The sequence below is a fragment of the Delphinapterus leucas genome, chromosome 8 (assembly GCF_059928025.1).
Source record: "Delphinapterus leucas isolate spDelLeu-1000000601 "Yukka" chromosome 8, BTC_Dleu_Yukka2, whole genome shotgun sequence".
NCBI classification, from domain to species: domain Eukaryota; kingdom Metazoa; phylum Chordata; class Mammalia; order Artiodactyla; family Monodontidae; genus Delphinapterus; species Delphinapterus leucas.
In genome coordinates, this window is record NC_143136.1 from 12,998,655 (window position 1) to 13,070,743 (window position 72,089).

The window sequence follows — 72,089 nt, forward strand, 5'->3', positions numbered from 1 at the left end:
TCTCAGTACCTGCAACAATGGGGGAAAGAAGACCCTGTGATACTAGCAGAGATGATGTGGAGGGCTCAGATACTGCGAGTATACAAAGGCGTGAATAACAAGAAAATGGGTCTTGCGTGACACTCCCTGAGTTAGAATACCATCTCCATCATTCCCTAGCTGTGTGACCTCAGGAAAATCACTTACGTTCCCTGAGCCTCTTTTCTCCTCTGTGTAATTGAAGTAATAACATCTTATTCACTTAAAACATAAAACTCCTGCGAGAATCAAACATTAAATGATTTTCATAAAGCACAATTTATTCAGTAAATGTGAGCTTCTATTACTGATGGATATGTATAATATTAGTTACCACACTATTTTAGATGAAAGAAATACATTTGTGTTTCCAATCGTTGGCACATATGTACTTTTCAGGGTCCATCTGCCATACTTTCATAAAAGAAGTTTATTAAATAATTAGGCATATATATAGGCAAATAAAATGTTATAAAAATGTGACACTCATGAAACAACCAAATCCTCAGTGAACATTATGTAAAGTATAAATCCTCATTTTAAACATTTCTCTGTCAAGGTTTTGCTTGTGATTTTGTTTTGCTCCTCATGTGTCCCCTTGTAATTTGCTTTCTAATTTACTCAGAAAACTGTAAAGTCAGAATTATTAGAATCACGTGCAAACGAGAATAACTAGAAAACACACAAATGGCCAGCACGTACATAAAAAGGTGCTCACATTACAAATCATCAGGGAAATGCAAATCAAAACCATGAGATCACCTCACACCTTTTAGAATGGCCATCATCAAAGAGGCAGGAGATAGCAAGTGTTAGCAAGGATGTGGAGAAGGGGGAATCCTTGAGCATTGTTGATGGGAGCTGTAAATGGGTACAGCTACTGTGAGAAAAAATATGGTGGTTCCTCAAAAAATTAAAAATAAAATTACCATGTGATTCAGCAATTCTACTTCTGGATATATATCCACGGGAAATTAAGGCAGGATATCAAAAGAGATGTCTGCATCCTCATGTTAATTGCAGCATTCTTCACAATAGCCAAGATATTCAAATTCAATCTTTTTTTAACAACCTAAGCATTTGCCAATGGATGAATGGATAAAACAGATGCTGGAAGTTGAGCTTTGTATAGTCATGGGGAATTAGGCAAGTAAGAATATGTATACTCAGATATAGCATCTAACTTAGATGCTGGGAGACTATTTTAAAATTAAATCTTTTATTCTAAGTTGTGTTCTGAATAGGTGGATTGACCACTTATTGACCTCCAGATAAAAGTACCATCACCATAGCAAACATTCAATCATTCACACAACAAATTTGCCTTCACAGCTCATAACACCAAATACTTCCAGTTCTGTGATAGACACTGACAATACAGAATTGATGAAGGCAAGGAACTCACAATCTGATAAGGCAAAAAATACTTAAAGGGACAGGAATAGAAAATGCTGTAGAATGTCAAACTTTCAGCACATTCACCTGAATTAATCTAATACCACATTCCCACTTAACATGCTAATCAATTCAAGGGCCACAACCATATTTTATTTATCTGCATTCACCAAGCCCAGCATGGAATTATTATAAGACTAAACAAGGAAAGTTGATCTCACTCTAACTCATATAGTTTTGCAATTTAAGAACTTATTAACTGCAACAAATCAGATATACTCACTCCAGTGCTATGTGCACACATTCAGATAAAACAAACACTCGTTCACAGTTTTAGCACTTTTCCTGAACTTGTGGCTAAGGTGAAGGGGAGGTTCATAATGCCAGCAGCTTCACAAAGAGAACAGCCCCAGAGAAGTTCTCCTGTGGTTGTTCTTGCATTATTTGGTATAGTGGGTTGAACTGTGACCCCCAAAAACTATATGTCTACATCCTAATTTCTGGAACCAGTGAAGGTAATCTTATTTGGAAAAAGGGTCTTTGCATCAAGGATCTTGAAACAAAAGGATCATTTTGGATTATCTGGGTGGTCCTAAATCAGATTACAATGTCCTTAAAAGAGAAAGGCAAAGGGAGTTTTGAGTCAGACATAAAATGAGAAGACAGAGACGGAAAGGGAGGAGACGATGTGACCACAAAAGGAGAGATTAGAGTGATGTGGCCACAAGTCAAGGGATGCCAACAACCACCAGAAACTGGAAGAGGTAAAGAATGGATTCTCCCTTAAAGACCCCAGAGGGAATGTGGGCCTGCCAGCTCTGTGAAGATGGACTTCTGGCCTCCAGAACTGTGAGAATAAAGTTCTCTTGTTTTAAACCACCTAGTTGTGGTCACTTGTTAGAACAGCCACAAGAAACTAATACACTTGGTTTTGTTCTCTGGTTTCATCTCATGATGACATCAGTGCATTTCTGTCCTTACAGAGCAATGACTCTCTTAGAATCCATGAGTTCTAGCTTAGTCTGCTTGGGCTGCCATGACAAAACACCATGGATGGTTGATTGAAACAGCAGACCTTCTCACTGTGTCCTCACATAGCAGAGTGGAAGCTCTGGTGTCTCTTCCTCTTCTTATAAAGGCACTAATCCCATGATGAGAGATCCATCCTCATGACCTCATCTCAACCTAATCACCTTCCAAAGGCCCCACCTCCTAACACCATCACATTGGGAGTTAGGGCTTCAATGTATAAAACTGGGGGAGAAGGGTACAAACATTCAGTCCATAAGAGGTCTCAAATTCCAGCTCACATATACATGAGCCACTTTTACCAAGATCATTCATTCTCAGGGTGTTTCAAATCAGCATTGTTTCTTTCTTTAGGAAATGTGTTTTTACCTCACAAGAACCTTGCAAAGCGCTCAGGAGATAACCACTGTGGAAAACAAAGCCCCTGCTTTTTGCTGAGCTGGAGGCTACTCTAGTAATTTCCACTTGACAACTACATCATGCAGAAAATTGTGACAAACATAGTACACTTTCACCTAAATAAGCCTTTGCCATAGTTTTTGTTTCTTTTAGTCAAGGAGTTTATATTGTAGAAGCCTCTACAGCCACATTAGGTATTTAGTCAATTACTGACAGAATGAATGACATATAATAAATGAATGTATATTTATACAAGTAGTGACTGCTCCATGGAAAGCATACTTTTTCAATACTCCTTTATGAAAGACAACTTTGCTTAATACTAAAGGTGTGGTCTCTAATGCCCAAATAGCAGAATTAAACCTCTGTTCCACCACCCACTCACTGCTTTGTCTTTCATGTGTTACTTAAACTGTCTTTGCCTCAGTTTCCCCTTTAAGAAAATGGGGGGGTCATAATAAGTGTATCTATAATAAGAGTAGCAGTGTTGCAAGGATTAAGTATATTAGCATATGTAAAGAGTTTAGAAAAGTATCTGGCACTCAAAATAGTATATACTGGAACTGGTTGCTACTATCATTATGGACATTTTATTTAACAGTGTCTGTGATTTGTAAAGGATATCTCTACTCGATCAGTACAATAGACATGGAATCATATGGTGCTGCACCCTGCAAGGATGGAAACACCTCATTTTGCCATTAGTACTAAGAGTTATCACTATCAATCTCTGATCTCCTTGACTCTTACACTACGTTGGGAATTTGAAGATTCTTTAAGAAGAAAGGTCACCTCGTCATTCTGCATCACTCTTTAAAATACTGAGTCCTGTCCCCAATTGCTCTTTAAAAACAGATCTTTATAAATGAATTTACTGATTAAATTAAGTCTTCTTGAAAGATGTTTCTAGTAATTGTTCAGAGAATTTGCTGTAGATTTCTGGGCTTTTTAAAAAGACTAACCAGAGTTAGTCTAACCATGATGGTTGCTTTTTGACAGCCCATTCTTTGCCCATGCATCAAAAATGTGGAAGTACTTTGAAGCAAGACAGAATAGCTTGGAAGCTATGATTAAAGAGAACTTGTTTACAAAATAAACTTCAAGATTATAGGAAAACCTCCTCAGTGATTTTTTTAGGTCTTTGGTTCAGTGAACCAGATCCTGCTTTTCTCCCGTGGGGTGAAGCTGACCTAGACCACAATAGGGAAAGTCTCACAGATAAGCTTGCCAACTCCATGCCAGAGACAATTAGTGGGAAACAAACTGTAGCCTTTAAAGAGAAGGTGGAGGAATGATGAACAAAAACAAAATCAGGCTCTGGCTCTATCTCCTTTTTCACTGACCATTCATAATTTCTGCAAACATCTAATTAAAGAGAAGACTTTTCATTTTTTATCCTGGAGCTGTAAATATAACACTCTCAATCACAGAGATTTTGGGGGCAGGTGATAAAACTGGAATTTCTAACCAAAACGAAGGTCTTTGAGTGTCATATAATTTTAAGACCTCACCTCTCTCACTTTTGCTATTTTTGAGTTTGTTTGTTTTTAACTTCTGACTGTTTTTTTTTCCCTGAAGATGGTATTCATCACTGAACCACACTCTCTATTCCTGCTCAACTGAGAAGATTGTGTTATCCAGAATTGTGTTTCTAGCTGCTAGCCTACAACATGAAACATTGTAAATACTCAATAAATAGCTGTCGAACAAAGAAAATAAATGCCATTAGGTTTTTGTCCTCTAGTGTGACCTATTTTTGTTTGCTTGTTTCCTTTCCATCTTCTAGACATAGTGACATTTGGATAAAGTCGTGAATAGACATACTTTAAAATCAACACATGTGAAATTCTTTCCTAAGGTATCTTACACCAGCTGCCTCCATCTTGAAATCTTATCAACAAGATTTCTCTGATTACTCTATGCACGCTGTCTTCATTCACTTGACTTATTTACCCTTTGCTTTTCTAAAAAATTTTCTTGGCCACTGCACTGTGCGGCATGCGAGATCTTAGCTCCCCAACCAGAGATTGAGCCTGTGCCCCTGCACTGGAAGCGTGGAGCCTTAACCACTGGACCACCATATTTGTTTAAAGTGAATTATTAAATCAAAAAAATAAGTGTTTAAATTCAATATAATTTAGAGCTCATTTTTTAATTTCAGGACACAATTTTGAAAAAAGTTTTTCATTAAAGCCACATGATTTCAATCATGCTATTTAAGGATATTAAGGAATATTTATGGATTATTATAGAACATAAAAGAAACATTGACTTCATCTCAACTGACCTATTTGATTTTGAATTTCAGTTTGTTTCAATTAATAAAACTTTGTCACATGCTTTTTGTTCATAGTATCATAGGAGTTAGCATTAGAATAGAAATATCTAGGATAAAGTGTCAGTCACAGTTGCCTTAATACTTATTCTCACAAAATTCTTCTAAGTAGGAGTTACTAAAAGTTTTTGATGTGGTGATAATAAACTGAGGAAAGAAGTTGACAGGACAGAGTTACACATTAAAAAACAATGGAGACAGGAGTCACATGGGGTTTTGTCCATTTTGGTGTAATAGACTATTAGCCTTAAGTAATATGTTTTTATTTAACTGTAATAATTATATAAATGAAAGCTTCCCTAAGTCAAGTTTTAGCGTTTTGTAATTCTAAATTTTTCTTGAAGTAAATTGAAAATGTATGACTTTTCATGAATCTTGGGACTAGATAGTTATAGAATTTATAGGAAGAAGTGAGTTAAAGTCTTCCTAGTATGAACCATGGTAGTAGTAGCCACAAGACTTTCTCTTCTTACCATGTAGTTCCCACTTTCCTTTTTAACACCAAAGAGTGTCCTTTTCTAAAATTACCACCTCAGTAGCCACACCCTTTCATGTTATTCTCTTTTCCAAGTAAACATGTTAAAGTCATACTAAATATAATGTAAATTTTATTGCACATTTTAATTGGAGATCCTAAAAATCAGTACTACTCACAGAATTTCCTGCAATGACAAAGATGCTCTAGCCGCTAGTCACATGTGGTTACTGAACACTTGAAATATGGCTAGTGCAACTAAGGAAATTAATTTTTAATTTTATTAATTTAAATTTAAATAGACATATGTGGTGGTTGGCTACCATATTGAACAACACAGATATAGATTATGCATCGGAAATACTTTCCCTGCTTTCCTTCCCCAAATCCACAAAAGGGTAAGTTTCAGAAGGACAAAATACAATGGCAGTTCTCAGTATTTCTAGAGTTCATCTGGTTTAAAGACTGAATGATCCTCCAACGAGGTCCCATCTAAGGTGGTCCAGGCTCTTCTCTTTATTTTTCACTCTAAAGGTTTGGCTGAGTTTAGAACCCAGAGGGTCAAAATAAGGCTGATTTCTCAGGATTTCCAGTGGGAGTGACAGATAACTCATGAAAGAGCCAGCACTCATGAGGTCCACAGCCAAATTTACCAGATAAGAATGAAGACAGAAAGACAGAGAAACAGGATCAGACAGAATAATACTAATAAAAGTTTTGTTTATCTAGCTCTGAAAAAAAATTTATATAGATCTGAAGTTCAAACTAGGTAGTAACCTCACCATATAGCAAACAGGTATTTTTGGAGTTTGAAAGTGGGGAATTCATATGCAGAAAAAATAAGATAAGAAATTCAAAGATATTCAAATATCTGGAAAAAGTTGTCTTTTTTTTCCTTCCAGCAGAACTTACTGTTATTTTAGTTTCCTGTAAGTCATAAGGTTTGTCATATAACACATTATATTCCACACTGAATGCCATGAATTTCAAATTGTTTATTTTCTTAAGTATCATTACCTACTCATTGTACCCCTGAAACAGGAACAGAAATTAAATGTATGGATTTCCTATACCTGTAAAAGCTATATACTATAACAAGTTTCAGCTCACCACAGGGGTATGAATATCTACCCATTAGCACTTACTAACCTGTATCATGCTTTAGTAGATATACAGATACACAGCTGTTGAGCTATGCTAACAGTTTTGCTGCACAACAAAGAAACATATTTTGCAAGAAAGAAACATCTTTTGAAGCCATTTTCACCTTTTTCTAATGAATACCTTTTTCTTCGAGCATAATTCTGGAGTTTGGAATTCCAAGTAATGAAAATGGAGCTGTCTGCTAGCATGTAATGTAATGAATCCATAGGAGAAAATAGAGTGAAATCAGAAGTGCAGAAACCAGCTTCCTCCAATCTCTCATCTTCCAGAGGGAGGAGGTTATCTATAATGCATGTAATAGAGTCTTGTAGGCCAGAGACAAATAGTGTGTGCTGTATAAGCCTTTTTCACTCTAAAAGTTATGTTAGAAATACCACAGAATGAGCAAACTTTCAAGATGCCTAAAACCCAAGAAAAAGTAGGCATCTTCGAAGATAGAGCTCTCTAGTAGATGTATTAATAAAATGTTAATTGAAGGGGATTATAGGAAAGTCCCTCAAGAGTCAGTGAACAGCTAATTTATCATCCAAACTGAGACACATCAGAGAGTGAAAGTTGATTCTATCAATAATTAAGTTATACTTCCTGACCAACCAAAACATGTTGTTACTAAGTCCAAGCTTGTACTGCTCGCTGCACAACAGGCCAATAAATCGAGAGATGAGTTGCTGGGGCAAGGAATAGAGACTTTATTCAGAAAGACAACAGACCTTGATGATGGTGGACTAGTGTCCCAAAGCACCATTTTACTGGAATTAGAATTCACGCTTCATTTACACTAAAACGGGAGGAGGTATCGCTGGTTGTTGCAGACTTCTTGGTGCAAGAATCCTTTGTTCTTGCATCTGTCCATGTAAGTCTGGTCACCATATTCCTGTAAACTCCAACAAGACAAATGTTATTCTCCGTTCTGCAATTTTTATCTCTATATGAATAGAAAGTATATACTTTTAAAGGCCAGAGCCTTGAGAATGGGCTATCCTGTATATTTCAGGCTATAGGTAAGATTCTTTTACAAAAGATACAGAGCCAGCATGACTAAGCACAGACAACAAAGAACAAAGTTTAGAGATAAAGGAAAAATTCAATATGGAGTCAGGTTTGTTTTTCTCTATTACAAGGTGGCTGCCTGGTATGAGTCTCTTTCTCTGCCCATTATTCACCCCTCCAGATACCTTTCCATTACCCAATATCACTTGTATTTAAAGTATTATTGAGACAGTGTCTCAATAATACTTTCATGACCTCTTCAGCTCTCTTTGATCCCTATCCCTCTGCAGCACCTGAAATTGGTGGCCCACATTTATATTACATTTATCATTCACTAATGTTTCTCCTGTGTTAGTTCTATTTCTAAAATTACATTGTAAGTTCCTGAAACCAAGGACCTTGCTCAATTTTTTAAATCTCCTCAATGCCCAAAATACTCCCCTGGCAACAGCTGCTCAACAAATAGCCTTGTAATATGGAGTTCTCTGCTTGTCTCCTATACTTCCAAAGCCAGGTTAGGTCTTTTTTCTACCATGAGATCTTCTGGAATCAAAGCAGAGGTAGTGACCTGCCCCCTTCTCTGATTGACTGTGGATATTATGACTACAATACTCAGCCTCATAGCAATCCTTCATTTTATCAATACAGATCACTCTATGTAAAGTACTATTTTTCCAGCTAGATCACAAGGCTACTGAGAGTAGGCATAATCTTATTCCTCTTGATATCTTTAATGTTCAGCACTATACTTACATCTAGCAGTGCTAGTAAAAAATCTAGTATTAGACTTCTATCAGTATCATAGTACCTTACCACTTTCCACCTTTATATAGTTCACAAGGCCACAGTACCTAGCAAAACCAGATGAAATACAAATGCCCCAGGTATCATAGAAATGACCTCATCTTGAGTCATACATCTAGCTTCTGCAGTAAAGGGAAGATACTATAATCTGAGGCATGATGGGGTGAGCATAAAGTAGGGCTGAAAGGTACAAGAGGAAGCTAGAAGAAGGTCAAGCTAAAAGTACAGTTCTTCCTTTTAGATTCCTGATCTTACTTCAGCACAGGGCTAAAGGAAATGCACACAGTTGTCTAGTCTGATCCTGAAGAGGGGACCAAGGTGGTTCAGATCAAGCTCCAGCATGGCTCACGCAAGTGCAGTACAAGGTGGTCCTAGATGATCAGGGTGAGACTCCATGAGGGACTGGGATGAAGGTAATTACATGGACTGAACCATATGAGAGAAGGTGCTCCATACAAGTTGCTGGTTCTGGTTTCCCAAGGAAGGAGACAGGGAGGAGCTAGGCTGGGAGTTAGGGAAGCAATCAGGCAAAGTTAGATTTAAAGGTGGGCAATGGACTAGGTCTTCTGGGCAAGGTAGGAACCAAGGGCCAAGGCAGAATCTCAGACCTCTGAGACAATACTTTGGGAGAGGGGAGAGAGTAAGCAAAGATGCTGTCAACATCAAGGAACAGATTTAGTCATCATTCCTCAGACAATGAGGAGGATTTACATTGTTATATAAGTCTAGGCTGTCATGCAGCTGGGGCTGGGACTCTTCTGAAACTGTAATGATGGGTGTTGGAACCAAGATGGGCCAGGATACAGAGATCTGTACAGGATACAGGACCTGTCAATGTCCCCAGCTAAGTAAGAGATACTAAGAGACAAAATAAAACAGGAATGGAGAAGGCCATGGATAGAATATGATCACAAAGCCTTTCCCTATATGCATTCTTTGGGATGTTGACATAAGAAAGGATGAAATGATAAGTCTCAGAAAGCTGGGTTAAACCAAGTTAGCAGAATTCTTTACCAAGTACTGGCATCACATTGTCTATTTCCAGACATGACTCTCTTATTCAGTGAAATGCTCAAACTTTTTTTCCCCCTAGAGCCTATATAGAAGTTCTTCCTCAGGTGAAATGGAACTACTGGAATGATAGAAGATGGAGTGATGACACACGTGTAGCAGCTTCCTCGTAACTTTGCTCAGTGCTGTCCATCTCAGTACACTGCCTCTGTGGTCTATTCGGTAAAACCTTTGGAAAATACACATGTAAACACTGTTGGTTTACTTGTCTTATATTCAATTTATGGTACCGATAATTAAGAGTTGGCTTAGAAAAGATCAAAATGTAAAACACTTCCAGGAATTATACAAATAATTAATTTCCCATTCATCTCAGTAGCCTTTCTTATAGTCCTTCCTTTATATTACCTCTACCTCTAGGGAAAGCAGTCTAAGATTGAAGCTCCATCTGGAAAAGAGGAGAAAAAAGGTAAATAATGCCAGAAAATGCCATAAATTCTATCAATTTCTTCTGCTGTTTAGTTACATTCTCAGAGGGCTGTTTCGTACAGGTTCCCCCCAGGGTCATTCTGTGGTTACTTCTCAACCCCCTTCTTCGTAAATTATATGAGAAGCTTTGTAACACAGCGCAGAGAAGCAGTGCACAAGCTAGTTGGATCTGTCCTTGTACCTAGTTCTATCATTTATGACTTCAGGACCTTGTGCTGCTACATTTGGCACAGTTTTGTGCTGCCCGGATGCACCCACTCCCCTTAACCAATGACTGGGGCACTCATTTGGCAGGAAGTGTGGGCTCCCGAAGGCTCTCAGATGAGGGATCCCTGGAAATCACCCTTGACCAAAAGGAGCTGCTTCACCCTCTATATGTTCTGTGAAGGGAGTCTTTCACATCCAATGACTGGTCAAAGCACAGGTACAAAGGCCTAGATACCTGTCTCAATTAGAGACAACTCTGAAGGGCCAGTCCAGCTCAGAGCTTCCTGTGACATCAGCTGGGACCTATGGTAGGATTGCATTAGCATCACAGGTTAACACCCATCTCTGCCCATACCTGCCCTCCTCACTCCTCCATGGTGTTGTTGTTGTAAGAATTCTCCAATAGGCTTTTTGAACCCAACTGCTATCTCAGTCTGTTTATAAGAGAAGGGTCCACCATAGCTGGTTCATTGCCTAATCCCGGCCTCGGGTTCTTCATCTGTCATACATAAGAGGTATATTAATAGCTCAATTGCATTGAGTGATTTCTTTATGCCAGGCTCTATTCTAAGCACTTTTCAGGGATTAACTATTTTAATTTCTAAAAACTTTATGATACAGGCATTAACAATCCCCCCCCCTTTATACAGATTAAGAAACCAAGGCACAGATATCATCTAATTTGGAAAAGGTCAGAGACCTAGTAAGTGGGAGTCCTGGGCTCAGTTACTATGTCTCCACACACTATACTCACCTCTTCTGCTTTATAAGGCTCCCTCACAGAACAATGGTTAAAATTAAGTGAAAATATAAATTATATGTCTATCACAGCACTGGGAAATAGTTAATCAATACATGTTTATTTTCTTCAATCTGTATATACATCTAAGTGTCTCAGGGTTCATGAGGATGGCAGGTGACCATGGCATGATGTGATGTGTATGAGAAATGTGGTTACTAACTACTAAGTGACCAGTACTGATTTTCTGAGGGTGGTACATGACCAGGTGGTAGGAGCCAATGTTCTAGAGTCATGCTGCGTATACTAGGAGCCTGGATCCTCTGCCTGTTACTTAATCTTCTGAACTTCAGTTTTCTCATCTGTTAAAAAGGAAATAATAATATTATCTATATTATTAGTTTCCTGTGAGGCTCAAGTTAATTAATATAAAATATTTAGCACATTGTCTGACACAGTAAAACTTGAATAAATGTTACTTATTATTGTAATTATAATAGTAATTATTATTTGGCCTCACTGCACAGTTTGTGGGATCTTAGTTCCCCGACCAGGGATCAAACCCAGGCCCTGGGCAGTGGAAGCATGGAGTTCCAACCACTGGGCCACTAGGGAGTTCCCTCATTAATTATTATTGTAGAGAGATAATTTTTTTTTATTATTTAGGATTAAGTTTCTGTTCATACAACTTTAAAAAAATGTCTAGTTTAAAGAAGGTGAACTTTATTTCTCTGAGTAATGCAGTACTAGTATAGCCTGGGTACCTTCCAACATGGTGAACAACCAGCTTGTTCTTGTCTCATGATCCAAGATGCCTGCCAGAGCTCCAGCTATCACATTTGCATTCCAGGATATAGGATGGAAAAAGGAGCAAAGAAGGGGATTATTTCTTCCTTTTGAAAGTGTCCCACCAAAAATATTACCCTATATCTTATGGCCATAATTGGGCTACATGCTACATCTAGCATGTATACAAAGCTGGAATAAGTGGATTTTGTTTCAGAGAGTAACACATCAACTAAAATCAGGATTTTGTTACAGAGGAAAAAAAAACAAGCCTCCATGCTAGAAGGCACTGAGCCGTCTCCACCACAGGGGGTGAGCCCTCAAGGCATCTATTTAAGAATAAGTTATAACACTTTTCTGGTTGCATTCACAGTAAAAGGCAAATTATTATTTTAGGTATTACAAATATGCCATGTCAGTTAATTTAAAGTCTGAGAATTGTCATTCTTAACCTAAATATTTTAACTCATTTTTATAAGTACTTATGTTTCTGACAATTCTAATTTGTACAGCAAAGCTTGCAGTAAAAATGTAAAATCATAAAGTAGGAAACAGTAGCCCATGCTAATACTTGCAGGTGTGTCATAAATAAAACATGAAGCAAAGGAAAATGAATATTGATTAAGGAAATCCAAAGCTTAAGACATTTAAGTTTGTTACATAAATACATTGCCGTGAAGTTCATTGGAAACTGATCATGTGGAAAATAGATAAGTAGGACATTTGAATATCAGGACTAGCCCTTATGGTGTCCAATATTGAGGTCAAGAGATGAGTGATTGTCAGCAACATTCTCATTATGTACAATGAATGAAGAATAATGACTTTGAAATCATTTAGGAAATTTACAATTAAAAAAGACCTACAGACATATTCTACTCTCTCTCTCTCCTAAACACAAGTAAGATTTTAAGCAATAGAAAAACAATGTGCAAAGGCATGCAAATCAAACTCAGAATTTATAACAAGGAAGAAATCACATGAAAAGGAACGTGTCACAATAATGGGAGGAATTGAACATTTTCTCCTAAGACTGTGTTAGACAGAAACCACCCACAGTTTTCCATATTTCTTTTTAACCCAACTTCACCATGAAGCCAACCAGTCAACATGGCACATATATACAATGGAATATTACTCAGCCATAAAAATAAATGAAATTGAGTTATTTATAGTGAGGTGGATGGACCTAGAGTCTGTCATACAGAGTGAAGTAAGTCAGAAAGAGAAAAACAAATACCGTATGCTAACACATATATATGGAATCTAAAAAAAAAAAAAAGGTCATGGAGAACCTAGGGGTAAGACGGGAATAAAGACACGGACCTAGTAGAGAATGGACTTGAGGATATGGGGAGGAGGAAGGGTAAGCTGTGACAAAGTGAGAGAGTGGCGTGGACATATATACGCTACCAAACGTAAAATAGATAGCTAGTGGGAAGCAGCCGCATAGCACAGGGAGATCAGCTCGGTGCTTTGTGACCACCTAGAGGGGTGGGATAGGAAGGGTGGGAGGGAGGGAGACACAAGAGGGAAGAGATATGGGAACATATGTATATGTATAACTGATTCACTTTGTTATAAAGCAGAAACTAACACACCATTGTAAAGCAATTATACTCCAATAAAGATGTTAAAAAAAATTACAGGAACACGCTTTTCAGCTACACTACAAACCTGGAGAAATACATGTTGTTCTAAATGTATTATGTCATTTAAGATAAGAATTGGCTAACAGAAAACAGCCAGATGATCTGGTCTACTGTTGAAGAGGCTCTATTGTTCACCAGGATGGTGTTTAGTAACTACATATTCAGCAAGGTATCCAAAAGTGTTCTGGTTCACTCCTTTGCTATCCAAAGAGAACAGTTTGGGGTAAGAAATCACCCTGAACCACGGTGGCAGACTTTTCAAATTGAAAAAATACAAACCTTGAAGAAAAAAATATGAGCAATTCATTGTCTGTGGAGCTGTAGTCCTTGACTCTATGGTAAAATGAAAACAACACAGATAATTATCTGAAATTTGGATGAAGAGGCCCAAACGATTAGACAAAGAGTAGTGCCCCTGATTCATTTATGTGTATGTGTGTGTGTGTGTTATATTCAGGTAACATTGGTTGATAACATAAGTTTCAGGAGTACAGCATTATATTTTGACTTCTTTAGACACCATAGCGTGCTCACCACCAAAAGCCTAGTTTCTATCCGTCACCATAAAATTGACCCCCTTTACCCATTTGCCCACCCTCACCCCCTTCTCCTCTGGTAACCACTACTCTGTTCTCTGTATCTATGTGTTTGTCTTTGTTTAGTTCAGTTTGTTTATTTTTTTTAGTATTTCACATATGAGTGAAATACAGTATTTGTCTTTCTTCATCTGACTTATTTCACTTATCATAATACCTTCAAAGTCCATCCATGTTGTCACAAATGGCAAAATTTCATCTTTTTATGGTGAGTAGAATTCCGTTGTATGTATATGCTATATTTTCTTTAACCATTCATCTGTTGATGAGCACTTAGGTTGCTTTCATATCTTGGCTATTGTAAATAATGCTGCAATGAACATAGGAGTGCACACATCTTTTGGAATTAGTGGTTTTGTGTTCTTTGGATAAATATCCAGGACCGGAATAGCTGAATCATATGGAAATTCTATTTTTAATTTTTTGAGGAATTTCTATACTGTTTTACATAATGACAGCACTGATTTACATTTCCACCCACAGTGTACAAGTATTCTCCTTTCTCCACATCCTCTCCAACATTTGTTATTTCCTGCCTTTTTGATAATAGCCATTCTAACTGGCAAGATGTGATATCTCATTGTGATTTTGATTTGCATTTTCCTAATAATTAGTGATGTTGAACATCCTTTCATGTGCCTATTGGCCATCTGTATGTCTTCTTTGGGAAAATGCTTATTCAAATCCTCTGCCCATTTTTTAATTGAGTTGTTTGATTTTTTTGTTGTTGAGAGTATGCATTCTTTACATATTTTGGATAGTAACTTCTTATTGGATATAGAACTTTCAAATATCATCTCCCAAAATGTTATCTTTTTGTTTTGTTGATGGTTCCCTTTGCCGTGTAGAAGCTTTTTAGTGTGATGTAGTCCCATTTGTTTACTTTTGCTTTTGTTTCCCTTGCCTGAGGAGACATATCTAGAAAGATATCTCTAAGACCTATGTCAAAGAGCACACTGCCTATGTTCTCTTCTAGGAGTTTTATTGTTACAGGTCTTATATTCAAGTCTTTAATCCATTTTGAGTTGATTTTTGTGTACGGTATAAGATTGCCATCTAGTTTCATTCTTTTTCACATGACTGTCCTGTGTTCCCAGCATCAGTTATTAAAGAGATTATCCTCTCTCCATAGTATGTTCTTTGCTGCACACCTATTTAAGATAAAACCTCTCAATAAAATGTATAAGAAGTAATGTACCTTCTTTACGTATTACTGTGATTGCATTGGAAAGAGTGGTTGGCAGTTAGTCTACAATGCCACCTTTGTTCACACGATAATGTACTGAAGAAATGGCATTTGTTTCCCTAACACTGTAATATATGTACACTTTTACTTCTTTTAACTTTAGTTAAAACTTTATGTGTAGGAAAAGCAGAGTAATGTTCTAGTAATGCTTCCAACAAAAAATGTTAATGTACTAAATTTTATTAAAAATTCCAAATCAACAACATGCAAAGATGCAAATCTTTTTTTCCTTCTCTCTCTTCTTTCTCTTTCCCTCTCTCTCTGTCTCTGTCTCTCTTTCTGTGTCTCTCTCTGTCTCTCTCTGTCTCTGTCTCTGTCTGTCTCTCTGTCTCTCTGTCTCTCTCTCTCACACACACACACACACAGGGTCTGAAGTAAAAGTGAATAAAAGGACCATAGTTTTAAGAATACTTGAAATATAAAAAGAAAGTCCTAGGTTAGAATTCAGGCACTCACTGATGTTACCTAAACTCCCAGATGTTAAATTCTTCAATTGATATATAAGAATAATGAAACCTATTTCAAAATGATGTTGGAAAACAAAGAACACCAGCTTTGTGGTCAGAAATTCTTTATTGACCCCTGTTTCTAGCTTCTCTGACTTCATTCTCTCACCTACTTCCGAAGGTGGAGATGAGATAATACAAAGCACCTGGCACGAGCTCTGGCACACAAAAGACTACCTTCAACTCCACCCTCGTCTACTGCTGTAACATTGATATTTCTGATGCCACCCAATACTCATAGGCCTCCCAAAAGGATATTCTCATTGAAATCCAGCATTATCAGACTTAGATCCTGAACACCCCACAGTTTCATGACATTTTCTCAGTCTCCTTAATTACAGAGCTTTCCACCCATGTGCATCTGCAAAAACTCCTTATCTCCATCCCTGGTTTGCTTTCTCCTGGCTTCATAGTTGAGGTTGAACACCCAGGCACTACTTTTATTGGTGATTATCCCACAATTCTGTATCAGAAGATGCTCAGGGACAACCTCACTGAAAGACAGGACTTGTATTGAAGCCATATTTGTCACTTATTTGTGCACAACTGTTCTTCCTTGTTCTGCACTGTCCTCTACCCTGCACTTAGCATTCTGGTCCCTGTTTACTAAATGCAGGAGCTGCAACCACCCCTTAGTATGGGGACAACAAAAAATGTCCATACCCCCCATTCCTAGATGCCCACAGAGCATGGAGTAACCTCCATTCCAAATTGAGAAACACTGCACTGATTGAGGTTCAAATCCTTAGCCCTTGAGAGATGATGCTGCTTTGGGATATGCTTTAGAAAGAGCAACCCCGGAGTTTACGATCAATAGAAGTTGAAGCTTGCCAAATTTTTTTAGCATCCTTTTCTCCAATTGGTCCTCAATACTGCAATTTTTAGATTTATAAGGCATTTCTTAAATACTGTTAGGAAGAACATGTGTTGATTATGTGGACTTCTTTTCCTGTATTATTTATACATTCTGTCTCTTATTCAAGAAATCTTTCACTACACAGTGTTAAAAGGTAAACGAGGCACATTAAAATGTTCAAGAGTTTATATGAGTATACATCAGTTTAAATAGGGCAATGCCAAATCAAATGTGATTAGGAGTGCTCTACCAATAGGAGTCAAGGGAGAGGTTTTTATAGAGAAGACATGGAAGCAAAGCAGGAAATTCGTTGATTGGCTATAGCTTAAGCAGTTGTCTTATTTGGGAGAGCCCTGTTGGCTGTTTGTGAGAGTTGTTCTTACATTTCACTTTCTCAGATTTGAGTGAATTGACTCTGGCTTAGGTTTAGTTTGCCTGCATAAGCTGCCAAGACATTAAAGCCACTTTATTCTACTGGCTTCCCTGTTTAATTACTCTCACAACCATTATCTTAAAAATGTTCTCTGTATTTTCTTCTATCATTTAAAAATGCTGCTTTCCATACTTAGGTCATTAACCCATCTTGAATGTATGTCTCGGTGTGAGACAGGAATCACATTTTATTTCCAATGGAAACAGAGTTGATGGATGCTACAAACTGAATGTTTATGTCCCCCCAACCCTGAAAAAAATTCATATATTAAAACCTAATTCCCAAGGTGATGGTATTTGGAAATGTAAACTTTGGGAGGTGATTAAGTCATGAGGATGGAGCCCTCATAAATGAGATTAGTGCCCTTATAAAAGAGACCTGCAGAGAATTCCCTTGTCCCTTCTACCATATCAGGACAAAGAAAGAAGACAGCTGTCTATGATCCAGAAAATGGACCCTCTTCAAGACATTGAATCTATTGGCACCCTGATCTTGGACTTCCAAGCTTCCAACAGCATGAGAAATAAATTTTATGTTATTTGTAAGCCATTCAGTCTGCGGTATTTTTTTTATAAGACAGACTAAGATAATGGGTTAATTAAGGTTTTCTATTTTTTTAGTCACTTGTGGTAAATTTTTTTTCTCTCAAATTTCTCCATGTCACCTAAGGTTTCAAATTTATTGTATATGTCTATAGTGTTTTGTACCTATGTGTGTTCATTCCTACCATAATTTCTATGCTTTCTCTTTACTGTAATGAATCAATATGGGCAAGAGATTGCCTATTTTATTAGTCTCTAATATCTGTTTGGTTTCTTTGTTTTCCATTTCATTGCTTAAGTATATTATTATTATTATTATTTTAGTGAGAGCTACTATTATTTTATTGAATGTCCTGAATAATCATTTTCTTTATATTCACCATTGTTGCAGCAAGACTAGAAATGAGATTTTTCTGATAAACAAAGAAAATAATGAAACAATAACAGTCTGGGGAAACAACATAAACAGGCCTGAACGAGTTGAGCAATCATTGCTATTCTTTAGCTGTTACTACTAACTAACACTTGTAGCTAGACTTGTCCTTCACAAAGCTGATTACTCTCTGACTCTATACAAATTACCCTTTGCACCTGGCATTTCTTCTCCCCCTATACTCCCTTGTAGCACTCTTCATTTCAGAAAGATGGTCACAGGCTGATGACTTCAGGGACACCAGACCCAGTTGCTGAGCTGCCTGGTGCCAGCTTTGGCCATGAATTTGCAGAAGAAAAGAAATGCAAGACCTTCACAACTTTTGATCCTTATCACATACCCCAGACTGCAAGCCCCACATATAAAATCTTCTCTGATTCCCCAAGGAGAGGGGCACAGTTCTTGGGGCATTAGCCTACTGTGTCTTCCCATTGCCTGGCCAAGAAAATAAAATGCCTCTCTATTTCTTATCTTCCAACTCTCAGTATTTCTATTCAGCATTGGTGCACAGGGAACCAGATTTGGCAACACCATCTCACATATAAATATTCCCTATCTAAATAACTTATAGCTTTGTTTCTAGATGTTTGCTCTTTCTGAAACACTTTGGTAGTTTGCAAGTTGCTGAGCTGTGGTGAAGTAAGTAGTACCTATTTCAAGTTCATTATTCATGCACTACTGAAGGAAAGTGGAAACATCAATGCTGGAAAGATTTTGATACAGCTCTGGGTTGTTGATTTTCAATTAAAAATGGAATAAAATGGAGCACTGTCCTGGGGATAAGACCCTAAAACTGAACACCTGAAAACTCTATGGTGTATCTTCCCTCTGGATACTTGTAACTGTTTGAGAATTGTTACAAAGATTCTATAACTTGAACAAATCTACAGTGCTTTTTTTGAGTCACCTTGGAATTCACTGCAGCTGCAAACCTCACGCACTTTAGAATTTACTTTCATCATGGAGTTAGTTTCTAAGTAACTTTTTGGTCGATTTTTCACTCAGTTTTCTTGCTCCTTATCCCTTCTAATTCCACAGATTTTTCAGATACCTTATTTCTGTGTTCTAGAAGTATGCATTTTTAGATGAATTTTATCTAACAAGTTAAGATATATGATAAATCAAATCTTTCCTACAAAGGCCCCTTATACAAGAGAGAGCCTTTAATTTTTCATTTATTTTACTCTGCCGGGTCTGCTTCTCCTTTTTCCATTTAATTATTTCTTTATCATTTGCTTTCCTATGTATTTCTATTTAGTTTCTCTGTTTTCTTTGTCATAGTGTCACATTCCTTTATTCTTCCATTCTGTTTCTTTTTAAGCATGTATCATCATTTAGCACCTTCAGTATTCCTTTCTCTATATTTTCCTTTCTAATTTATTTTCACCCTCTCTCTAATTTTTAGTTCCTTATGAATTAACCTCATGAAAAGAGGAAAAAATAATTCATGTTTTTAGAACCTTTTAAACACCAGTCCTTACACTGAGTGTTTTTTTTGTTGTTGTTTTTATTGTTTTGTAGTAGATTGTATCATTTCCATTTTTCAAATGAGGAAACTCAAGAGAATTTATGGAGCATGTCTTACAGCTAGATAATGATGGAGGAGTTTCACCTGGATAAATGGAGTATCCAGAACTAAAGAGTGACAACAGTAGTAGAACTTTCTCTTAATAGGATATTATTCTTCCCTCTTTGGTTTTCTGGGAGCATTTCTAGTGTCATTAGTTTCATATGAAATGACAGGGTTTGACAGCAGCTAGGGGAGATGACACTAAGAAAGGCTGTGCCAGAGACCCCAGGGACTTGCTAATGGGAAGAACCCTTGAGTACTTTAGTGATTCTAAGTGATTGTCTGCCTTGGTCCTGAACTCTTTAGGCGTGCAGACTCACTCATACCACAAAACCCCATATATATAGCCTCGAAAGTCATGCCAAAACCTCACATCTATTCTGCCCCACTCAGTTCTTCACCTACTTGATTTGTGACCTTCTTGGCTTTTCTTACCATTTATTGTCTTATCCTTCAGGCTTTATACTCAACCCTCTTTCTCTAACTTAGTCTTTCATTTCCTTCCTCAACAATGATCAAACATTGTAATTTAGCTGTCAGTGGTAACTACTTCATTTAATCCAGCCGAGACTCATAAACCTTACATTTCAGTGCAAGCAGTTGTTCCAAATGTGTTGGCACTGCATTCATGAGCATTTCTCAGACTCAGGGAAGAAATATGATTGCTATGGAACTTTTACAGTCACCATAAGCAAGCTGGAGAACTAATAGTGTTGCTGCTCTTGCCTATTAATTAAACCAGTTTCTACAACATTGCAATAGTAATTCACGAGAACAAGGAGTGTTGAAAAATTCCAGAAGGAGCATTTTTCTCACTTTCATTGGATGGGGGCCTTAAAAAGTAAGTTAAAATCTTGTATATGAGTGTGTCCCAGGAATACCACTTACTCAGGGATTACTTAGCAATTAGAGAATAGTGAGACATGTCATTTGAGTCCTTTAAATCTTAGTTGCCTTAAAACTCATTTTGTTAAAAGGTAAGACTTTAAATGATCCAATAGCTAATGTTCTGTGCTATTGAGGTCAAAAATTGTAATCTTGTATTTTTTTAATTAATTAATTTTATTTGAAATTTATTTATTTATTTATTTTTATACAACAGGTTCTTATTAGTTATCTATTTTATACATATTAGTGTATATGTGTCAATCCCAGTCTCCCAATTCACCCCCCCACTTTCCCCCCTTTATGTCCATACATTTGTTCTCTACATTTGTGTCTCTAATTCTGACTTGTAAACCAGTTAATCTGTACCACTTTTCTAGATTCCACATATATGCATTAATAAATGATATTTGTTTTTTGCTTTCTGACTTACTTCACTCTGTATGACAGTCTCTAGTCCCATCCACGTCTCTACAAATGACCCAATTTCATCCCTTTTTATACCTGAGTAACATTCCATTGTATATATGTACCACATCTTCTTTATCCATTTGTCTGTTGATGGGCATTTAGGTTGCTTCCATGACCTGGTTATTGTAAATAGTGCTGCAATGAACACTGGGGTGTGTATGTCTTTTTGAATTATGGTTTTCTCTGGGTTTATGCCCAGCAATGGGATTGCTGGGTCATATGGTAATTCTAATTTAGATTTTTAAGGAACCTCCATACTGTTCTCCACAGTGGCTGTACCAATTTACATTCTCACCAACAGGGCAAGAGGGTTCCCTTTTCTCCACACCCTCTCCAGCATTTATTGTTTCTAGATTTTTTGATGATGGCCATTCTGACTGGTATGAGGTGATACCTCATTGTAGTTTTTTTTTTTTTTTTGCAGTACACGGGCCTCTCACTGCTGCGGCCTCTCCCGTTGCGGGGCACAGGCTCCGGACGCGCAGGCCCAGTGGCCACGGCTCATGGGCCCAGCCACTCCGTGCGGCATGTGGGATCTTCCCGGACCGGGGCACGAACCCATGTCCCCTGCATCGGCAGGCGGACTCTCAACCACTGCGCCACCAGAGAAGCCCCCTCATTGTAGTTTTGATTTGCACTTCTCTAAAAATTAGTGATGTTGAGCATCCTTTCATGTGTTTGTTGGCAATCTGTATATCTTTGGAGAAATGTCTATTTAGATCTTCTGCCCATTTTTGGATTGGGTTGTTTTTTTTAATATCGAGCTGCATTAGTTGTGTATATATTTTAGAGATTAATCATTGTTGATTTGTTTGCAAACGTTTTCCCCCATTCTGAGGTTGTCTTTTCATCTTGTTTATATATTCCTTTGCTGTGAAAAAGCTTTTAAGTTTCGTTAGGTCCCGTTCATTTATTTTTGTTTTTATTTCCATTACTGTAGCAGGTGGATCAAAAAAGATCTTTCTGTGATTTATGTCAAAGAGTGTTCTTCCTATGTATTCCTCTAAGAGTTTTATAGTGTTTGGTCTTAAGTTTAGGTCTTTAATCCATTTTGAGTTTATTTTTCGGTATGGTGTCAGGGAGTGTTCTAATTTCATTCTTCTACATGTAGCTGTTCAATTTTCCCAACACTACTTATTGAAGAGACTGTCTTTTCTCCAGTGTATATCCTTGCCTCCTTTTTCATAGATTAGTTGACCATAGGTGCATGGGTTTATCTCTGAGCTCTCTATCCTGTCCCATTGATCTATATTTCTGTTTTTGTGCCAGTACCATATTGTCTTGATTGCTGTAGCTTTGTAATATATACAGAAACCAGGGAGTTAGATTCCTCCACCTCCATTTTTTGCCCTCAAGATTGCTTTGGCTATTTGGGGTCTTTTGTGTCTCCATACGAATTTTGAGATTTTTTGTTCTAGTTCTGTAAAAAATGCCATTGGTAATTTGATAGGGATTGCATTGAATCTGTAGATTGCTTGGGGTAGTAGAGTCATTTTCACAATATTGATTCTTCCAATCCAAGAACATGGTATATCTCTCCATCTGTTTGCATCATCTTTGATTTCTTTCATCAGTGTCTTATAGTTTTCTCAGTACAGGTCTTTTACCTCCTTAGGTAGGTTTATTCCTAGGTATTTTGTTCTTTTTGTTACAATGGTGAATGGGATTGTTTCCTTAATTTCTCTAACTGATCTTTCATTGTTAGTATATAGGAATGCAAGAGATTTCTGTGCAGTAATTTTGTATCCTGAAACTTTACCAAATTCATTGATTAGCTCTAGTAGTTTTCTGGTGGTATATTTAGGATTATCAACATACAGTATCAGGTCATCTGCAAAGAGTGACAGTTTTACTTTTTCTTTTCCAATTTGTATTCCTTTTATTTCTTTGTCTTTTTGATTGCCATGGCTAGGACTTCCAAAACTATGTTGAATAATAGTGGTGAGAGTGGACATCCTTGTCTTGTTCCTGATCTTAGAGGAAATGCTTTCAGTTTTTCACCATTGAAAATGATGTTTGCTGTGGGTTTGTCATATATGGCCTTTATTATGTTGAGGCAGCTTCCCTCTATGCCCACTTTCTGTAGAGTTTTTATCATAGATGGGTGTTGAATTTTGTCAAAAGCTTTTCCTGCATCTATTGAGATGATCATATGTTTTTTATCTTTCAGTTTGTTAATATGATGTATCACATTGATTGATTTGTGTATATTGAAGAATCCTTGCATCTCTGGGATAAATCCCACTTGATCATGGTGTATGATCCTTTTAATGTGTTGTTGGATTCTGTCTGCTAGTATTTTGTTGAGGACTTTTGCATCTATATTCATCAGTGACATTGGTCTGTAATTTTCTTTTTTTGTAGTATATCTGGTTTTGGTATCAGGGTGATGGTAGCCTCATAGAATGAGTTTGGGAGTGTTCCCTCCTCTGCAATTTTTTGGAAGAGTTAGAGAAGGATGGGTGTTAGCTCTTCTCTAAATCTTTGATAGAATTCACCTGTGAAGCCATCTGGTCCTGGACTTTGTTTGTTGGAAGATTTTTAATCACAGTTCCAATTTCATTACTTGTGATTTGTCTGTTCATATTTTCTATTTCTTCCTGGTTCAGTCTGAGAAAGTTATACCTTTCTAACAATTTGTCCATTTTTTCCAGGTTCTCCATTTTATTGGCATAGTCTTTCTTGTAGTAGTTTCTTATGATGCTTTGTATTTCTGCAGTGTCCATTGTAACTTCTCCTTTTTCATTTCTCATTTTATTGATTTGAGTCCTCTCCCTCTTTTTCTTGTTGAGTCTGGCTAAAATTTTACCAATTTTGTTTATCTCCTTAAAGAACCAGATTTTAGTTTTATTGATCTTTGTTATTGCTTTCTTTGTTTCTATTTCATTTATTTCTGCTCTGATCTTTATGATTTCTTTCCTTCTGTTAATTTTGGGTTTTCTTTGTTTTTGTTTCTCTAGTTCTTTAGGTGTAAAGTTAGATTGTTTATTTGAGATTTTTCTTGTTTCTTGAGGTAGGATTGTATTGCTATAAACTTCTTTCTTAGAACTCCTGTTACTGCATCCCATAGGTTTTGGATTGTTGTGTTTTTGTTGTCATTTTTCTCTAGGTATTTTTTCATTTCCTCTTTGATTTCTTCAGTGCTCTCTTGGTTACTTGGTAACATATTGTTTAGACTCCATGTGTTTGTGGGTTTTATGGGTTTTTTCCCTGTAATTTATTTCTTATCTCATATAGGTGTAGTCGGAAAAAATGTTTATATGATTTCAATTTTCATAAATTTACTGAGGCTTGATTTGTGACCCAAGATGTGATCTATCCTGGAGAATGTTCTGTGAGCACTTGAGAAGAAATGTAATCTGCTGTTTTTGGATGGAATGTCCTATAAATATCAATTAAATCTATCTGATCTATTGTGTCATTTAAAGCTTGTGTTTCCTTATTAATTTTCTGTCTGGATGATCTGTCCATTGGTGTAAGTGAGGTGTTAAATTCCCCCACAAATTCCCCCACTATTATTGTGTTACTGTCGATTTCCTCTTTCATAGCTATTAGCATTTGCCTTATGTATAGAGGTGCTCCTATTTTGGGTGCATATATATTTATAATTGTTATATCTTCTTCTTGGGTTGATCCCTGATCATTATGTAATGTCCTTTCTTGTTTCTTGTAACATTCTTTATTTTAAAGTCTATTTTATCTGATACGAGTATTGCTACTTCAGCTTGTTTTGATTTCCATTTGTATGGAATATCTTTTCCCATCCCTTCAGTTCAGTCTGTATGAGTCCCTAGGTCTGAAGTGGGTTTCTTGTAGACAGTATATATATGGGTCTTGTTTTTGTATCCATTCAGCCAGTCTGTGTCTTTTGGTTGGAGCATTTAATCCGTTCACACTTGAGGTAATTATCAATATGCATGCTCCTATTACCATTTTCTTAATTGTTTTGGGTTTGTTCTTGTAGGTCCTTTTCTTCTCTTGTGGTTCCCACTTAGAGAAGTTCCTTTAGCATTTGTTGTAAAGCTGGTTTGGTGATACCTAATTCTCTTAGCTTTTGCTAGTCTGTAAAGCTTTTGATTTCTCTGTCAAATCTGAATGAGATCCTTACCAAGTAGAGTAATCTTGGTTATAGGTTCTTCCCTTTCATCACTTTAACTATATCACGCCAGTCCCTTCTGGCTTGTAGAGTTTCTGCTGCGAAATCAGCTGTTAACCTTATGGGAGTTTCCTTGTATGTTGTTTTTCTCTTGTTGCTTTTAAAATTTTATTCTTTGTCTTTAACTTTTGTCAGTTTGATTACTGTATCTCTTGGCATGTTTCTCCTTGGGTTTATCCTGCCTGGAACTCTCTGTGCTTCCTGGACTTGGGTGGCTGTTTCCTTTCCCATGTTAGGGAAATTTTCGACTATAATCTTTTCAAATATTGTGTCAGGTCCTTTCTCTCTTCTCCTTCTGGGACCTGTATAATGTGAATATTGGTGTATTTAATGTTGTCCCAAAGGTCTCTTAGGCTGTCTTCATTTCTTTTCATTCTTTTTTCTTTATTCTGTTCTGTAGCAATGAATTCCACGGTGGTGTCTTCCAGGTCACTTATCAGTTCTTCTGCCTCAGTTATTCTGCTATTGATTCCTTCTAGTGTGTTTTTAATTTCAGTTATTGTGTTGTTCATATCTGTTTGTTTGTTCTTTAATTCTTCTAGGTGTTTTTTCTTTAATTCTTCTAGGTCTTTGTTAAACATTTCTTGCATCTTCTCGATCTCTGCCTCCATTCTTTTTCCGAGATCCTGGATCATCTGCACTATAATTATTCTGAATTCATTTTCTGGGAGGTTGCCTATCTCCACTTCATTTAGTTGTTTTTCTGGGGTTTTATCTTGTTCCTTCATCTGGTACATACTCTTTTGCCTTTTCATTTTGTCTATCTTTCTGTGAATGTGGTTTTCGTTCCACAACCTGCAGGATTGTAGTTATTCTTGCTTCTGCTCTCTGCCCTATGGTGGATGAGGCTATCTAAGTGGCCTGTGCAAGCTTCCTGATGGGAGGGACTGGTGGTGGGTAAAGCTGGGTGTTGATCTGATGGTCAGAGCCCAGTAAAACTTTAATCTGCTTGTCTGCTGATGGGTGAGGCTGAGTTCTCTGCCTGTTGGTTGTTTGGCCTAAGGCAACCCAGCACTGGATCATAGAGGGTCTCTGGTGGGGCTAATGATGGACTCTGGGAGGGCTCACACCAAGGAGTACTTCCCAGAACTTCTGCTGCCAGTGTCCTTGTCCCTGCAGTGAGCCACAGCCACCCCCACCTCTGCAGGAGATCCTCCAACACTAGCAGGTAGGTCTGGTTCCGTCTCATATGGGGTCACTGCTCCTTCCCCTGGGTCCTGATGTGCACACTACTTTGTGTGTGCCCTCCAAGAGTGGAGTCTCTGTTTCCCCCAGTCCTGTCAAAGTCCTGCAGTCAAATTCCACTAGCCTTCAAATCTGATTCTCTGGGAAATCCTCCTCCTGTTGCCAGACCCCCAGTTTGGGAAGCCTGACATGGGGCTCAGAACCTTCACTCCAGTGGGTGGACTTCTGTGGTACAATTGTTCTCCAGTATATGAGTAACCCACCCAGTGGTTATGGGATTTGATTTTATTATGGTTGCACCCCTCCTACTGTCTCATTGCAGCTTCTCCTCTGTCTTTGGATGTGGGGTATCATTTTTGGTGAGTTCCAGTGTCTTCCTGTTGATGATTGTTCAGCAGTTGGTTGTGATTCCAGCACTCTCGCAAGAGGGAGTCTTAAGTATATTATTTTTATTCTTTCCTTTCTCCTACTTTCTTTGAGCTTAGCCTGTGTTCTTTTTCTAACTTTGTAAAGGTAATTTTCAATCTGTTTTTCAAGCATATGGATTTGACTGATATATTTCCCTGTAAGTACTGTTCTTTGCTGTTTTACATTCTGAAAAGTTAGTTCAATGTCATGCAGCTCTAACTACTTTATAATTATGATTTTTTCTGACTCATTATTTTAGATTGCTTAAAGTGTTTCTTTGTAATTTTCAGATGTATTTTGGAGGTTATTTTCTTACTGATGTTTAATGTTAGTACATTTTTCTTATAGAGACTATGGTCATTGTATGAGTATACTAAAGTACTACTAAAGCTTCTTTTGTAGTACAGAATACAACTAATTTTTAGAAATGTGTTATGTTTCCTTGAAAATAATATGAACTACTTAATTTTACCTAATGTTTTAGTGAGCTCACTATGTGCATGTGTGTCCCTTAAGCCAAGCTTATTACGTTTTTTCAAATTTTTCTTATTTTTATTAATTCTTCATCTAATTGATATATCATTTTTATGAAAAATATATTTTTAAATCCCCAATCTCACCTAATACAATAATAAATTTGCATATTTTATCTTCCAGTTAATTATTGTTTTATATATTTTGGCCTGTATTGCTAGAATAGAATTTAATATTGCTATAACTTTCTGGTAATATTTATGCTTAGCTTTTTATTGACCCTCTTTGTCCCTGATAGCAACATTGCTGTGACAACTTGCTTTTTGATTAAGATTTGTGTGGTGTAACTCCCCTTTTCCTTACAGCCACCCTTACTGTTTTTGCTTTTTTTATTCAATTATTTTGTAGCCTCATCTAAAGAAGAGGAAAAGTACAGTCAGTCTACTTATTAGTTTTTACACCTAATCAGTCTTTCTCTTTGGTAGTTTTAAAGATTTTTTTTTTTATTTAGTATTTTGCTATGATACCATGGCATGGCTTTATTTTACTATGTTCAAGACTTGCTATGCTTCTCCATTCTAAGCAAACAAGTCTTTCATTGATTCTAAACATTCTTATCAATATATTTTTAAATTTGACTCTCCCCTCATGCTGTCTCTTCCTGGGAATATTCTTTTAGGTGCTTGCTTCAAGCCTTTTAATAGTTGTTTATTTTTCTGTCCTGCATCTGGGCAGTTTCCTCATCTCCCTCCTCAAAGTCACAGATACTCACATCAGCCAACTCTCAACCTGTCAAAATTGTTCTTCAAAGTTTTAATTTGATTACTTCCTTTTTCATATCTTTAAGGCTTATTTGGTTCTTTAAAATTTTTTCTTTTTTATCATAAAATTCTAATGTTTTCTGTTCTTTATATATTTAATGACTATAAACACTTTATTTTATAACATTTTTCATGCAATTTTATTATCTTTACTCCTTAGAGTCCTTTTGTATACTTTGTCTACTAGCTTTTCCTCATGATAGATATTTGCCTTGTAATTTGTGTTAGTGATATTTTTTTCAATGTAATTTATTTACCTATAGTAGCTCCACTATCATAGGACTGTGCAATGATCCTTAACAAATGGTATGTGTGTGTTTCTGAACATCCAAAGATTTCAGCAGTCCAGAACATATTTGCCAATTCCTAAGATTAGGAATTAAAACAGGTCCTTACTGTAAACTTGATTTCCATAACAAATCATGGTGCAGGTTTGGCTGCTCAGTAGAAGCAATCCGTCCAAGGTTCCTATTTTAGGAAGAATCCTCAATTCTAGTTCCACACCTTCCTCAGGCTCAAGATTATACTACTTCTCCTTTCATAGGGGTTAAAATTTTAGGTCCTAGCAGTAAGAGATTCTAATGTTTCAATCCCTTGATGAGTCACCTCAGTATCTACCAGCTCAAACCCCTTCATGACATCCCACTATCATCCAAAATGTGCCCAATCGACACTGAAAGGAAAAAAACTAAAGTTATTTACTGAATAATAATAAAAAAGTCTACAAGGTCCCTGAAAAATCCCAAAGCACAATTTTCTACCTTACCTTCAGAATTCCATGGGCTTCTATTATGACATATTCTCCTTGATTCCCTAAAGATTTACAATCTGTTCAAAAGTTTCTCATTCTAAGTCCCAAAAGGGATTTTTGTTTTTTAACTGTCTTGCACTATACCAAAAATTAATTCAAGGAATTGATCACTGTGCCCTCAAGAATTGAGTAATAAACCCTCTTGTATCCATTAACACTCTCTGAGAATAGAGTTCCCCCAAAGCACCAAAGGGCAATTATTGTAAATCTGCCTAGACAGAGCTTTCAGCATAGAGAAAATTTAATTCTCAAAGCTTACTTGAGAATGAAAAATAGCCTTACTGAGAGGAATAGCCTTTTGGAGAGTTCTGGCCCAATGTAGAGCACCCACATTTTAGTATCCTTCATCTGATAAGTGCAGTGTTTGAAACTAAGGTTCTCCCTGAAAATGTTTGTCTATGGTCTCCATACAGCAATCAATGCTTAACACACTAGGTACTAGAAAAATATGTATTTTCTGGATGAAAACATGAAAAATTGAGTGAATTAAAAATCCTCTAGTTCAATGGTTAATGACCTAGATTTAAAGATGAAGAAAGTAAGGTTCAGGGAATTTGGTGGTAAAACTGAGACTGTCATATCATACTTGTCTTTACCTTATTTTGTTTCAAGTGAAGGGCAAAGATTTCAGTGGTGAAGCTGCATTGAATTCATCATGTTTAGAACTTAGTTCATTCCATTTCCAAATCTAGCCAGCAAAAGAATCAGCTGACAAGCTGCTTAAAGTTCAGCTTCACAAACGTTAGTGGTTCTGATGCAGTGAATATTGTAAGTAGCCCTGGAATCAGTTTTTATTTAACATTCCTAGTGATTCTGATGCATGTGGTCTTAGATCACACTCTGAATAACTGTGTCAGAGGTGCATATGCTAAATCAAATAAGACACTGTACTATATACATCCACAGTGATAAGTTTCATCCACACACTATTAGAGAAACCCTTGTGTGGCTATCTTCATTCTTGTAGCAGGTACACTTGCTTGCCATGATTCATTGGATATAGAATTCTCTTGCTGCTCCAGCTGACTCTTTAAACAGTTTAAGGAGTTCATCCATGTTTCAATGGTAGGTTTGTACTAACCAGTAGTTCTAAACTCTTTTCTGTCTCCCATGTACCTGAAGGAGGTAACACTGTCACATCACTTACCATGACTCCTTTCTGGGGTTAATCTTGAGCAGGGGTTGTCAGACCCAGGATAATCTTGAGATGACAAGGAAAAGGAGTAAGTGTCATTTGAAAGAAATTCACAGTTGATTTTGGTGTCCATTACATTTTTACTTGGATTATTTTGCTGAACTAAGAGTTAGCATGTGCTCTTAGTATTTACAGAAATTATCTTCTTTTTACGTTTGTCTAATATCTCTTCAATGCCCTGCTTAAATTATGTCTCATCTGTGAAGTCATTTCGGATTCTCACTTCTTAAATTATTATATCCATTCATGCTCTGCCACACTTTGATTAAAACTCTGTAAAACATAATCTATATTGAAATTTTTGTTTATATGTTGCTATAGACTAAACATATATGTCCCCAAAATTCATTTGTTGAAACTTAATCCCCAATGTGATAGTATTTGGAAGTAGTTCCTTTAGGAGGTGATTAGGTCACAAGGGCTTTGCCCTTATAAAAGAGGCACCAGAGAACTCCCTCACTCTTCCTCCATGTAAGGACATAATGAGAAGAAGCTGTCTATGAACCAGGAAGAGAAATCTCACTGGATACCAAATCTATCAGCACCTTGGTTTTGGACTTCCCAGCCTCAAGAATTGTGAGAAATACACATTCAATTGTTTATAAGCCCCCAGTCTATGGTATTCTGTTATAGCAGCTAGAACTTAGACATTTGCACACTTCCTCATAGGCTCTAACAGAAGCCTTGTCTTACTCATCTTTATATCACCAGCTTTCAGCAAATTGTCTAGCCTAGAATAGGCTCTCAATAAAAATGTATGAAAGAAAGAAAAGCAGGCAGGCCAGCATACACAAATGTCCTAGTACTGATGTTAAGAGATCTCTGAACATGTTTTTTGGCCCGTAGACACAGACAGGGATAACTAGAAGCAAGATTCTTCTTAATACAGTCCTCAAGAAATTTGTATTTTGCTAAACCTAAATATATGCATGTCTTCTGCATGTTTTAATTTAAAACATTATATTTTGTATAAGTAGGAAAACTTTGATTTATAATAACAAAAGACACTTTGGATAAATTAAATATTTTTTTATGGTTCCAAGCATCCAGCATATAATGTCATTTGGTAGTTTCAGAGGTTTACTGAAAAAATTCAAGATCTGGGAACATTTTTTAAATATTTCAGAACACCCAAAAGTCTTCTCAAACTCATACAGTTGTTGGCACTTTTCTCCCCACCAGGTAAGAACTCTGCAAATTTGTTTGCATTGATTAAAGTCTGCAAAGAAAACACACTTATTTAGATTGATTCATGAAACTCACTGCAGTAATGAAATACTGTATTACTTGTTTCAGTGTTGGGCCCTGAAAATCAATTACAGGGCACTGAGGCCATTATTTTCCTCATGAAAACAAAGGTTCTTTCAATTCCAGAACATTCCCACTATGCAAGAGATGACAGACCAAGATATTACATTTAAAGGGGACATGCCAGCATTTGCCTATTTAGATTAGCTGAAGGCCACAAAATTAATATTGGCTGGTTCTGAATTTTCCAGCTATGCTCAAAAGAATACATCAGTTTTGGAGAAAAACAAAACAAGTCCTATGTTTACAATGGCACTAACTTGCATGCTGATTCTTAAAATAAAATCTTACTAAAGTCATTTCAAAGAAAACCTCAATTTTATGAAATATCTTAGTCTAAATGGTTTAGAACTAGAAAGGATTCTTCCCTCAGTGTGTGCTGCTTGGCTACAATTAAAGAGTGTTTTGGTCTGTGGAATTTCCAGTTTTAGCCATTTAGAATCTAACCAACCTTCCATCATACAAGTTTCAGTGGTACTTACTAGATTCTTTCAAAATAGAGTTGTTCTTTTTCTGGAAAGATCACTTACAATTATATCCAAGAAACAATGCTTAGAGTTTATTTTTAAAAGGAAGAGGAAGTGTAGGTCAAGATTAAAGCATAAAACCGCCACAGAGTCTCCACCCAAAAAGGCCTCTTAAATCTGAGTTCTAGGCTTTTTTATTGTACTTCTTCTGAGGGTGATTTGGAGTCTTTGCTTTCTTTGTCTACAAAAAGTGAAAGGAAACTTCTGGCAAAATTAGGCTGAAAACCCAAACATTAACTCTTCAACATCTTTGAGGAAGTAAACCGTGTACGTAACTGATTTATAATTAGGCATAAAAATTATCAAAAGTCGATCCCATGTTTGGAAAAAGGATTATTAGTAAGGAGTAGTACCTTACTACTACAGAGTTAACTCCAAAAGAGTGATAATTGGTAACAAGAGTTATAGTTTTAAACAGTATTACAAAGCAATCTCACCTATGTTGTTCCATTTAATCTTGAAACTGGTCTTATGACGTAGGCAAGTGGGTCTTATACTCCTCAGAGAAGACTCTAAATCTCCCTTTCATCATTTGTAAGATAATAAATACTTAACCTGTCTAATCCTTTGTGTCTTGGAGAATAAAATGATCTCTATGACAGACATCAAAATAAAAATTAAATTAGAAACAAATGTATGTTATTATGCTCAAGATAAGGAGAGAATTGGGGTTTTCAGATATCAATTAAAAAACCAGAAGCAAAATATTAAAAACTATAAAGAAAATCAAATTATTTATGAGGTACACATACATACATATACACAGGGTTTTATTCTGCTTATCTTCATGTTTCACAGTCTGGGAAACTTTAAAATGATATTTGCTTTGGGCTTACCATTGCATGTTTAGTCTCTGGAGAAATTATTAAATAAATGAATGTAACAATCTATCTAGGACAGGGTCAAATAGATATGGGGAAAGACCATATATTGAAATCACGCAGAGTACATTCTCTGATCCCAGTGGACATTAGCTTAGAAATAAAACAAACAAATAAAATAGCTAGCAAAAATATCAAGTGTTTGGAAATTAAGTAATACATCTTAAATTAATTCATGGGTAAAAAAGAAAATTAAAATAGAAATCAGAAAAATTTTGAACTAACTGGTAATGGAAGCATAACTTGTGAGAATTAAAAATTTAGGAAATTTATAAAATGAAAATTGAGACCATAATGGGATACTGACACAACCACCAGAATATGATTAAAATATTGATATTGACAAGTGTTGATGAAGGTGTGGAGAACTTGGAACACTCTTAGGTTGCTGGTAAAAGAAAAAATTTACACAACCACTTTAGAAAAATAGTTGATAGTATCTATGATGGGAGAACATTTGCATACCCCTTTCACAGCACTGTATGATCTCTTTTTTAACAAGGCAAGGCCTTTCAAACATTTACACTTCATAACACACAGAAAATGATGTTTGTTTAACACCCTAAGGAGAACTGAGAATGCTTTCGTGGCACGAGATCATCAAATTTAGTACCAGTGGACCACCCAGTCACACTGAGAACTGATGGGTTCAATGTATGGGGCACTTTTATTCTACCTAAGCACATCAGTGTGCTAGACCCATACCTTTTGGGAAGTTCTGTTCTTGGTTACTAAATTGTAGTTAGAGGAAAGAGACAATGCATACAAATATTTCTATTGTGTATATATTTTTTATTTATGTAATAGTAAATACTAAATTCCCCAGGTTGTGTGTTCTATTAGAATAGGGAATATCCCCTAAGGATGGAAACACTGGAAAAGATGTCATGGAAGTAGTGAGACCTGAGTCATCTGTCTTTTTGAAAATTGCACCAAAAAAAAAAATCCACTTAAATCTATGCTGTCAAAAGTGTCAGTCTAACTATCATCATTTTGTAATTTGTCTCAAATCTTTGGTGAGATGAAAGAGGACATAAATTCATATTTTAAAAAGTTGTTTTGGCTTCTGTTTCTGGGGAGAAGGAATAGACCATACTTTTCATTAAGTATAGCTATAAACTCTGGGCATATATAGGATAAACATAAGAAGATTCTAAAAGGCAGAGAAAAGAAGGAAGACTATCTAGAGACCTTGGGACCAGGGGACCAGATGGTGACAAGTTCCCAGGATTTTCTTTTAGTCTCATATATTGCAGACCTGGAGCAGAACAAACAGGTAACCTGGAAATGCCAACAGGAATAGACAAAACAGAAGCCTCAACAAAAGTCTTCTCTCTCTAGCCAAAGGGCCAGGAAAGAGGCAGCTTAGCTTAGACAGAAAGCTTTTAGAAAATAACTTCTCTATTCTAGCCAAACCCTGCAGAAAAAGCCCCATCCCCATCCATGTCAGCAAAACCTGAGTGCGGAGCCTAGGACTTCTACCATTGTGAAGATGAAAGGCTTCCCAATCCACCCTTGCCAGTGTGGTGTCAGAGAAGGCCAAGTAGGGACCTGATCTTTTCATACTTGCTGGACCCCTTCCCTGGGTATATTAAGTAAATAATTTGCATAGCACTATGAATACTAAGGATATTTAATTCCTTAATAATTTTAAAACTCCAAACAAAAAGTCTCCAGATTCAGATATTTTCACTGAAATGCCAAATATAAGGAAGAGTTAATACCAATCCTATATTGTTTTTTTCTGAAAATAGAAGGGGGAACACACTTTACAGTTTAATTTTTGTAACTAGTAATACCCTGAAACCAAAACGATATAAAAAGTATAAAAAACAAAACTACAGAACAATATTACTCATGATACAGATGCAAAAGTCCCTAACAAAATATTAACATATAGAATTCAGCAATATATAAAAATAATTATATACTATAAACAAGGGGAGTTTCTTCCAGGGTTGCAAGTCTGGTTTGATATTCAAAAATCAGTCAACATAATCCAGCATATTAACAGGCTAAAGAAGAAAAATCACATTACCATGTCAATTGGTACAGAAAAGTTATCTGAAAAAATCCAATATCCTTTCGTGATTTAAACAAACAAACAAGCAAAAATACCCTTTCATCAAAATAGAAATAAAGAACTTCCTCCTCTTAATAAAGATCATCTAAAAATATCTATAGATAACATTATCCTTAGTGGTGAAAGACTGAAAGCTTTACCCCAAAGTTCAGAAACAAGGTAAGGATATTCACTGTGGCAAGCCTCAATATAGTGCTGGAAGTACTAGCCAGTACAATAAGATAAGGAAAAGGGGTAAAACACATACAGATAAGAAAGGAAAATAAATATTAAACTGTCCATATTTGCAGATGCCAAGATTGTGTAGGCAATCTAAAAAAAAAATCATTAAAAGAAACTTTTAGAACTAATAAGTGAGTTCAACAAGGCCACAGGATGTAAGATAAATATACAAATATTGTTTGTATTTTTATGTAGTAGCCATGAACACATGAGCACTGAAATTAAAGATAAAATATCATTTGCAATCATTAAAAAAAGAGAAATACCTAGTATGAATCTAACAAAGCATGTACAGGGCTTATATGCCAAAAGTCACATTCAAAGAAAGAAATCATAGAAGATATAAATAACTGGAGATAAATGTATAATGTTTATGTATATTAGATATATTAGATATAATATGTAATGAATATATAATATTCTAAAGTTTATGTAGAAAGACTAAATAACTAGAAAATTACTTTTAGTTAAATCATATATTTAACTAAAAATACTTTTAAATTTTTGAAAAAAATAATAAAATTGGGAAGAGTAATTCTACTCAATTTCTAGATATATAGCAACAGTAATCAAGACTGTGTGGTACTTGAAAAGGGGTACACATAGATCAATGGAAAAGAATAGAAAACCCAGAAACACATCTACACATATATGTCCAACTGATTTTGACAAAGGTGCAAAAGCAATTAAATTGGAGGAAAAATAGACTTTTTAATAAATGGTGCTGAAACAATTGCATATTCATAGGGGGAAAAATACAAACATCAATCTGTCTCTCAGCTTATATAAAAATTCATTCAAAATGGATCATGGACTTACATGTAAAACATAAAATTATAAAATGTTTAGAAATCAAAACAGGAGATAATCTTCAGGATCTAGAATTAGGCAAAGAGATCTTAGACTTGACACCATAAAAGTACAATCCAAAAATGGAAACATTGGATCTCATCAAAATTAAAAACTTCAAACAACCTGATTAAAAAATGGGCAAAACTACTTAACAGACATCTCACTAAATAAGACATACTGATAGAAAATAAGCAAATGAAAAGATGTTCCACATTCATAAGTTCATCAGGAACATGCCAATTAAAACAATGAGATACCACTACATACTTGTGAGAATGGCAAAAATCCAGCACACTGACATCAAATGCCAGCAAGAATGTGGAGCAACAGGAACTCATTCATTGCTGGTGGGTATGCAAAGTGGTACAGCCACTTTGGAAGGCACTTTGACAGTTTCTTACAAAACTAGATATACTCTTATCATATGATCCAGCAATTATACTACTTGGTATTTACCTAAATGAGTTGAAAGTTTATGTCCACAAAAAAACCTGCACATGGATATTTTTAGCAGCTTTATTCATAACTAATAAAGCTTAGAAGCAAACAAGATGTCCTTCAGTTGGTGAATAAACTATGGTACATCCAAACAATGGAATATTATTCAGTGTCAAAAAGAAGTAAGCTATCAAACCATGAAAAGATATGAAGGGAACTTAAGTGCATATTACTAAGTGAAAGAAGCCAAGTTGAAAAGTCTACATACTATGTTATTCCAACTATATTGTTTCTGAAAAAGGAAAAACTATGGAGACTGCGAAAATATCCATGGTTACCAGGAGTGAGAAGAGAGACAGGAGCACATGGGTGGAACACAGAGAATTTTTAGAGCAGTTATACTATAATGGTAGATGTGTGTCATTACATATTTGTCCAAACTCACAGAATGTCCAACACCAAGAGTGAACCCTAACTTAAATGATGGCCTTTGGGTGATAATGATATGTCAATGTAGGTTCATCAGTTGTAACAAATGCGCCACTCTGGTGGGAGATTTTGAGAACTGGAGAGGCTATGCATGCCAGAGGGCAGGAGGTATATTGGAAATCTCTGTACCTTCCATTCAATTTTACTCTGAACCTAAAACTGCTTTCAAAAATAGAGTCTATTAAAATTTTTAAACTGTTTTTCTGTGAAAGAACTTTTCCAAAAATTAAAGTATAGTTGATTTATAATATTTTATTAGTTTCTGGTGTACAACATAGTGATTCAATATTTTTATAGGTTATACTCCACTTAACGTTATTACAAAACAGTGGCTGTATTTCCCTGTGCTGTATAATATATCCTTATTGCTTAGCTATTTTTTTTATTTGTCTCTTACAATTGTCCAGATGACGTTCAATTCAGGAAGACTGTCAGAAATACATTAGTTAATTAATTAATTAAGCTGAGTTGCGTCTTCGTTACTGCACACGGCTTTTCTCTAGTTGCGGTGAGCGGGGGCTACTCTTCATTGTGGTGCGCAGCCTTCTCCTTGCAGTGGCTTCTCTTGTTTCAGAGCACAGGCTCTAGGCATGCGGGCTTCAGTAGTTGTGGCTTGTGGGCTTCAGTAGTTGTGGCTTGTGGGCTTCAGTAGTTGTGGCTTGTGGGCTCTAGAGAGCAGGCTCAGTAGTTGTGGTGCACGGGCTTAGTTGCTCCACAGCATGTGGGATCTTTCTGGACCAAGGCTCGAACCCATGTCCCCTGCATTGGCAGGTGGATTCGTAACCACTGTGCCACCAGGGAAGCCTGCTTCTCTATTTTATACACAATAGTTTGTATCTCTTTACCCCCTACCCCTACCTTGCTCCTTCCCCCATTCCCTCTCCCCACTGATAACCACTAGTTTGTTCTCTATATCTGTGAGTCAAGCCCACTGTTTTGATATATACATTCATTTGTTTTATTTTTCAGATTCCACATATAAGTATTAACAAAGAGTATTCGTCTTTCTCTGACTTATTTCACTAGACATAATACCTTCCAGGTCCATTCATTTTTTTGCAAATGGCTAAATTTTATTCTTTTTATGACTGAATAATATTCCATTGTTTATAAATACCACATCTTCTTTATCCATTCATATGCTGATGGACACTATGTCTTGACTGTATCCATGTCAGTATCCTGGTTATAATATTGTGCTATAGTTTTGCAAGAAATGTTATCATTGGGAGAAAATGAATAAGGATTCATGTCATGTGAATCTACAAATATATCAAAGTAAAAGATTTAAATAAAATTAAAAATAAAATAGTCTGGCTGCACATAAATGTTAGGCAGAGGATATCTGTCTTCTTCTAATGAATTCTAAGACATTTCAACACAAGATTTGCCCTAATCCCAAGGCTCTGCTCCCTGTGATTTGACGCCATTTTCTTCTCATTCAAACTTTTCTCCCCTCTCTGTCCTTCCTCAATTCCATCAGGGCTTTGGGTGCATAGTAGTTTCCTCCAGGCTCCTAGCCTAATTCCATTCCATGCTTTTAAGATCATTCTTTATAAAAAATTTGTTACGTTTTAATATTTATATTATTTAGATGACTACCTATCCAGTATTTGATTGATTTGTATTAGAAAGAGATTTAAGACATTATTTATTCCAACCTTACCAAAATACAAGGAACAACACTGAGGTTCAGAATGTCTAGGTAATGTTGCAGATTGCTCAAGGCAAAGAAAAATTCAGAACCTAGATTACCAAATTCTTTGCCAAATGCTCTTTTTTGTTGTTTTGTTTTGGAAAAGTGATTATTCTTGGTTTAGTCTTCAAAAATAGCCATAAAAGTCCATAAACTTTAAATAATTAATTCCTCTATTAACACAGTTAATATACACACACCTGAAAAGCTACAACATTGAAAAAATGATAGAAAATGACTTGTTAATCCTCTTTCCACTCCAAATACACTTTTCTCCACTGTTTTTCTTCAGAGGCAAAATTAAACACATGCACATACATGTTCACACACACGTGTGTGAACACATGTTCGCACGCAATATAAACACCTTTTTCTTTTCTTAGTAACATAGCTCAGAAATTATTCCCTATTAGCATATAAAAGCTGTGATGGACAGACCTTAGGGTGGTCCCTCCATGATCCCTGACACCCATGTATTGGATTGGCCAAAACGTTCATTCGGGATTTTCCGTAACATCTTACAAACGAACTTTTGGCTAACCCCAATATAATCCTCTCACTTTTGAGTAGAGGCCAGACCTATGACATGCTTCTAATCAATAAATATTTAAAAAGTGATGGGATTGGGATGTCACTCCAGTGATTAATAAGACATAAGGTTTTGTCTTGCTAGCAGATGCTTTCTAGAGAATCTTCTTACTGGCTTGATGAACTAAGCAACCATGTGGAAAGGAACGGCTGGCAGCCTCTAGGAATTATGGCCTCTGGGAGCTGAGGGTGACCTTCAGCCAATAGCCAGCATAAACTGGAAACGAATCCTACAACCACCAGGAAAAGAATTCTGCCAACAGCCTGAGTAACTATGGATGCAGATTCTTCCCCGAATGAGCTTCTGTATGAGAACACAACCCAGTCAAAGGTCCACTGTAGGGCTTCCCTGGTGGCTCAGTGGTTGGGAGTCCGCCTACTGATGCAGGGGACGCGGGTTCATGCCCCGGTCTGGGAGGATCCCACGTGCCGCGGAGCGGCTGGGCCCGTGAGCCATGGCCGCTGAGCCTGCGCGTCGGAGCTTGTGCTCCACAACGGGAGAAGCCACAGCAGTGGGAGGCCCGTGTACTGCAAAAAATAGTTCACTGTAGCATTTTGAGACCTTGAGCAGAAGCACTAACTAAGCAGTGCCTGGACTCCCAACCCACAGGTGCTGTGAGATAATAAATGTATATTGTTGTAAGCTACATGTTTGTGGTAATTTATTACACAACATAGAAAACTAATACAAATGTCTACCTTATTTTTTTCTCCTTCAGAGCATTGCTTTTATGCATATACCATACAGAATTTTAAAATTTTCCTATTGATGGATACTGTTAAGGTTAATTCTCAATAGCAAGATTCTACACTAAATACATGTTCATTAATATTTTCAATGATATTATCAATACAATCTATACAGAAATACATAATTTTATGCTTTCTCCAGCAATATATGAGACTTCCATTCCCCCAAATGTATTTTATTGAAAAATATTGATAAAATTTTTACAAACTATTGATACAATTTTACAATTGTTCTCCTTTTTACAATAATAATATTTCAATGCATTTTAAAGTTGAAATTAAATGACTATCTTATCCATAATATACCAATAAATTAATTTTCCAAATTATCTGCCTAAGGCAATGGTTACACTCAATTGAAAGCTCTAAAACCTAGCAAAATATCTTAACTTATATAACTGTTCTATTCTTATAAGATATGGCTAAATTTATATAGTCTCGAGCTACAATGACTCTGAAAAAAGTCATACATAATTTTATTAAATTATTGTCGTCTTTTATAATACTGTAGGTAGAAATATCAAGCAGTGTCTTGAGTTATATGTGTAACTCAAGACCACAATTTCATGGAGCATTTTCTGGGAAGATGCACAAAAACCCAATATATTTTCAATGAACTTGTCTTTTAACCTTCCAGAGCAAGAAAGGACAAAAGAGTTTTGGATAAATGCCCAGAACCATTAAAATGATGAGCCATGAGTGTCAAGCTAACACTTGAGGCAATACACAGATGTGAACAAAGGATGAGTTACTCATTTTAGGTTATGAACTGTAGATCTTTGCACAGAGGTACCCAGATACCTAGAAGTTATGAAGACTTCTCTCTCAGGACAGTAAGGACTAGAAAAACTCTGCCCCCAGAAAATGGGTGATATTAAACACTTTACAATCAGTCTGCTTTCTTTAAACATGGGTGTTCCTATTCCAATCCCATTGTGCATTGGGCATGGGGAGGGGCAGATCCAGTAGATTCTGTCCCTTGGGCAGGGAGAGGTCATCACCCTTGAGTGGGTAACAGTGCTAATGTGGGAAGAAGAGGCGCACAGATTCTTGGATGTATGGAGGCCTGTCCTTTGCAGGGTCTGTTACCATACCCTAGAATACATTCTCCCCTCTCCCACATTTTTTTAGCAATAGGAATTGTATCCCTTTAAGTTTTGTTTATGCATATGTTTTTGACCTAGAGACACATTTTGCAGTTGCCCTTGTAGCTATGTGTACTCGTGACTCAATTTCAGACAAAGAATTATGAAGCTTTCTCCTCTCCATGCTATCTACTCTCTTCCTTTCGACTGAAAGGCTCATCAGAGAAAAATTTGAAAATCTAGTGAAGTTGAAGATCCCCATGCCCTGTGATTCAGAAAATAAGCTCTTTCACCTTCTAGGAGATCTCTCATCATGTATATAAAGACAAATAACTCAAAAAGAGTCATGTACCAAAATGTTCATTGCAGCTCTATTCACAATAGCCAGGACATGGAAGCAACCTAAGTGTCCATCAACAGATGAATGGATAAAGAAGGTGTGGCACATATATACAATGGAATATTACTCATCCATAAAAATAAATGAAATTGAGTTTTTTGTAGTGAGGTGGATGGACCTAGAGTCTGTCATACAGAGTGAAGTAAGTCAGAAAGACAAAAACAAATACCGTATGCTAACGCATAGGTACAGAACCTAAAAAAAAAAAAAAAAAATGGTCACGAAGAACCTAGGGGCAACATGGGAATAAAGACACAGACCTACCAGAGAATGGACTTGAGGACAAAGGGAGGGGGAAGGGTGAGCTGGGACAAAGTGAGAGAGTGGCATGGACATATATACACTACCAAATATAAAATAGACAGCTAGTGGGAAGCAGCCGCATAGCACAGGGTGATCAGCCCGGTGCTTTGTGACCACCTAGAGGGATGGGATTGGGAGGGTGGGAGGGAGGGAGACGCAAGAGGGAGGGAATATAGGGATATATGTATATGTATAGCTGATTCACTTTGTTATACAGCAGAAACTAACACACCATTGTAAAGCAATTATACTCCAATAAAGATGTTAAAATAAAATAAAAAATAAAAAAAAGACATATACAAAACTGTTTGCAGAGGTACTACTTATAATAGAAATAGTTTGCAAATAACCTAAGTGCTCCTCAAAAAAATAAATTAATAAATTGTGTTATATAAATGTTATTGAATGGCATGCAGCTCAGGTTTAGGGAACAATATATGTGTATTAAAAGTATAAATAAGCACAAGAGATGGATAAATATCAAATTTAGCTGAGCAATTATCTCATTGGTTGTGGGGTCAGGAAAAAAAGGACTATGAAGACATGGTAGATAAGGCACATATTTTTAAAGTATTTAGTATTTATAAATAAATTATAATGAAGGTATCATATATTAAAACTTGTGGGATACACTTTAGTGCTTAAAGTAGAAAAATATATAAACCTCTAAAAAAAAGACTGAAAGTAAATGAAATAAATTATTTCATGAAAGAAATTAAGAAGGATCAACAGATAAAATGATGTAAAATGAAAAGAAATAAAGAATAAAACTGAAACAAATGGTATAGAGATAATCCATAAGAACTTGTTATTTGAAAGACATTAAAAGTATGACTCTTTTTCATATTTTTCAAAAAAATAATAAAGAAAGCAAGCACAAATAAAAGTATACTTGGAACAAAAAATAGGAATCATAATGACAAAAGGTTTAAGTTATTATGAGAATAATTGTATAATTCAATCAACAAGTTTATCTATAAATTGTAAATCATAAACAAAATAAAATACTGGAGAATATAGAAGTTTCAAAACAAACTCAAGAAAAAAAAATAATAAAGTTTAAAAATGAATTACTAATACATGCTACCATATTGATGAATCTCAAAACATTATGCTAAGTGAAAGAAAAATCAAACACAAAAGACCACATTTTGTATGATTCCATTTATGTGAAATGCTCAGAATATACAAATCTCTGTCAGACTGAAAATAGATTAGTGGTAACTTAGGGCTGGGGATGGGAGAGAGAAATGATTGCACATAGGCAAAAGAGATCTTTTGGTGTGATGGAAGTTTTAAAATTGGATTGTGGTGATGATTGCACAACTCTGCAAATTTATTAAAATTCATTGAATTTTACATTGAATTTTATGGCATATAAATTGTACATTAACAAAGCTGTTAAAAATAAGAAACAGAATAATAGACAAATAACCATTAAAGTAAATAAATTGCTTATTAAAACAAAAACTATCTCCCAGCCTGTTTCATCCCCACCTTCAACCCCAAAGGAAAACAGGCTTATAGGATTTTACAGGCAAGCTTATATCAAAAGTCCAAGGAGTAGATAATTCATATCTTCTACAAATTATTTCAGAAAAAAACTGCATTAAATAGTAATGCAGTTTTATAGTAAAACTTGTTAAGAAAGATACAAGAAAAATAATAAAATAATCACAGCTGTGAATGTAAATAAAAACATCCTATATAGAGTTCCATCACATTGTATTCCACACTATATTAATAAAAATTATAATAAAGTGGAATTCATCCCAGGAATACAAGAATGTTCAAGGTCAAAAGTTTGAGCAATTTTATAGATTACAGTATAAAAAAACATGTGATTATCTCAGTAAATGCAGAAAAAGTATTGTAAATACAATACTATTTATGATAAAAATAAGAAATAAAGGGAAATATTTTTTAATATTTTAATATTTAATTTTAAATCAAATTTGTATAATATTTAGCTTTAAGGCTCAAAAATAGAAACTATGCTTTATTCATTACTGCAACACTCTATGTTGTTATACTGTCTTCTCCCCTGTGTACAAAAAATGCAAATAATATAATTTGGAAGTATCAATTCATTCATTTTTCTTTTTCATATAGTAAAGTTTATTTTATGTTTTATTTATTTTTATTTGTATGGTTATTATAGGAAGTTCAGAAAAAGAAAACATTCACTGCATTTCTTTTGCTGTCAAAATTATTATTCATTTAACTTTGTATCTATTAGTCAAATTATTTGTGTTATATATTGAAGGGGATGGTTCAAAAAATAATCTTCCAATGATGGACACTTAAGTTGCTTCCATGTCCTGGCTATTGTAAATAGAGCTGCAATGAACATTGTGGTACATGACTCTTTTTGAATTATGGTTTTCTCAGGGTATATGCTCAGTAGTGGGATTGCTGGGTCATATGGTAATTCTATTTTTAGTTTTAAAGAAGATGTGGCACATATATACAATGGAATATTACTCATCCATAAAAAGAAATGAAATTGAGATATTTGTAGTGAGGTGGATGGACCTAGAGTCTGTCATACAGAGTGAAGTAAGTCAGAAAGAGAAAAACAAATACCGTATGCTAACACATATATATGGAATCTAAGAAAAAAAAAAAAGGTCATGAAGAACCTAGGGGTAAGACGGGAATGAAGACACAGACCTACTGGAGAATGGACTTGAGGATATGGGGAGGAGGAAGGGTAAGCTGTGACAAAGTGAGAGAATGGCATGGACATATACACACTACCAAATGTAAAATAGAGAGCTAGTGGGAAGCAGCCGCATAGCACAGGGAGATCAGCTCGGTGGTTTGTGACCACCTGGAGGGGTGGGATAGGGAGGGTGGGAGGGAGGGAGACGCAAGACGGAAGAGATATGGGAACATATGTATATGTATAACTGATTCACTTTGTTATAAAGCAGAAACTAACACACCATTGTAAAGCAATTATACTCCAGTAAAGATGTTAAAAAAAACCCAAAATAATAGTAATAACTAATATAAAAAAAAATCTTCTCTGTGTGTTATGTCTAGGATCCACCGTATGAAGAGATTCTTCAGGTCATTGACTAGTTATACACGTTTCTTTGTGAAAAATGGCTGTGAGTTCTATCTTTCTCTTTCACATTATAAAGTGCTGACTTTTTTTTTCTGTGAAGCCTTTAGAAACTCTCAATATCTTTCTCCTATTGACCTAGCTCTGAAGAAATACATAATAGTAATTTACTAGAAGAAAGTTGTGTTCCTAATGACCATTATGCTTATTTTTGTAGCATCAGAAATATTCCTATTAATGTCAGGAGCACTCAACCTTACTGTAAGCCTGACATTATGTCTCCTCCATAAAGATCCCAAGTCATTCAAGAGGCAATATAAGGAAAGAATAACTATTTTTATATGCAGATAATATTATTGACTAAATAGAAAGGCTGCAGTATTCTACAGAAAAAACAAATAAGACCAGGGTACTGTCTAGAAGGCTAAAATATAAAAATCAGTACTGTCCTTATACAAACAATACCATTTGTCAAATATGAAAGAAAAAACACGTAGCATTTATAATATTTAAAATATTATGATAGCCTCAATATTGTGAATACTGAGGAAAAATAACTCATGATTTGGAAAATATCTAAAAGAAACTGTTTTATATTAAAACGATAGAATCCTATTTAATAGTAAAATTGAATAAAAACAAATACATTTACATATACATATACATAACCATGGAGATATAAGTAACAGGGAGAAAGAGACTAAAGGGAGACAGGATGGTGACTGCCTCTATAGAAGTGACAAGAATGGGCTCAAGAAGCAAATAAAGAAAGCCTACATTTTGGTTTTATGTATTTTATTCATAATAATATTATAGAGAAATATTACAAAGTTTGTTAACACTGGGGAGTAGCTGCACAGGTAATTGTTCCATTGTTCTCTAGTGTTTTCTGTGCTTCTTAAACTTTTCAAACTCCAAAACAATTTGTAGAGGAAATAAGAGGAAAACCTTAATTACAATCACAAACCTCTATATTTATACAAAGCATACACGAGTTATCTCGTTTGCATAAATTGTACATGCACTGTGTGAATATAAAGATTCCTGATAGTCTGAAACATAAAAGGAGTGATTTAGAATTTCCATTTCAAATCCTTCAACCAATTAACTGCCTCATTTACTTAATATAAATGTAATTTCAGATTTATGTGATTGAAAAACTCTTGATAAATGGAATTTCTCTTCAGAAGAGTTTTGTTTTTTTCTTCTGTAAATTTAATCTTGGTAATGATTTTTAATTTATCTTGAAAGCTTGTCATTTTTATTTTTATAAGGGGTTAAAGAAGAACACCAGACAGGTAGCAAGTTATACACACTGTAGGTTCTATATTTCTCCTCAATTTTTCTGAGTTCTAGCTGCTATGGTTTTGACATAAGGTAAGAGGACCAATTTTTTTTTATTATTATTATTTTTTTTTGCGGTACGCGGGCCTCTCACTGTTGTGGCCTCTCCTGTTGCGGAGCATAGGCTCCAGACGCGCAGGTTCAGCAGCCATGGCTCACGGGCCCAGCCGCTCCGCGGCAAGTGGGATCTTCCCGGACCGGGGCACGAACCCACGTCCCCTGCATCGGCAGGCGGACTCTCAACCACTGCGCCACCAGGGAAGCCCGGGACCAATTATTTGTTGCCATTACCTGATGTAGGGGCTGGGGAGCAGGAGGAAAGTTAAGGGTCGCTTGGATGTATTGTTGGCAAGTTCTATGTCCCAGAAGGAGAACTGGTGGTCCTGGGTGGCTCACTGATGCTGTCTGATGTTTGGATTTCACTTGACCTCATATAGACTTGAGGGCAAGATTGAGTCTTTTGTTGACCTTCAATGGACTGATGGAATTTCTTTTGATTATCTCTCAAAGACAGTAATAGATAGGATTCTGTATAGTAATGATTCCAAAATTTTAGCATTCATAAGAATGATATAAGAAACTTAGTAAAATGCAGATCCCTTGGCTCTAACCAGATATTTCAAACCAACAGGTTTGGATCTGGGCAGGAAATGTGCATTTTGATCACCCCAGGTGATCCTGATACTAATAGCTCAGAGATCACACAAGTGACACGGTGATGAAGTCATGAGTGGGCAGAAGTGAGGTGCTGGTCCCTTTGTTTTCTCCTAAAATTTTCCTGACTCCTCCTAGACCACCAGTCTATGGAATGGTAAACCTCTAATTTTTCACTTTGGTCAGAAATCAATCGGAGACAAGCTGTATTAATTTCCGAGGGCTACTGTAATCAAAGTGCCTGAAACTGGATGGCTTAAAAGAACAGAAATTTATTACCTGACTGTGCTGGAGGTTAGAAGTCCCATATCAAAATGTTGGCAGGGCCATGCTCCCACCTCAGCCTCTACGGGAAGGTCCTTCCTTGCCTCTTCCAATTTCTAGTAGCCCCAGGTGTTCCTTGGCTTGTGGCAGTGTAAGTCCAATCTCTGCTTCAGTCTTCACTTGGTTGTCTTCCCTCTGTGTTGTGTCTCTGTGTCTCTTTACTTTCTCTTGCAAGGACACTAGTCATATTGGATTGAGGGCCCACCCTACTCCAGTACGACCCTATCTTAACTAATTACATCTGCAAGGAACTTATTTCCAAATAAGGCCACATTTTAAGGTTCCAGAAAAACACGGATTTGGGGGGGAGACACTATTCAACTCAGTTGAATACTCAAGCTGCTTAATTAGATATTAACTTGAAATAATAGGTTCTTCATAAACAAAGAAGAAATTACCCTCATTCACTAAAGTTAACTTCACTTTTTAAAGATTCTCTTTAATTCCTGTGGTAATTCTTTTGAAGCTTCCCCCCATCAGAGGATACAACTTTCATTCACTTTAGAATTACCTCACTGCTATCTTTGCAAGATTTGGCATGTCCTCAGAAACGAAGGATTCCTTCAATAATATATCTGTGTGTTCATGTACATTGAGAGAACAGAATACAGATTCCCTGGGAAATCAATGTTTCATTCTCCTTCAGCTGCCAAAAGAAAAACTTTTGCACTGAGATGAATGAAATGACCAGCAAGAGGATGAGAATTAAGTCTCCCTAAACTTTTTTAACCATTCAAGTCTGATGAGTATCACCAACTAAGTTTCAAAGAGTAAAAAGTAAAGTTGATTCATAATAATCCTGAAAGGGGATTTTTTTTTTGAAGGGTCAGACAAGAGAAACTAGAAATTCCAGGTAACGCTTCTGTTTCCTGAGGTCAAGAGATTACAATAGCCATGGATGATGTCGGACCCAAAGAGTTCAGTTCTCAGTTCTCATTTTCATGGTGGAGAGAGGTTGTAATATGTAAGAACATCAATAAAAATTATTCATAATTCAGGTTGTCCTTGATCTTGTCTCATCATCACATAACTTCACACACTTCATTCTTTTTAAAGAATAAAGTTCAAGTTTCATTTAAATCAGAGAAATTCCCTCAAATGTTATTTTGATTTCTGTAGGCCAAATTCAATCCTTTGTTCTCAAGCAGCATATCTCTCACTAAAGTCTCTATAGAGTCTTCAGGGGCCCCAGCCACATCATTATGACTCTCAGTTGCATTGTGTATGTAATATCATCCTAATCTATTAAATCACAGCAATTTAAAAACTGCTCCATAAACTCACTTTAAGAAAAAAAACAAAACACTGACAAATACACTCTTTCATTGTGATGTTGAAGTTTCTAGGATGTTTCTGATCCTACTGCTTCTAAGTGTTGCCTTTAAAGGACTGGAAAGGCACAGATGAACTGTCCCAACCAAGTGTTTATGAAGGAAATGGCTGTGCCCTTATAAATTGTTCTTAATCATAATTTATAGACATGGATACCGAAATACTCTCATAATGCTTTCCAAGTGGTCAGAAATATGTACACGTTAGATAGTTTAATAAGCATGGCTCCAAAAACTGACCTCTCTTTATAGACACAAACTTTCCATTTATGGATAAGAGAAGATGATTTGGAACGTGAATAATGTCTTTTTCATAAATCTTCCACCAACATTTCCAAGCCTTATTGATAACAGTGATAGTTGGATGTGTGTAGTACTAATTCATTATGCCATTGACAGTACACACATTTTTATGTAATGTCAAATAGAAAATAATGGTTAAGCAGACATGACCCAAAGTTTCCATGTGTATCAGGTAGTGTGGTCTATAGACTAGTCTCTGGTAATTCTAACTTCTTCCACATATATCATGTTCAGTCAATGAGCACAATTATGATAACTGAAGCATGTGAAAGCATTTGGTAAAATACAAAGTAATATTCATAATGAAGTTTATCTGTGGTTCTCAACCCTTGCTATGCTCTAGAATCAACTGGCAAGACTTTTAAAAGTTGAGTGAATGGAGAAACTAGTGAATGGAGAAATGAATTGTGGTATGAATAACCATACTGTAGAATACTGTTCAGAATTCTCAATAGAGAATAAAGAAATGAACTATTGTTACGTTCAACAATATGATGAATCTCAAAAATACCGTGTTATGTGAAGCAAACCAGGTGCCAAGGACTAAATACTCTGGTTATATTTGCATGACATTCTGGAAGGGGCATAACTGTTGGGACAAAAATCACTTTAAAATGGGTGAAATAATTCAACAAAGCTTGGGAAAATTTTAGATACCCAAGTCTCACTCCCAGAAATTTGAATTCAGTTGTGCTAGAGCTCAGGCAAAGGTAACTTTTAAACTCTCCCAGGTGAGTCTAACATGGGGGCTGAAAACAATGCTCCATCCTGTTCACATTAGAAGACCCAATCCCTCTGGACTGTGATATCACCATTCTGTGCAGCAAAGGATATCTACCCAAAGTATCCGTGCCATAGGCATCACCTCTGCTCTACAAATCGAACCCTAATGCAATTTCCTTTATCAATGAACATCCATCTATTGATTTATTACTTTATTTATTTAATGTATTTATTACTCAATACAATGGTTTGTTTTTAGTTCTTCTTTGTGAAGGTCACATCCGGGTATTTAACTTCATTCCAGAGCACTGGTGAACACAGGTAGCCCCTTTCTCCTTACTAGACCGATTTACCTATGGTAACGTAATTTTGGTTAAATCCAGAGTGAGACCTATAGGAGTCCAGATTTTGGTGTGATTACTCAAATAGCTAAGGCAACCTCAGTTTCACAGGAAATGGTTATTAAGCATCTACTATTTAAAAGGCACCAAGGAATTTTCACTCCAGTGTGAGCAATAGGGCGTGCACGTTCAGAACTAGAACACAGGGCAGGCATCAATGGGCAACAGAATCATAATCTCTACAGTCTGGGGAGGGAGGTGAAACACTCCCACCTGTAATGCTCATACCTAGCTTTCCTGCCACATTTCTCCTGCTTCAGATTCACCCACTACAGTAACACCAGATTGAATTTCATAATCTACAAATCTGGTCATGTGACATCCTGCTTGAAATCATTCAACAGCATTTCTTACCCTGCAGAATAAACATCAAATTCCAACATGTTGTATAAAGGTTTGCACAATCTAGGCCCTGCCTCTGGTCCCAGCTTTATTCCAGTGCTGCCCAATTTCCCTTCTCCCCTTCTCCAATTTGTTTGTGTTTCAAGCCCAAATAATATTAAATTGGGGCAAGTGTCATATGATATCGCTTGTATGTGGAATCTAAAAAAAATGATAAAAATGAACTTACTTGGAGGACAGAGACAGACTCACAGACTTGGAGAATGAATTTATAGTTGGGGTGGGGAGGGGTAGACTGGGAGTTTCTGATTGACATGTACACACTGCTATGTTTTAAATGGACAGCTAAAATAAAATAAAATAAATAGCCAAAAGGACCTACTGTAAAAAAATCAACAAATAAATAAATAAACAAATAAATTAATTAAAAAAATAAATTGGGTAGAATAGAGAGGAAAACGCAATGGTTTTGACCATACATCTCTATATTGAGAACCGTGCTAATGTGGAGCTGACTTCATGTGCAGGAAACCTACGTATTATTACAGGGTCCTGCACTGAGAAAAAACACCCACACCTGGTTTAATGATCTACTGTTGCCATCTTGAAATTCCTAATAATTTCATCTTTGACCTTGTGTTTTGGAAATGGCATCCCCCAGGAGAGTGGAGCATGCTCGTCAGTAGAGGAGATAAGCCAGGCAACAGTGTGATCACAGAGTTGGGGTCCAGCAGCCCTGGGCACAAGGGCAGGTGCACATAGCATTTGATCCCTTGTACTTGTGCTGACCTCGGGCAGTCCTGGGCACCCTTCTTTCATTTTGAAATGACATTTTCTCTGCCTGGAATGCATACTTGTAACCCCTTTCACAATTGCCAAGTCACCTTTCATTACCTAAATATTGGAGAAGTAACTATGCATAGTCCAAGACTCAACTGAATGATTATTTCTTATACAAAATCTTCCTTAAATCCTGCAAGAGTTCATTATTTCCTTCTTTGAACCACCACTAGTCTGATCACTAATCTCTATTCCAGCATGTATCAGGAATATTACACAATTATTCACAGGTACTTTTGCCCTCACTAAATTGTAGACTCTAAAGGAAAGAATTCCTTTTACTAATCTGTATTCCTGATGTTTAGCACAGAGCTCAGATATCAATGGCTCTCGGTGTTTAACTGAGTTAAACTGCTGGCGCTTTCTTAGTAATTGGGCTTCTGGAATCCGTGGTTAAAAGATCCTCTTTGTCAGCTGGGAAGGGTTTAGGCAGAAGGGAAGCTCAGTATATTTGGGGTGTTCTAAACTTTCCAACAATCCACCAACACCTACTCAGACGAGACATAGCTGGTTCCACAATAGTGAGACTTTTCTTTTCATCTGCTCTCTTTTCTTTGCTTTGCCACTTAGTCTCTTTTATGTGAAATTAAACAGTATCTCAAATACACTTTGGAAGTAGGTTTTTTCCCGGATGATTGAGTTTAACATTGCAGTGTTTACTTTCTGGCTTTTTGTTGAGTATCTAAATCCAGGTGTTCACAATATGTGGTTCTTCTGTAATTTTTGTATTTTCCCAAGTAGATTTTCTAAAGCAGTTGGTGGCACATATGTAAACAAAATCAAAATATTTGTTTAAATTTTCCTAGGGTTTTGCATCTACTGGACCTAGTGACAGAAGATGTTTATTTTACAGTTGGCTGTGAATGATGTAATTGAGATCATATTGCCTGGGAAATATAAAACAACTGAAATAGGATTTATAAAAGTGCATTAACTATTAGGTTGTACTGACATAAAACAGGGAATAATTATTGGTATGGTGGTTAAATAAAGCCAAAAAAGCATAAATGGATATTGATATAGATGATACATTTTATTGAGCATCTCTTATGAATTAGATACAAAGTTCAAACCAAGATAAAATACTGTGTGTTTTGTGGGTTAAGGAAAGCAGACACATTTGGGGACAGATTGTAAAGTTTTAAATGACTTAGGCATAACCCAGCTGGTATATTATCTAACTAATTGTTCTTAATACCTTCTCTTCATGATGGACTTTCTTAAAATATAATAGTCAAATCCTCTTTTAAGAAAGAATTTTTGGCTCAGTGAAAAGAATGGGTAGCACAAGAAAGGCACAGCGAAAGGATATGTGTAGGCAGTGGGTGGGCATGAAGGAAACTCCTTGGATATTATCTAAACCCAGCGTATCCATTGACTTAACTGTGTGCCATGCTGGGAACAGTGCTGGACACTGGCGTATAGTGCAGAATGAAACCGACATGATTCTTGTCTGTGAGTGTCTAGACTTGTATTAAGCAATCACATAACTCTATGCAAAATTGCACCTGGGAGAAATGTTACGAAGAAGAGTTGTATGATGAGGTGGAAACCTGTTCTAGGAGGAGCTGATGTAGTCAGGAAAACTGGGTGAGGGAATCAGATAAAGAGAACCACATGTACAAAGAAGAAGAGTTTAAGGGTTAGGGTTAGTCTAGAGGGAGCATTCCTTGAACAGGGAGGCAGGGACCTGTAGAACACAAAGAATTTTGTCTTTATGTGAAAAGTTATGGGAAGCCCTTGCATTTTATCAACAGAGTAAGCTGATCAGACCTGGTAAAGTCCCTCTGGCTGTGGGGTTAGTTGGGGGTGGGGAGATTGGAGAAAAGAGGGCAAGAGAAGTCTCTCCACCAATTCTTGTTTTTCTCAATGGCTCTCATCTGAACCCAGAATCCAAATGTAACGGACCGTGAAAAGGTCAATATTGGATACTATAAAACGCCATATATAGTATTAATTATTACACATGCCCTTCTGAAGACCTAGTGATCCACCACCATTTGTCAGTAGTGAGAAATATCCACATCTACAATCTTAAAACAACTCCAGGGACAGCAGAGCCAGGGCTTTGTAAGGTCACACAGCTGCTCAGTGGAATGTCTCTATCCTATAGGGCAAGGCCCCAGTATTAGAAACAAAAACAACTCTGGGTGTTCCTTAGTTAGCCTAGTGAGGTCTGGCAGCAATGCACAAGGATAGGCCAGCCAGGTTCAAAAAGCATCTGTGTGTGTCAAGGAATGTATAGAAATGTCAGCCAGCTGAGCGCTTGATTACCGTTGTACTCTGAATGAGGGAGCACATTTCTGTGTGACTGAGTATTTGTGCTTCTCGCTAATCAAAGACACCTGAGTGGGAGAAACACAGAAGTCATTTCCTAACTGAAAACAGTTTGAGAATCTAAACACTGGAGTTGATCCACTCCCACCCTCCCTAATGAGCTATTGGCACTTGGAGCTTTCCCAACATACAGCAAAAAAAGGGTAGCTGTAAGATAACCTTCTGCTGGGTTGGTGTCAACCATCAGGCTGGACGGGAAGGATGCAACTCATTCCTTGCCCTGGGTTGCACAGAAGTCTTTCTGGGATAAATTACTAAAAATGCTGATAATTTCAACATAAATCTTACTATAGTGTGACTGAGTCTGGGGACATTTTAGTTTAATACCTACAAAATAATTGCCAAATTTATCTTTTGAGTCATTCAGCCTGCATTTCTTGTACACCACATCAAAAGCCAAATTCTATGCTAGGTTCTGGAGACAAAAAGAAAAAGCACACACAGACCTTGCCCTTAAAGAACTTCTAAACTAATGGTAGAGACAGACTGGTAAACAAGTAGGACATTTGATAGAAGACTGTGGTTGGTGCTGAGTAGAATGAGGTACAAGCGAGGAAACTGTACACTCTATCTGAACCTGGTGGGTTTCCCCTGTCTTCTCTTCTTATCATCTACTTGTCCCCTTTAGATCAGTGGCCTTATTTCAGATGGCTACCCTTACACTTCATCAGGACTCTGCTTGCTAGTCAGAGCAATGCACAGCAGCTTAAGGTAAGATAAGGAGACCCTTTCTCACCAGTCTTATAGGAAATCCCAACATATGACTCCAGTTATTCTCCTTCTCATCCTCTATCCTCCCAACTCCAAGGATGAAATGCATGATTTGAAAAGGAAGTGAAATCACGCCATAGAAAGTAAATTGAAGGCATCCTTCTCATATTTTATGGGCTGTAAAATTTCTGGCTGGTCAATGACTAAAGAAGACTTAATCCCTACCTTCTATTTTAATTGCTTATGTAATTGTATACCGTATTGTTTCTTTTTTTATTCATCACATGACCTAGAAAAGACAAATGGAATGATAGTTTCATTAATACAGAATATAAAACTTCATTGCAAATGAATATCCACTTAAAATCATCAGGAGAAAATGGAATGGTATCTTGTAACCATTCCTTGGAAATAAAATGTGAAAATATGAATATCATTGCTGTAGAAGAATCAACAATCATATACAAATGGCCCTCTGCATCTGGAGGTTCCACATCCACAGATTCAACCAACCACACATCCAATTTCACGTGCCTTTTTATATAAGGGACTTGAGCGTCTGCGGATTTTGGTATCCATAGGGGTCCCGAAACCAATCCCCTGTGGATTCAGAGAGATGACTCGTGTGTGTGTGTGTGTGTGTGTGTGTGTGTGTGCAGGCACAGGTTTTATGTTCAATTTTTAATTACTGTTTCAGCTCTCTTGGCCTGTTTTTTAGGCAGCCACTCTACTCCTCCACATAAATCCCCGAATAAATAGCAATCCTTCAGTCCATGTGTTCTCTGTTACATTTTGAAAATTGAGTGATGCAAGAGTAAACGGCATTTGCTGTACAGTTTAGTGTTGATATATCATGGATATCAGCCTCATCTGGAGCCTCAACACCATTTGTCAATCTTGTGTCCTGTTGCAATGACTAGTCCCTCGTACAGCTATTAAAATTTTACCATGAGCCTCGAGGATCCTGCCAAATCCTCTCCTCTCATTCTAAGCCAGTCTACTCGCCTAAATAAGTAAATGGAACATATCAGGTGGAAGCCGTTCCATCTTACATTACTGCTGTCTCTGGGTCAGTCTCCTCCTCAATTTCTTCTTACTTTCTTGAACAGATTCTTTTCCTTTTTCTGCATCTTAAAGATTGATGGTACACAGATTTCTGCTCCCCTCTCTTCTTTCTTCTCAGTTGTTACTGGCTGGCTTCCCTGGCAAACCAACTCTGAGATGGGGTTGAGTGTACAGGGGCTATACTAGAATGTGCTCTTGGACTCAACACCCACGGAGGGGAAGGGAACAGGAATGGGCACAGAGGGCTTTGAAAACTCCCCTAAATGGGAGTCTGGCATCAGAGGCTGATGTCAGCTATCCTGGGAAGAGATTACTATGTTAGGAGAGGTGGGTCTCTCCATTAGGTGCAATCTCCAAAAGTGGCTGCAGGAGAGGGTGCCAGCAGCACTCCCGGAAGGTGGATCATGAGGCTTTTATTCATGAAGAAGGATCTGAACCATGTGTTACATCACTGTGTCCACCACAGATTGCTACCCCTAGACACATACACACACACACACACACACACACACAAACACACACACAAGTCCTTGTTACTTTACTTCCTGTCTCTATCTCAAATCTGACCTACTCTACCATGCTTTTATCCTCTTGAACGCTGAAGATGGAAAATATCAATACAAGATCTATGGACTGATTTTCCTGTTCCTCTCTTCTTAGGGGAGGGTTATCCATGATAATAAACCCTGAGTTCAGGGAGGAGCAGAGCCTGAAGGAGTGGTCTGAGAGTATTTGAGTTCTTGCCTATTTCAGGAGTCACTCAAGGCCAGCTCCCTTCTCATAATGACAGGAAACTTCTACTGTGTTTCCTTCTTTTCACCTAATTCAAGTAGTGGTCCTGATGCTTGAAATGCAAGGAGCTCTGACTAATACAGATGCTGACCAACGGCTAAATTAAGCCAGATCCCAGTGGGTCACTGTGTTCTTTGGGTTAGACAGCACCTGCCCTGAAACTTGTCTTGGTTTTTGTTATGTCTGGATGACTTGTGCCAATATGATTAAGCTCTACCGCATTTTACCTACCCCGATGCTTGCTTTCTTCCTTTTATTTGATTTTAATATGTTAGGTTTAAACAGGGAAGTGCCTGAATTTCTCCTGCAGGTGACAGGATGATTCATTTCCCACAAGTGTTTATACTATTTTTATCAGAAAGAAAAGAAATGGAAAAAAAATGTTTTGGAATTACTTTCAGACACTCACTTTCTTCTCCACTCCCAGCCTGTAATTGCTTACCAAAACCCTTAAAGAGCTTTCCTTCACAAGTGCATATCTTTCATACAGCACAGCCGAAGGGGAGGCAAGAAGAACTCATCTGACTCATCTTGTAGAGGATGAGAATTAAGGGGAATGGGGCATGTGTCTACCTGCGTGTGTGTGTTTGTATGTCTGCATAGTAATAGGGGCTTTTCGGTGTGGGGAGGCTTGGAAGTGGACTGGTTGTCTTAATAAGCCTTCTCCACCCAATAGACCAATCCATTCTCCTCCTAGAGATTAATTGACCCCAGTGGGACCTGGGCAACCACTGTCTTTAGAAACAAGTAGCTAATGCCTCGATAATGTTAATTCTGAAAACAACAGAGCAAAATATTGTATGGAAGATACAACTTTAACTCATCAACTGATGTTTAACTTGCATTCACTTTAAACCTGGCTTTCTCCTAGCCATCGAGGAAAACTTTTTTTTTTTCCTAGAGCAGAGGATTGGTTAGAAACACCTCACTGCCACTGCCTCTGTCATTGAATTCTGAATTCCAGTTCGTAATTCGTTTCTAGGAATTATAAAATGAGTAACACGAGTAGCACACTTTATGCTATATCTTTCACATGCATCATTCCTTGTTTCTTTTCAGGGCTATATGATATTTTGAGAAGTAATCATTGACTTTCCCAAGTTAGAAATTTTAAAACTAAGGCCAAGCAAAATAAAAAGACATGCCCAAGGTCACATTACTAGGAAAGGAGATGGTTCACATAACTTGAGTTTTCTGACACCAGAGACTAAAATTCATCTAACACAAAGCAGAGAATAAATGGGGGAGAGATGAGCTTCTCTAAAATAATATATATCCAAGTCAGCCCATTAGCAATCCACTCACAAGGAAAGCAAAAATAAATTTCTCTGTTTCTAGGAAAAGAGCTGGAGACAATTCATTCAATAAACATTTATTAAGCCCTTACTATGTGCCCAGTTATTTTCCCGTCTGTTGCCCACCCATCTTGAGCTGGCATCTTTGACAGACTTTTTGTAAATTCGAGTCCACAGACCACTTGCTCAGAAATACCCGTGAAGCCTGTGGGGGGGAAAAAAAAAGACTGTTGAGTCAGAATCCATAGGGGTGGAGTGTAGGGAATATGTACTGTTAACATGTTTGCTGGGCAACACGTATGCTGGAGGTAAAGCTTGAAAAATCCTGGTTTACAAATCTTGACTCAGATTCTCCGATAGTTTGAATTTATCCTTTTACTTCCAGTACACAAGGTAAATATTGCCAGAGAATGAGTACCACTTTCTCTCTCAATTATTAGCTATAAAATAACATTTTCCCTCAAATGGTCCTTCTCTGAAGCAATGAAATAACAGGTGCTGATAATTCAGAACCACAGAATCAAGTCACTAAGTACAGGAATATTTGGCTGTGTTTGTTAGAGAAATCTCTGAGGGTGGCCCAGCTGTGAGATTTTTTTCTTTGGCAGAAATCCCACCAGTTTTTCTGACTAAAGTTTGTGCGTGTATTTTAATGACTCATCCTCTCCTGCTCTGTCCCATCAATTGGTTGGCAGAATTTCTGCTAATTTGGAACATCTCATGTCAATGGGCGGGTATTAGATTGTATGTATATTTCAAGATGAGCAGATGCAAACGTCTGAACTACTTGCTCTTTTATAGACCTCTCAGGATAATCTAATTTTCCCATCTTACGTTTAAAATCATAACCCAGACTTCATATTCTTTAATATCAACTTTAACCTTTAAAACTTTGAAAGAAATAAATGATTTAGTAACAAGTATTGAAAGAGATTCAGAGTGACAAAAATCTGTGTACATCAACAAGGAAAGACAAGGGAAGTTTTATTGTTTAGCTTGTAACTATCCGATCTATGAATTCTACATGCCAGGGATCCATTTCCACAAGGTATGAGTCCTTTAAGGTCCATGTAGGGAAAGCAAGGCAAGAAGAACTTGGACCAAAAACTCACTAAGGGGACTTCCCTGGTGGTGTAGTGGTTAAGAATCCACCTACCAATGCAGGGGACACAGGTTTGAGCCCCGGTCCGGGAAGATCCCATATGCCGCGGAGCGGCTAAGACCGTGCGCTACAACTACTGAGCCTGCGCTCTGGAGCCCGCGAGCCACAGCTACTAAGCCCACGTGCCACAACTACTGAAGCCCACGTGCCTAAAGCCCACCCTCTGCAACAAATAGAGGCCACTGCAATGAGAAGCTGGAACACCACAACGAAGAGCAGCCCCCGCTCGCCGCCGCAACTAGAGAAAGCCCGAGCACAGCGACGAAGACCCAGTGCACCCAAAAATTAATTAATTAATTTTTAAAAAAAGATTCAATAAATATGTAAAAAGGCCAAATTCTTACAGTCAACCTGAGACAGAACTACCAGACTATTTAACAATTGTTCATTAATATAAGTAATCCTAAAGTTCTTTTTTGCAATATGAAATATGGCCTATTTTCCATGTCAGAGTCCTAGTTATATGTCATCCAGCCTCTTCACTGTTTGAGGTGGGAGGCAAGTTTAGAAGGAAGGGCTGCAAGAGGAAATACAAGAGGAGTTTCCCAACCCAGAGTACAAAATCTTTTAGGGCATGGATAAGGAATACATTCTAATGTTCTGTGTTACATGCCAGGAATTTATACATTGTATCCTGCTGTAGTTGAAAATGAGCATATCTAACCTGGGGCTTCTTAACCTTGCTATTGACATTGCAGTCAGGAAATTCTTAATTGCAGGGGGCTGTCCTATATATTGTGGGATGTTTAGCAGCATCTCCTGTCTCTACCCATTAGATGCCAGTGTACCTCCCCACTTTGTGACCAGGAAAAAGGTCTCCAGATATTACCAAATGTCCCCTGGTGGGGAAACCATCCTTTATTGAGAACCACTGGGCAAACTGGACTGGGTCTTCTACATGGGTCACCCTTCATGTGTGAGGTGGTACCCAATCTCTAGCCAGGCCACATCCCCCCACAAAAGGTCACTGCTGTGATTCATCACTGTCAGTTCCATCTTCACTGCTTTGGGGCTCCAGCCAGTATCCTCTTCGCTGCATTAGAGGAATTAGAGGTGAAAGCTCTTACTAAAAGGTTGACGTGAGGGGAAGTTGTGGCTACATCTCAACACAAAACAGGAAGCGAATTAATATTGAATACTTTTATCAACATTAACTGAAGATGTTGGCCAACTCTCTAACTCACAAGCTATCTTTCTCCTGCCATGGTCTGAGCTTTCTCCTGTCTCCTGAGAGATTTTCCTCTGGCTCACTCTTTTCTCCTGACTCAGTGGATGAGTTGCTCCTAACTTTACTTGCTACCATTACATAATTTGTCAGTATAGATTTCCAGGTTGCTTTCAGAGCTATGCTTGTGTCTTATGGTTATTTTATCTTTCCATTTAGCAGACTAAGGTTATTACTCCAGGATTCTACACTTTAGAACTTTAAAGTCCCAAATGTTTCCTTATTGGTGTTGGAAGAAGCTCCCAAGTGAGCTTGATCTTAGATGAACTCACAGGTCAGCCGAGAAAGGTATGTGCGTGTGTATACATATATATACACACACATACACATATATATATACATATTATACTTACATACATTATATATGAATATATAATAAATATATACACATATTTTATATAAGTAATATTTATATATGTATAATGTATGACAGTTACACCTTTGCTCTTATGACATGGTGCAAGCTATTTTCTGAACAACTGCAAGTCAGGAAAAGTTACAACAATAAATATCTCATTGGGTATATACTCATAGAAATAATCCAGAATCTTTGGTGTTTGAGAAAAGAGCCCAAGTCTTAATGCAGTATCTAGCAGTGGAGTCTAGATTGAATTTCAAGAATTGCAAAGAGCAGGAGGGATGATTTTAGAAAACTTATTAAGTATTGAAGTCTTTGATGCTTCCCCTCATTTTTTTTTCTGCTATGGGTTCCCCTTCTTTATCTTTATGTGGGAAGTCCAGCCTGCCTTCTCTTTTTACTCCCGATGCCTCCATTCTCTCTGCATACAGGATCTCGCAAGAAGATTAAACTACTGGCTGTTTACCTTTAAGCCAGGGCTTTCTGCTCTCAAACCTGGGAATGGTATATCCAAATGCCTTCTGTATCTCCCCATCTGCATGCCCTACAGCCTCCAAAATCAACTTTTTGAAGATATTTCTAACCATGTAACTTCTACTGCTCCCTTCCCATAATGTGCATCACCAAAAACCAGTGAAAGCTTGTCCAGGTTAATCTTACATAGTTTATGTAATGAAAACAATAAGTAAACTAACCGTGCTCCCTACAGCCACGCTCATCCTCTGGATATTCTCACAGTTCACCCCCTTCCCAAAGGAGGCTCTTTTGCTGTGATGAAAATTGTTGCAACTGATTTTCCCAGACTCCAAGGTCGTCTTCCTTAATCCATCATCCATGTGCTGCCAAACAGCTATCAAAAAATAAAAATAACAAACCTACATCTTTCCTCTGCTTCAGCCCTTCAATGGCTTGTATGGCTTGAAAGGCTTGTTTCTCTCACACCCAGTCAAATGTTCTGCGGGCAAGGTACACACACACTTCTCTTCCTGGCTTCACCACAGCAGTGCCCAGGTTATGGAAGGGTCATTTTATGTTGCCTCTAGCAGTATAACAGGAAAAGGAGGAATAGTCTTTTAACAAAATGTTTCATACTTTTTCTAAGGATCAGTCACTCTTGGCTAGATAAGAGTTGCTTGAAATGGAAGAAAATTAGTAAACTGGTTTTCCTATAACTCTTCTCCTTGCAGAGATTCACAGTTGCAGGGTGTAGAACATCTCAGGTCAGGGAAGAGATAGCGACGGTGAAGAGAGGACCCCATAGAAGAGAGAGACCATTTTGAAGTCAGTGCTGGAGGGGAGAAAATTAGGGCCTGACTCAGGATCCAAGCAGTGGATGAGGAAAGCTGAAGAAGATCCCTGAGATATTCCTGACTCCCTGCTACAGAATACTCTTAACTAGTCCACGGCTGAAAACCCATTCTATGCATCCTATGGTACTCTATGTGTGAAAGATATATAGAGTATCTTTCTGGCGGGGAGGGAATGGTGAGATATGCCATTCTATACTGTCAAGGACACATAAAAAGGGTGATACAGTTTTGTAAATATTCAAGAATCCTAAGGTGCCTTTAAAACGTTTCTCATGTCATATGGTCTATATCTGCCTCTGACACCTGCTGCTTGATACTTTCATGGCTGTCAATATGGCCTGAACTCCACAGTGTTCCATGCCAGTATCTGTACCTTTACTCGCGTATCCCTTTGTATGGAACGCCCTGCGTTTCTCCACTCTGATCCCAGCTGCTAAACCCTATTCATCATTTAAGACTCAGCTGACAGAAATAGTTATTTCACATTTTCTCTCAGGTTGAATTCAGTGTTCTACACTCCTCGTGCCTCAGTAAATACACACATTGTAAAATAATTGCAAGTGGATGTATTTATCCCATCTGCTAAGTTGTGAGTAGCTCAAAAAACGGCATACCATTAACATTCCAGCTATCTCCTCCAGGACCTACTAATTATTCAATAAGTATATACCGAAGAAAAAAAATGCTAGTTCTATGTATTTTGGGTTATTTTTCTTAGTATAAATTAATGAATGTTTCTTTTCTTTATAAACTAAGTTTGATTTTTATAGTGTCATGGCAGGGAAAGTTTTTTCAGTGCTCCTAAAATGTCACCGTGATACAGATCCGTTGTTGATAAGGAAAGTTCTGGCAACTTCAAGTTCTCTTCAAGCAACATTGATTCTCTACCTGAGGCCAGGGTATCCTGAGATGTTCATGATTCCCTTGAAAATCTGCCAAAAGCATACCTGAAACTGGCTTTTTGCCACAATTTCCTCATGTGGTTTCTGGGGTATGATTTAAATCTTTGATGTACTAAGAGTCAAGTGTAAATAACGTTATGAAATGTGGGTGACTTCAAGGAAGCGTTTGTTCCCAAGCGTCTACAGACAATGTCTTTGTTCTGACAACCTACAAGTCTCAGCACAACTAAGTTATTTATGTGAAAAATGAAACTTCTAGTCCATGGTAGTAGTAATTTTTTTCCCAGTCTCTTTGTAAAACAAATTCATTTGTGAACTTTCTAATAACTTAGCCCTGATACTAAATCTTTTTCCTAATTTATATCATGAGCCCATGCCCATTTATCAAATTCTACTTAAATATTTCAACATGGAATACATTGGATTATGTTTATTGAACACTTTGGGGAATACCAGCTACTATATTATATTAAAGTCACTCAGTCCAGTCCTATGATAAATCATCAGCTGTGTCTTATTGTGGGATGAAGGTTTCTCTGGATGAGGTCATGAATCCATGATCAGAGCGAAGTGTCCTTACAATCCATCCTCACATAATTTTCAAAGTAATAAATTAAGAAAGAGAAGCCCAATTTAAAACATTGGAAGGGAGGTCAAAGGGAGAATTCCCTGAGTGAAATTCGGTGGTGGTATTAGGGTAAAAGGAAAAACAAAGTTGATCACCCACTTACTCTGCTTTGATTCTCAAATACTAGCTTTAAGGATTTTTCTGGAAGGCCTTGAGAACATTACAATTTACATATGACTCACTTGTTCATGCAAGCTCACTCTTACTATGTGTCAGGTAGTTTCCTAGGAGTTGAGAATGTAAGAGTGAACAAAATTGACAGGTCCTGGTACCCATGGAGTTTGAATTCTAATATGGAGTATCAGAAAAATAAATAAAGATTTCTGACAAGTGCATTTAAGAAAACAAACACAGCGATATATAGAGTGTTACTTGGAGCAGAAAGGAAGGACCATATATCAAATGAGATTCTGAGAAGGCCATGGAGGTGACTTATGAGCTCAGATCTGAAAGAGGAGTACAAACAACAGTTGCTGAAAAGCATTTGAAGAAGAGGAAACAGCAAACACAAATGCACTGAAGACGAATTAAACTTAGCAGAAATAGAATCACTAAGACTGAATCTTAGTGATCAGAAACAGATGGACAATGGTCAGGGCACATAGGGATTTATGGATTAAAAAAGGAAATTGGATTTTGTGAAAAGGCAAGAAGCTATTGGTGAGTTTTAAGCCATAGAATGACATGATCTTACTAGTATTTTTGAAAGACCTCTCTTCTGCCAATGTTAAGCTTCAAACAACATCCATAGCAATAATACTTTACTTAGTTTATTTCTGTCTGGCTAATTTGCTAATCCATAGCACCTTAAGGGCAATTAGCAGCCTTAATTGTGGCTTAGTTTTTAAAGGCTATATTTGTTTTTTATTTTCAGTCATCATCATAATCATTAATGCCATGTATAATTATTAGGGAATTTCCTCTATGCTGCCAAAAACTGGATTCTAAATAACTCTAGCTTTACTGTACTTTTGTTCCTCAGAATATTGGCCTTAACATCCTTAATATTTTAATTCTATATGTACAAGTTTCCCTTTTTGCCTATCAACAGACATTAATTTTTTTTTTTCTTTTTTTCTGTACGCGGGCCTCTCACTGCTGTAGCCTCCCCCGCCGCGGAGCACAGGCTCCGGACACACAGGCCCAGCAGCCACGGCTCACGGGCCCAGCCGCTCTGCGGCATGTGGGATCCTCCCAGACCAGGGCACGAACCCGCATCCCCTGCATCGGCAGGCGGACCCTCAACCACTGCGCCACCAGGGAAGCCCAGACATTAATTTTTTATACGAACACAAACCTGTTTTCTAGCTAATATAAAATATTTAAAGTTTTACAAAATCCTTTAATAATGACTGACCACTGGAAATACAGAACTAACCTCTCAAATCTCCAAAGCTCATACTAAGCAATAAATTTGATTCAATGAAAAATAATTGACAGGGCAATAGGTTATATACTTATATGAAGAAATATTATTAAATATTGGTTTTCATTGTTGAGAAATTTGTGTCAAGTTCAGAAGTAAAAGATACTGCTCTTTCTCTGCATTTGTCTGTTTTTAGTTTAAAAAATACTTCAAACTTGTTATTAGAAGTAAGGAAGAGCTAGAAAATGATCCAGGTATGCAAGGGAAAAGAAAATAATACTAGTAAATCAAAGATATTTATCTTAAAATCTCAGTCGCCTAGATCACTATATCCTATAACAGAAAAGAAAATATCAAGAGACAGAAAGGTAAAGAGAAGAAGGTCCCAGTTTATTTTGTTTTGACTAACAAGTGGCATATTAATACACATTCTCCAAAGAAACAGAACCAATAGGATGTAAAAGATAGATGGATAGATAGATAGATAGATGATAGATAGACAGATAGATAGATAGGGAGAGAGATATTTATCCTAAGGAATTGACTCGTGATTTTGGAGGCTGACAAGTCCTAAGATTTGCAGTTGGTAAGCTTGTTTCAGTTCAAGTTTGAAGACAGGAAAAGTTGATGTACTCAGATAGGAAGAATTCTTTCTTACTTGAGGGAGGGTTAGACCTTTTATTCTATTTGGGTCTTAATTGATGAGATGAGGCCCACCCACACTACAGAGGGCAATCTGCTTTACTTAATGTACCACTTTAAATGATAAACTCATCCCAAACCACCCAGATTAATGTAGATATCTGGGCATCTTGTGATGCACTTAAATTGGCACATAAAATTATCCACCCCAGGTAATTTTTAAAGCTTAATGCCAGGATTCATTTATCCATTCATCCTACCAGTATTTATTGATACCCTGATAAGCATCAGGTCTACCCTAGATGCTGGGGATTTGATGAGATATTAAAAATGATCTCTGACTTCAGTAGACTCATGGTCTTTGGAAAACAAAAATGCAGACATAAACAAAATTCAGTGAGATAGTTACCAAAGGGAATGGATTGGAAAGAGAGAGTGAGATCACAGCACTGAGTGGGTATTCAAGAGCTTTACCTTTAAAATTTAGAGAATAGTGATGAGATTACCTGCAAAGAGGAGAGAAGGCTTCCAGAGCAAAAGAATGTCCTGTCTAAAGAAATGTATAGGTCTTCCCTGGTGGTGCAGTGGTTAAGAATCCGCCTGTCAATGGAGGGGACACGGGTTCAAACCCTGCTCTGGGAAGATCTCACATGCTGCGGAGCAACAAAGCCCGCGAGCCACAACTACTGAGCCTGGGAGTCACAACTACTGAGGCTGCACTCTAAAGCCCGTTCTCCACAACAAGTGAAGCCACCGCAGTAAGAAGCTCGCACACCGCAATGAAGAGTAGCCCCCACTCGCTGCAACTAGAGAAAGCCTGTGCGCAGCAACAAAGACCCAACACATCCAAAAATAAATAAAAATAAAATAAATAAATTTTAAAAAGAGAGAAATGTATAGCATCAGGAAGGACACAGTGGGAAATGCAAGTGGGCTGAGAAACCAAGAGAAGACTCAGTGATTCGGAAAAGCACAAGTAACAGTGGGAGGTTATATCATAAAGACTGCATGCACTGAGTATTGCTTCTTGATTGTTACCACAAGCCAATAGTTTTTACTAGATGAAAGGGAACTCAACAGCTCACAGAAAATCTTATTCCATTTTCAGAAAACTTTAGCTAGATTTTGCTTGAGCTTTGCCAAAATCTTTTTCTTTTTTTTGCTGTCTCCAATGATTAACACTTATTCTACCTTCTAATGACTTGTTTTGTCAAACAGCTTCAAATTCAATGCCTTTTTTATTCAACCCCCATTCAACGCCATTAAGTACCAGTCATGTCAAGCATGTGCTATGAACTGGCAGATTACAGCAGACAGAACAGATGTGGCCCTTTCATCATGAAGCTGAGGTCTCCTAAGGAGGAAAGGGAATAGAGAATCATAAATGAAAATATATGATTTTTTATAATTAATTTTTATTGTAGTATAGTTGATTTACAATGTTGTGTTAGTTTCTACACAGTTTGTACAGAAAAGTGAATCAGTTATACATATAGCCACTCTTTTTTAGATTCTTTTCCCATATAGGTCATTACGGAGTATTGAGTAGAGTTCCCTGTGCCATACAATAGGTTCTTATTAGTTATCTACTTTATATATAGTATTGTGTATATGTCAATCCCAATCTCCCAATATATCCCTCCCCCCTTTCCCCCTTGGTAACCATAAATTTGTTTTCTACATATGATTTTTTAATGTGATTTCTGCAATGAATGCAAAGTATAGCTATGACTTGGTTATTAAGGCTAAAGACAAAATCAACCAGAATCCCAGAGAGACCTACAGAAATCTTGGGCTGTTTTATCTTGTAGAACCAGTGACACAATTGCTAAGGTCTGAACAAATTCAGAGACCTTCTTTAAAGTACACATAAAACCATGGTCCTGTCCAGGCATAGACCAATTATTTTAACTATCATCTCCACCTGGAAACAAGAAATAAATTTTAAGCTCTTTCTTGACTTCATGATCGGACTCATTCATTAATTGCCTCTATTGGTTACCACTGACTGACTGAACCACTCCCTTTTCCGCATTTTGTTTATTTGACTTGGTAATTATATCTGAGCCTCCACTGTCAAAATCCGAGAAGTGGCATAAGGAATAAGAATAAGATTTGTCACCGTTTTCTGCCTCTAGGCAGTTAGATTTTTATAGCATCTTCTTATAACTAAATGGGAAACATAAATTGTATAATTGAAATGAGATGAACTCATTTGCTTACCTGAAGACCAAGCTGTTTTTCATCATGCCAACTCCATTCAGAGGCTCCCAACACCCCCAGACTCAAAGAGAAAGCAACAGATGTGCACCTCTAGTCCTCAGTGATTTACCGCCAAAATGGTTTTAATATTGAAAGGGCTAAGGGGAATAAAAGAAACCCAGAATAGAAAGCTCGTTCATATCCACCAACCTCTGGTCCAGTTCTCTTAGTTGGTCTTGGTATTAAAAATATTTGCAAGCTGCAGTAATTACAGCACAATTTATTGAGGCCTTTTTTTTTTTTTGCGGTACTCGGGCCTCTCACTGCTGTGGCCTCTCCCGTTGCAGAACACAGGCTCCAGACGCGCAGGCTCAGCGGTCATGGCTCACAGGCCCAGCCGCTCCGCGGCATGTGGGATCCTCCCGGACTGGGGCACGAACCTGTGTCCCCTGCATCGGCAGGCGGACTCTCAACCACTGCGCCACCAGGGAAGCCCAAGGCCTTTTCTTACCTGCCTTGCACGTACAGTCAGATCTTCCCACAGAGTTTCTCCCCTAGTCCTCTTGCAGCTCTTGGATCCCAGCCATTACCATTAACCATCGCGCATTAATCGCACACCTGCTTCGAGCTGTCTGGGCCTTGGTCCACTCCGCTTTGGAAAATCTGCCTTCACAGCATCCATGCTCACAGGTGATGTGACTAAGACCCTTCACAACTCCTGGTGAGCTGGGATCTTCTGTATCATTATCGTAGCAAGAACAAATAAAGGCTGAAAAGGAGACTAATATTTGGCGGTGAATGCTTTTAATAGAGAAAAAGCTTTTACACTGTGAATTACAATAGATAAAAACATTGAATACCTGAGTTTTGACTTTGATTTTGCATTTACATATCACCTATTTTAAGAATACCTAGACATTTAACTATACTAGTTAAATTGAAGTTTAACTAGTTTTATTAAGTTTATCTATACTAGTTAAATTAAATTGAAGTTTGTAATTCTAAAATGAGAAAACTCAAAGACAGCTGGCAGTTAAATTCAATTAACTGTGTTTAATAGGAGTTCTTGAACTCAGAATGAATACATTTTAATTCATTCATCCTTTTAGCCATCCATGCATTACCTTGTTCAACAAATATGTATTTAGAATCAATTGTGGGTGTGACTCTATTCTAATCAGAGCCTCAAACATACTGGGAAAAATTGGTTTTTATTTTCTCATCATATTGGATTTATATGGCATAGAAAAGATTATATAATTTTTAGATGTTTACGAATAGAAGAAATACTATTTCTGGACTCAACAACAGAGTTATTATGGTTTTATAATCTCATTCATTCATTCATTCATTCATTCAGTAAACATGTGTTGAAATCCTGCTATCTATATTGGATGAGGCCCAATTCCTACAGAAAGTATCTCAATAGATTGTTTCAGTGAGTACAAAAGCTTAGCATGGCTTGCTCACAAGATGTTAATTAGAGGACACAATAGATTGGTCGATTGGTCTCTTTGCCAAGAAGTGGAAACTGTCTTCAGGCATTGGGAAGCCCTGAAGACTTTTATGGAGAAGAGGGGTCTAACTGGGTTAGAAAGATCTTCTGGAGCAAGTGTGAAGGATGAGTTAGAGGACTGGAAGTTTTGGGGGAAAAAGAAGACAAGGAGGCTTCTACATGGGCCCTGTGAGAGATGATAGTCTCAACCAGGCACCCACTGAGGCTGTGGGATGAAGAGGAAGTTACCCATCTGGAAGAAAGTGTACATCTCCATCAACATGTAGATTAAAAGCCTAAATATAGCCTAACTATGTGTATTCAGGAGTCACCATTTTATAGGCAAACATAAATTTGTTAAGGGTCAGAAGTACTAGGCAGTAAAACCTAATAGTCACATAGTATTTACTATGTGTCTAAATACTGTGCACAGTTTAATTTTCAGAGATTAAACCCAGAGGTTAAATCACTGCAATAATCTTTGGAAGAAGCTACAATTTCTCCCCCATTTTACAGATGAAGAAGCTAAGAGAGGCTAAAGAAAATTCCTCAAGCCCCTGAGCCACTAATAATGACTGCTAGATTGAAAATCCAGGTATGCCAACATCCATGGATTTAACCACTTCACTAAATGGCACTATTGTTAGTGTCGTTGAATCTCTATTGTAGTAATTCTTGCTCACAGTGACACCCAATGGCACAGAAGAATTATGCTGAAGTTTGGGAATCCTCCTTCTTTCTCTCCTAATCTCATCCTCTGCGATCCCTTTTAATTTTGATTGTTTGTAAGTCTTACGGCGTTTCTCCTCTTCACCTTAGATAATATGCTTATTAATATTCTTTAGTAAAAACAATACCCATTTTGTCCCCACTGTGATAGATGATTATTTAGCTGAAATGTACTAGACCCACATTCTCCATTGCTAGTCCCAGTGTTTGATCGTGGTATTATTGCTGTTCGTTTTTATATAGACACTTTATAACATTAGTAATATACGTATATCCCTATTTCTTATTCTATAGGAATTTTAGGGTGTCCTTTGACCTGTCCCCATTTCTTAAGATGAAGTTGTCACTACCTGTACCCTTCCTTTACACCCATTCTCCACATTTCCCTCACTCCTTCATCTCCCACCTTGCCAGTGAAATTTTTCCTTTTTAAGTAATTAACGTTATCATCTTTTACACTCTGTTTTGTACCCACGACCAAGTTGGCCATGCTTTGTCCATAGACTAACTCTAGAGATTTAGTGCATATAAATAGTTATATTAGTATGATGGTCAAGGTAGTATTATTGCTTCAAATACTGCATTAGAATTACATTCTCATCTCAGAAATTTAATGTTGGGACCTCTGTGAAAGCTGGAAGAAATGTTCATAATATCAAGGTCAAGTTGATTTTATTTTACTGTACCAAATCATCCCACATTTTAATTTACTTCTATGTAAACTGTGACTTTTTGTACATGTTAGTTTTATCATTTCCAATTGCCTATTTATTTGTTTTATTTTCCTTTTCTTTTCTATTCCTTTCCTTCCTTCTTTTGTTCCTCTCTTTTGTCTCCCTTCCTCCCTCCCTCCCTTTCTCTTCCCCCACCCTCTCTCTTTAAACTGTGTGCCTCGATATCATTCTATGATTTTTCAAACTTCTCATTCAGAGAAATAGCAGTTGCTTCATGACTTTCTCTGGCAATTTGGGTTTCCCCTCTCACTCCTTTTTCAAAGAAACACTAAGATTCTGGGGGCTCAAGATGGTCAAAGCATGAGAGAGAGGAGGTACACTGGTCCTTTATCCACTTCTGCCCATGCTGACATCAGCTGAGATAGCATGGCCCTGTCTGGCCCTCCTCCCAAGCCCTCATCAGGTGGTCTCCCATCATGGGTATTGATAGCAGTCAGCCCTTTTCCCGCTCCACTCTGTGGTTGGGAAAACTTGGCAGTGCTGTAGAGGTCAGTCTTGAAATACCTTCACACCTCCATTGTCCTCTTCTATTCCTGGGTCATGCATGAGGGACTCTGCGAAGCTTGCCAGATTCTAAGGGATTTAGATAGAAATGCTATAAAAACCTCTTCTGTTTTTGAGTCACGCAAACTTTATGGGAATCTATCCTAATGCTCCCTCCCCGCTGCCACTCAGGAATTTGACTTCAGGGGAGAGTGGAGAGCAGGAGTCCTATTATCAGTGACCAATATCAGTGATTTACTGTATGCCTTTTTTTTTTTTTCTGAACTTTCACCTTTTCTCCGCAGCCCAAACCATTTTTATCTCCTTTACAGCTAGAAAAACCCATTCTCAACAATTCTTCCCAATCTTTCGTTCAGGCCAGTATTTCAATAAGTAGCTTATTTTATTTCCCTTTGCTTTTCTCTTTGAATCCTACACTGTGTGTAGAATGTCCTTTAGACCAAACTTATATGACAACTGATTCTTCACATGACTTCCTGATGATCCAAACACCACACTCCAGGAATGTCTGAATCTCAATTCAAACTCAAGATGGAAAATAGTTACATGGACTAGTCTTTACCTGTGAGTTTTATCAAATACTAGACCTACACATTTCCTAAAGCAAAACTGGACAATCAAAAATATTTTCAAAATTGTATCTAACTTGAACTGATACATCTTCCAGGTTCAGTTCCAGAAATAAAATTATTTTGAATTTCAACCTCATCTCAAGATGTTTGGAGAGAAAAACAGTTAAAGATACCCATGTCTGTTAATTCTAACTTCAGGTCTCCCACATGTTCTGGGGAATTCATCTGAAGTCCCTTTGGGTTTAGGCCATGACTTTCAGATCCACAGGGATCTGCTAAAGAAAAAAGCTTCTAAAGGATTCAGAGGAGGGAGCATTTCTGCCACCAAGGAGGCTGGCTTCCAGGAGCTGCTAAATCCTGTTCTCTAGTGGCCTTTAAAGGCCATTCAGTTTAATGCTCAACCCTCAGGTGGCCTGCAAATATCAAACATTTTAATATTTTTTTCCCATTTGCTCTCTTCTATAATTGGAAGAACATTTAAATGGGTTAAGTATGAGTTGTGGTTATATTTAAATTGATGTTCTAACAGTTCTCATTAAAGTTTAAAGAATCTTTTAGAAACAACAAAGTACTTATTAGCAGGTATTTCATAAATTTTTGAAGTGAAGACAAAGATGAATCTTTGAAGCACCTCAGTTTTATGTTTAAAAATATCAAGAACATATTTTATTATTGCTACACACTGCCATACAATAGCCCTTCTTGGAATCCTTAAGAAATCCTGAGGGATTTTTAAATGAAAGATTCTTACAATCTGGAATCATTAAGATCTACATACAGGAAGTGTGCTGGCTACATAATCTTGCAAACCCTCTAACCTTTTAATGCTCTGATTGATGAGTCTGATATCACTTTGTTTCAAGCTTCATGGGTCCATTGACTACTAATCGGGTTTAATAAATGTAATTCCATTGAAAATATTAAGTACCATAAAATTATTACCTTGCTGATTTTTAACTAAGTATATCTATAAAAAATTCTGACAGTTTTTACTGTGAAAGTGCTTTCTGTTTGCAATATACCAC